We start from the raw sequence: 72089 nt of genomic DNA, 5'->3' as shown, positions 1-72089 counted from the left end.
ACAGAGGACCCCGGGCATCGGAGACAGCAGGTGGGACCCGGTTGCAGGGTAGACACCCCGAGACCCAGGGAGAGCGGGCCCGGGCAGTTGGGGCATCCATCACACTGAGGAAATTTAAACTTAAATCCCTGTAAATATTCATTTTTAGGAGGGGGTTCACAAGATTTCACAATTTAGTGAAAGGGGTTCGCGGGCGGTTAAAGTTTGGGAACCACTGTTCTAGAGAAACAGTCACGGTTGCAACCAGCCACTCAACACCGTTAAAAAAACTACTTACATTGACTGATTGGACCAAATTGTCACACAGAGGTGCCTAAACAACATCTGAAACATTTGCACGCACCATTGCACAACCCCTTAGTTGCACGCATGAACAGGCCAGTATCCATTTGTACATGTGTAATCTTGGGCACCACTGGTGTGGGGCACACTCAGCTGAAAGAGTTTAGAACATGTGGCTCACCCTTTGCTCTCACCATAGCTTTATTCATGCTCTTCCTTATGCCTAGAATATCCTGCTATCCCCTTTTGCAACCTCGCTCTCCTCCATCACACCTCTCACATCTTCCAGATGGCCTCCAGGCCCTGACCCCCACCTCCCTCTCTCACACACACACACACAGACACACACACTTCCCTTGTCCACACAATGGCGTCTTGTTCCCCAGGCTTATACCACAGGCCACAGTTTTGGCAATGAGCTCTTTATGGGCAGGCCTGGGAGCCAAGCAAATCCACCACGGACTTGCCATTGGCACGCAACAGGAGATAAAATAGGTGGAAATGCTAACAAAAAACCTGGACCCTCAACAAGGCAGCTGACATGTCTGTAAACAGAGCAGCTTGAAAAGGTTTCAAAAGGGAAAAATAGTTTTTAGAAGGAAACAAATATTTCACAATAATTTCAACAAATGGAAACTCAGGCCAGGTCTACACTAGAAACTTTTCCTACTATAACCATGTTGGTTAGAGCAGTGATTTTATGACACTTTTATACCGGTGAAAGCCCTACTGTCGGTACAGATATACTAATGTAAAAGAGTTTTTGTCAGCATAGCTTATTTCACTTGGGGAACCCATATAAGCTATGCCAGCCAAAGCATTCTTTTCCAGTATCAGCGGCATCTACACTAGGAAGGTTTGCCAATAGAGCTAGCTTTTGTAGTGCAGACTAGGCCGAACCTTTTCATTTCACTTCAAATAAAAAAAGTTCTGTTCATTTCGAGTCATCTCGGCAAAATATTGAGCGAAAGATTTCCAACAAAAGAAAAAGTTTTCATTTGAAGATTTCCACAGAAAACACACACCATTTTTCAACCAATCTTCACTGTGAACAAGAAGAGCATCTTATTTAAAGCCCCGCCCTTTCCAGAACATTCCTCCATGCACAATGCTTGCCACCCTGCCGGATCAGGCTATCAGAGCGTAATCACCTCCGGCAGAGACCTCTGCTTTACAGATTCAGAGTTTAAAACCAGAAGGTACCTCATGATCATCTAATCTGGCATCCTCCACCACACAGGCCAGAGAACCTCACCCAGTGATCCCCGAATATTATGTGACTCTGTAAACCACCATATCACACCCTCCATGGCAATGTATAAATAGTAACAATTATTAAACAATATATTACTCATAAACTAGGGAAATGCAGTCTAGATGTGGGTACACAACTGGTTGAAAGACCGTACTCAATGAGTAGTTATCAACAGTTCACCGTCAAACTGAGGGAACATATCTAGTGGGGTCCTGCAGGGGTCTGGTACTAGTCAATATTTTCATTAACTATTAGGATAATGCCGTGGAGAGCATGCTTATAAAATTTGCAGATGACAGCAAGCTGGGGGGAGTTACAAGCACTCTGGAGGACAGGATTAGTATTTAAAATGTCCTTGACAAACTGGAAAATTGGTCTGAATTCAACAAGATGAAATTCCATAAAGACGAGTGCAGAGTACTTCACTTAGGAAGGAAAACTCAACTGCACAACTACAAAATGGGTAATAATTGGCTAGGTTGTAGTACTGCAGAAAAGGATCAGGGGGTTATAGGGGATGACAAATTGAATATGAGCCAACAATGTCATGCAGTTCCAGAAAAAGCTAATATCATTCTGAGGTGCATTAACAGGAGTGTTGTATGGAAGACACGAGAAGTAATTATCCCACTTTGCTTGGCACTGGTGAGGCCTCTGCTGGAGTATTGTGTCCAGTTCTGGGAGTCACGCTTTAATAAAGATGTGGATAAATTGGAGAGAGTCCAGAGAAGAGCAACAAAAAAAGATATAAGGTTTAGGAAACTTGACCAATGAGGAAAGGTTCAAAGGATCTGGGCATTTTTTGTCTTGAGAAAAGAAGACTGACAGGGAATGTGAGAAAAGTCTTCTAATATGTCAAGAACTGTTATAAACAGGACTGTGATCAGTTGTTCTCCATGTCCACCGAAGGTAGGACAAGTAGTAATGGGCTTAATCTGCAGCAAGGGATATTTAGGTTACATATTAGGAAAAAATTTCTAACTAAGGGTAGTTAAGCTTTGGAACAGGCTTTCAAGGGAAGTTGTGGAATCCCCATCAGTGGAGGTTTCTTAAGAACAGGTTGGACAAACACCTGACAAGAATGGTCTAGATCTACCTAGTCCTGCCTCTGCATAGGGGTCTGGACTAGATGGCTTCTCGGGGTCCCTTCCAGCCCTCCATCTCTATGATATTACCTTATTTGACTATTACTATGAGAGAACTATTCCCTATATATTGGAAAGTGAAAACCGCAGAGCAATCCACCATGAGGAATAATTCCTATCGTTGCAGCCTTAGTCTCACCCCAAGGGACAGTTACTTTTTGTAATTAGCCACAGAACCAAGCCAGACAAGTTTTATCCAGTCAGTTTAAATGAAATTCTTTGGAATGTGGCAGGGTTCCTGTGCTGTACTCCAGTTTGTAATAAAACCACCCATCTGATATGTAAATTGTGATACATAATATTGCACATAGAGTATGTACAAACACACACACACACACACACACACACACACACACACTCCTTCCCCCACTCAACTTTCAGTGGTCTCTCACCCTGGTAGCCTAATCTCCCTCGCCTCTCACTCATCAGGCTCCCTGGGTCTCACTTCATTCTCACAGGGGGTCATTCATTGGGGACACTAACACCTGTACTAAGTTCTTACCTTACTGGGCTCAGGTCACACAGTCGCACTTCAGTTTCCCTCCCTCCCTCCCGCCCACCCCTCCCCCCCGCCACCGGCTGGCTGGGGGCTTTGGAGGATTGGCCCTTCCAGCCAGATCGAGGGTCCTCCCCTTCTGAGGTAACAGAGTCCAAATGAAGCCAGGCACAGTCCACTCACATCCCCAGAGCTCTCCCCAGGATCAGTGCAGTCTTCGCCATGTACGCAGGGCTTCTGCCCACCCTCTCCAGAAACCCCAGGGAAGCTCAGCACACACACGAAGATTGACCCCCCCCCAACTTCCTTTTATCCAGCCTTTCTCCTTCCCAGCAAGCCTTGCTCCCAGTCTCATGCCCCCTCTGGGGACGATACCCGCCACAATCCCTGGCCTTAAAGTGGCAGAGGAGTGCTGGTTGTGCCTGTCCTGAAAGGGCCAAGCACAACCTGCTGCAATTTCCTTACCTCAACTGCTAGTTTAAAAACTCCGTGAAGGTCTGCTGCCCTATCTTAACATTACAGACCCTTTGTAAGAGCAGAGGCGTTCCCCTTGGGTCTTTGCCCATAAGTCCTCCCCTCCCCCTGCTGCAGGGCCGGTCACCGCTCTCAGCACTGTTCTCTTTAACCGCTCATATTTCTTTATTCTCCCCAGACCCTTTTTCTAAGCTCTAGGCACCTCATACTGATTTTCAAAAGAAATCACCCAAAGCAAAGCCGCCCCTGAAAGGATCTTTGTGTGAAATTCTGCCCTGACTGGAGGACCAGCCTGAGGCCTCTGCACCAAAGTTGCATTTCACCTGTAGAGAATAATCATCAACCTGACCCATGACGACTGTTAACCCAGGAGGGGGCTCCGGGCCTGAAGGCAATGGGAGGCCAGGGCACTCAGCCTCCCTTGGAAACACTCAGTGCCTTCAACAACCGGGTCCTTAGTCTCCACGGACAGGCTGAAAGCAACGGCTAAGGTTCAGCTGTTCTATTCTCTATCAGTTCTACCACGCTCATCACCATCCCCTCTGAGCACCTTCCAGTTGTGCATAAATCAGTGTGACTACCTGGTCCGTTCGCAGCCCACACGCAGAGACGTTATACACTATAAACAACACAGGGGTCTGGATTTTAAGAAGTAAAGTCGCGCTCCGGTGCAAAAAACAGTAACAAAGGAGGCTGCTGCGGCAGAGAGGCACAGCTCAACTCAGCTGGTTCTAGGCCGGCTCTTTGCAGACTGACTCAAATCGCACGCTTCCCTCCAGAGCCACCAAGCTAGACCAGGAAACCCTGCCTTTCCAGTGACAGCTTGTAACGGTAACACATGCTTTTCAATGCACCACACTAACATCAGTGAACATTTCGCTGAACTGTAATATTTTAAGGATGTTGTTAGCATCTTCTTGGTGGGCCTGCTATTATCCCACTACTGGGACCTGCGTAAATCATAGATGGATGTGTGGTAGGACCCTCAAGAAGTCCTCTAGTCCACCCCCCCACTGCGCTGAGGCGGGACTAAGCATACCTCAGCTACCCCTGACAGAGAGAGCCATCATTATCCCCATTTTACTGGTGGGAAAACTGAGGCACAGAGCAGGGATGTGACTTGCCCAAAGTGACCCAGGAGGCCAGTGGCAGAGCTAGGACTAGAACCCAGGTCTCCTCAATGCCAGTCCAGTGTGCTAGCCACTAGGCAACACTGCCTCCCATGTTGAGGAGCTGAGGGTGAAAACACAAAGGAGATTAAAAAAACTCTTTTCTTTTAAGTAATAGGGAAAAAATTTATCCCTCCAGGCCTAGCAGTTCCTCCTCTGCTTCCAGTTTGGTCTGTTGTCTGAGTTTCTAAACAAACAGAGGAGAAAAACTCCTATTATAAATGTAATGCATTTAAACTTCACAGCCATATTACAACCCCACCAAAACACTCCAGGGTGCGTTTCATTCCATCATTTATTCAAGGTTTATAGAGCTGAAAGCACAAGACCACAGGGCTGACGCCGCGCACCAGCTACATATTATGGACCAGCAAATCACATTCCCTGTTGTGAATTAATGAGGACAGTATCTGCTATGATGCTGCCACATGCAGGGCAAATTCTGCTCACCTTGGGGGGGGAGTCACCCCTGTGCAGAGGGCGACCAGAGCAGCTGCAGTCCCAGGGGCGGCCCCGGAGCAGCAGTCTTTGAGCAGCAGCAGTCCCAGGGGCTGCCCCAGACCAGCGGTCCCAGGGGCTGCCTCGGAGGCTGTTGAAACAGTGGTCCCCGTGGGCCTTGGAGCAGCAGGCGACCGTCAGCCCCTGGGACCTCCCAGGAGCAGCTGCGCCCCAGGGCTCCCCAGAGCAACTAAGATTTAGTCAGGGGTATTTATAGTAAAAGTCATGGACAGGTCATGGGCCATGAATTTTTGTTTATTGACCGTGAGCTGTCCCTGACTTTTACTAAAAGTCCCATGACTAAATCTTAGCCTTAGTCATGTTCACAGCACACACACACACACACACACACACACACACACAGAGAGAGTTAGATAAAAACAAATACTCTTGCCGGAAGATTGCAATGGACCGGTCATCATCTCAGGGTAACTGCCCCTGTATCCCCCTCTCTGTATTCCCTCCTGGAGCACCCCCTCAGGTCTCACGTCTCCAGCTGTCACCTTGTCTCTGCACAGCTCCCTGCTTTATACTGGGATATCCCCAGCGTGCCACGCTGCCTACCAACCACCACCTGTGCTTTGCTTTCTCCTTGGGCTATGACCAGCGCGTTGCCAGCAGTGACATGTTACCACAAAGCTCTTCTTAAGCAAGCATAATTATTTGTAAGGCAAAAGCATTGCAGAGCAAACATTTACAAAAAGGTCCTTGGCCACGCTTCCCAGAGGTCACCCACCAGTCTTATGGGACCCTAGCCTTTACAACCCTTCCCCAAGGGTTGGGGCCCCCCTTGGACAGAAGGCCCTGTCCGTTTGCTGGATCACAAAGGAGGCCCAGAGTCAGTCTAAATCCAGCTTTTTTATATCAAAAGCCCTTTGTTGTCTGTTGGTCTCTGGAAAACTCAGTTGGAGCCAGTATATGCAAATCTCCCCAGAGGCAGTACCTTTCTGGAGGTGTTTACAACCTAAGGCCTGGTCTACACTAAAAAGTTAGGTTGACCCAGCTACATTGCTCAGGGGTATGAAAATCCACTCCACTGAGCAATGTAGTTAAGACAACCTAACCCCCAGTGTTGGCAGCACTAGCTGACAGAAGAATCCTCCTGTCGACCTAGCTGCCACCCCTCCGGGAGATGAGTTACCTGAGCAGAGGGGAGAACCCCACCCGTTGGCGAAGGTAGCGTCTACACTGAAGCAGTACAATGGCACAGCTGCAGCACTGTAGCATTCCAAGTGTAGACAAGCCTTAAGTGATTCACCTTAATCACCCCTGTCATAAATATAAAGGGAAGGGTAACAACCTTTATGTATGCAGTAACATCAAATCCCTCCAGGCCAGAGGTACAGAATCACTTACCTGTAAGGGGTTAATCAGTTCAATTAACCTAGTTGGCACCTGACCAGAAGGACCAATGGGAAAAGAAGATACTTTCAAATCTGGGGGAGGAGAGGAGGTTTTATTTGTGCTCTCTTTGTTTGGTTCCCTTTCAGGACAAAGAGAGAGACCAAGCAGGTAACCCAGCTCCTAAAAAGATCCTGAACTGACACATCTAAAAATTACAGAAATTGTAAGTAATAGCAAGGAAATGTGTTAGGTTATCTTTTGTTTTAGCTTGTGAATTTTCCCTATGATAAGAGGGAGGTTTATTCCTGTTTTTGTAACTTTGAAGTTGAGCCTAGAGGGGAATCCTCTGTGTTTTAAATCTTTTTATTTACCCTGTAAAGTTATCTTCCATCCTGATTCTGCAGGTGTGATTCTTTTACTTTTTTTTTTTTTTTTTAATAAAATCCTTTTTTTAAGAACCTGATTGATTTTCAGCGTCCTAAAAACCAGGGATTTGGTCTGTGCTCACTTTGTTAACTTATTGGTTGATATATTATTCTCAACCCCTCCCCCCTCCCCCAGGAAAGGGGGTGAAGGGGCTTGGGGGGATATTTTGGGGGAGATGGGGCTCCAAGTGGCCCCTCCCTGAACGTTTGCTTAAATCACTTGGTGGTGGCAGGACAAGGACAAGGAAAGGAATTTGTGCCTTGGGGAAGTTTTTAACTTAAGTTGGTGGAATATAAGCGTAGGGGGTCTTTCATGTGGGTCCCCACATCTGTACCCCAGAGTTCAGAGTGGGGAGGGAACCCTGACACCCCCCACAGTTTTTGGTTCCTGGGGGGGCTGGGATACCCCTCCACCCTGGAGTTGCACACAATCCCTGGCCCACAGTGACACAAACCATTCAAGCAATGAATACAATATAGTCCTCAACAATCCCACAGCCGCTTGCAGTATCTGTCTTAGTAATGCAACTTCATTCCTTAGAATTCAGAATGATAACACACGAGAACCCCCAAAGAGACCGAGAGAAAGCGGTCTGCTCCCTAAAACAGACAGGCACAGCTCACCGCATTTTACTCTAGGCTGACTGGCTGCAGACTGACTGCTGTTAAACTCGGATCACGCCCAGCAAACGGGCGCAGGAAAACCACTGAGCGTTTAAAGTGATAGCTTACAATTTTAACACTGTTTGCAATACACCACAGCATTCTTCACATGGGTCTGGGCCTGAAGAACAAGAATGTCAGTTATGCAACTACATGGGTACTTACAGAGTTTATAGGTATTAGAACAGAACCAAAAACACGTTAGATTTAAGTGATGGTGCCTGATTCTCATAGGACTTACATCCATTTATGCATTTGCAGCTCCATTGACTTAAATGGAGTCTCTGCAAGTTATACCAATGTAAGCAGCACTGCCAGCCCCAAACACTCAGAAATCAGCAGTCAGGCCCCAAAAGATCATGAATTTAAAAAATAATAAAATTGAGGTTCTTTTTCTTTGCCTTCTGAGCCTTTGGGATGCACTCAGGACTCATTTTCAGGCTTTTCCTTGCAACCATAAGGTCTAGAAGCGCCCATTTTTGAAATTAAGCTGAAATTCTAACATAATCACATGAGTCCAGTAGCTGGAGCTTTACATAAAGCATCAAAGATCACAAGTTGTGATAAGCATCACAAGGGATGGCAACTCTTTGCAAGCAGAACTTGGTGTGGATTTACTTTCTTCAGCTTCGAGACGTGGGTGTTTGTGGAAACTATGCCTCTGACTAGTGTACTGAACAAGAACTCAATTTATGTTGTAAGGAAGACAGTATTCTAGGCTGCATGAGCCCTTGACTTGGCAAGTTTTCCTCTCGGCCTGCTGAACACCTGCCAGGTTAAAAAAAAAAATCTACTGTTTTACTGTAGTTCTGATTTTTAAATAGATCCATTAAAAATGCAATACTCTGACTCACTACATCAGTGCAGCCAATAAAACTAGGACTCCTCATTAATGGGTTTTTTTTTCACCACCATCCTAGAAAGTTTGGCAGCGAGTTTAGTCATTGTAGTCATCACAGAAACAATCTCTATATAGTGCCTTCAAATTGCTTCTCCTCGATAAACTATGAACCAATAAAGTGGCAACATTTGGCCAAGGTTACATTTCAAATGCTTCCACTTGGCAGGCACCCAGTACAAACCAGATGGATAAATACTGGTACAGGATGCTTAACACAGACTTTGTATAAGTAGCTATACTTTGCATGCTGATGATATTTAAATTGGATTACTGTACACGTCCTTTAATATTTGATAGGGAGACTAGAAGGAAAGTGATCGCTGTGGGCTTTCTCAAGCCCAGGTTAGAATGCAAATTACCCCTGAGCCACCAGTGCCTTAAACTTCACTGAACATTCTAGTAAAGCAGATTAAAATATATTAAATCTGTAAATGGCTCATCCTAATTCTGCTTTGTAAGTTCTTATAAGGTGAATTTAGCCACTCCCATCCCCCTCTGCACAAAGTCTTAGTAAATCACAGGTGAATTAATGGGAAGGTTCAACTTCCGCATGTCATGTAGGTTGGACAACTCTACAACCACTGCTAAGACAATACTCCTAACTAGAGCTGCACAGAAAACAATTTTACTTCTCCTGAAAAACATTTTGAGATTTCAAAAAATTTTCCCATTCCCAATGAGGACACACACCAAAAAAAACAACCACCAAAATTTCAAAAATGTTCAGAAACCAAAAAAGACAAAAAAAGAAAATCAGTTCAGGTTAATCAAAACACATTGTTTAGATAATTTCATAACTTTTCATGTTGATTTCAACCTTTTTCAAGTAGACTTCCATTTCTAAACAAAGAGTCATTTCTAGCCAAAAAAGTCCTTGACAGCTTGATAATTTTGAAGCACTTTTTCAATTTTTTTCCAAACAAGAAATTGGTCAAAACTGACCCTTTCCTGTGAAAAATTTCCATTTTGACAAATCATGATTTTTCTAGAGAAAAATGTTTTGTTAAAAATTCCTGACCAGCGCTACCTCTGTCCCGAAACTGCAATATGGACCATTACCCTTGGGCACTCACCAATACTAGGCCTTCTGGCAACGGGATCCACATGAACATGAACTTTTCCCCCACAAACTTTCCAGTGTACGGGCTTACGGCGAGCCCATCTGCACTGAGCCCACCGAATGCAGAACTCCCCTGGCCATAGCCAGCTACCCCACCTGCAGAGCCAAGGTGGTTCTCCAGTGCTGGGAAGCAGGAGACTCTTCCATGCTTGCTATGCTTCTAGGTTTACATGTTAAGGCACTGGGCTGGGACCCAGGAGATTTGGATTCAGTCGTCAGCTCTGTCAGAATGCACGTGTGATTTTGGAGAAAGTCATGTAATCTGTGACTCGATTTCTCATCTGTAAAACAGAGGTAGTTCTTCCTGTGTCTGTCTTTTGTATTTAAACTGTAAACTCTTTCAGATAGGGACTGTCTCTTACTATATGTTTGATATGTTTATACCACACCTAACACAATGGGGTTCTAGGAACTACCAGTCAGTGTGAGATAACTCAGCCTGTACCAGTGGCCATCTTGAACTAACTCACGGGTAGTGCCCCTGCCAAGACTAGAGGATCCACCTTTCCTCTTAAAGACACACTGCACAGAAAAACTAATAGTTGCACATTGTAGACACGTACATTACAGCCATGTCACCTGTATGTTAGCCACCACTGCTTTGGGATGGACACTATAAATTTAACACAGAATATCCACTGAGATGAACCAGTTGCTCAGGAACAGGAAAAACAACATCAGCCTCTGTAGGAAAGGTCCTGCTCCACTATATACTCTGCAGTTTTGCTCACAGGAAATGCAACCTCTAGGGTCAGCTCCATGCCCCTCTCCAGCATGCGCTTGGTTACCTGTAAAATCTTACCTGTTTCATTAGCTGTGAAGAACAAACTGAGTGCACCACTTCCATAATAATACAAAAATTGAATTCTAAGATAAAAGGCAGATGTGCACCCTGGGACAACTACAATAGGGATACAGGAAAAAATATCCCACACTTCATAATGACTTCCCTCTCCCATTGGCTCCTGTAGTGGAAACTTGCAACAATGGAAGGAGAAATTCACTTAGTCCCAACGAGGCAGCCAACTTTGTACCTGTGTTCCATCTTGGGAACGGTTTTGAATCTCTCTCACCCTGCCAGCTATGCATTACATCTACATCTATACGGACTCAGCTGGTTAGCCTGGCTGATCTCCGGAGCTAAGCAGCGTGGAGCTGCACCACCGCTGGGATGGGGGACGTCTGGTGACCACCTCGCTGATGCAAGAGGTGGTGATGATGATTCAGTAGAAGTGGTACTCTCTTCTGAATCGGCTCTACTCCAGGTCTCCAGCATTGGCACTGTGAGAACAAGTACCTTAGATATGGCTATGCTGTTGTAGATCATCATAGGGTCAGCACCTTCCATGCACCCCTTCATATCCTCTGTGTGGTCTTATAAAGGGCCCTCTGCATCAGTTTCCCCTTTAAGAGACTTCTTCAGGAAATTACAAACCCTTTTATCCAGGCTCGGCCCTTCTCGGGTTCCAGTTGATTAAATTAACAAGCATTCAAAGTCAAGTTCTCAAGTCCACCCATTTACCTCTACCAGGTCACTCCCAGGCCTTTCCTGCCTGCCATCCCACTCCCCAGGGCCCAGGGTTCTCTGCTGGAACCCGCTCACTCCCAGCAGCCTCTGTACTCCGCTCTGGTCTCCCCGAGAACACTCTCTGCAGCTCCATGCTGCTCTTTGGAGACCCCTGCTCAGGTGTCATCTACTTAGTAACTAAGGTTGGCTGGCCCCAGGCCTCTAGCCCTTAAGGAACAGGCCACCCTGTTACATGCACCCTTGCTGTATTCTAGTAAATGTTTGCTGCCTTTCACCCCAGAGGGGGTTAATCCTACATCCAGTACATAGGTACCAACCATGATGTTCTTACTCTGTCCGTACTTAGGAAAAAGGGTCAATGGGAGTTGGGCCTAACTCAGGATTTAGAATAGTATGTACAGCCACCTGGCAATGTTTGATGACTACTTTGAGATGCATCATGCCAAGGGCTATATAGAACTATATCCTCATCATAAAGGCAACCTACAAAACAATCAAGAGCACTTGTTCCATGGCCTCCAAAGCGCTTTTAAGCTGGCTCACCCAAAAACATGCAGGCACCTTGGCGAAATCGTATTACAAGGAGTACAGTGAGTGGCTTCCATGGAAAAAGAAAAATATCTGTTAGCAACATAAAAGAGAAGAAAAGAAGAGACATATAGGAGACAGGGCTCTCTGCAAGCAAACTGTAAACAAAACTAAATCAGATCTAAGGGATATTATTATTATTATTAGCGTTCAAGCCCAAAACATGAAACTGCATAATTGTCTGCACTGTATTGCCTTTGATAACAGTTCCCCTGTAATGTAGTTGTATTGTGCCAGCAACAGAGCGCCAAATGAGGCTTTCCAGATTATCTGATCATTTGGTAATCTGTGTGGAAGCATAATATCAAAATATGAAAATGAAAGATTTTTTTCTTCCCTTGTTCTCATCCCAAGTCTGAAACCAACAGTTTGGATGTGCGATGCTAAAATAAATCTAAGAGACACACCCACGTCCCAGCACATCTTCGCTCAGAAATGCAATCTTACATCAGGGCTGTGGAGTTCTGCACTGTGAAGAGAATCCATTGTTTCCCTTCATTACCACATCATCACCTTAGTAATAGCTGAACTGTTCTGCAGGGGGCCTTGACAGATTCCTCTTTGTCAGAGATTTAAATACAGCTTCCTCACACACACGTACAGTCGGAAGTAAATTAGAGCGATGAAGCTGTGGGAAAGGAGAAGGACCAGTGCAAATCAAGCAGCTTTCTCTTGCAGCATTTTGGCTATTCCATGGTTATAGGTGTGTGCGTCACGAGGGCCTGATCCAAAACCCACTGAAGTCAATGGGAGCCTTTCCACAGACGTCAAAGGAGCATTAAATGCCTTAACATCTTTGTGTCCCTTCTAAAGCAAGCCTCAATGGAAGCAGCAGCCATATAATCTGTGGTGCGTCCCTGTTGTGAAATGCACCAGGCCATTTAGTTTAATAAATGATGCAATTATAATTATACATATTAAACATGACTGCCTGGTGTACAGCAAACTCCAAAACACCATGTTTCGGAAAAGCTGTTCTGTCAGCTTAGGCTGATCCTGACGAATTAACTAGACACGCTGATTATTTCTAACGAGAACCACAGCTTTGCCACGTCCAAATGTCCATCTCTGTTAATTCAGTCCATTTGCTGAATGTGTGCTTGGATTTTTGGGCAGCCTTAATGCTGGAAAAGAAATGGGGATTCTCTAAAGGGAAGTCACAGAGCAAAGTACACAGATGCTCACCGAAGCGAACATACGCTCACCGAAGCGAACATATGCTCGTAAACTATATTACTAATGATGAGTACTGGGAAGTCTCCTAGTCGAGTTCAACTATCACTTCACTTGATTTTCATTAGCTTACTAACCAGTGAGGGATACAAATCCTTACCCTTGCTGGTTATACTTTGGGCTCTGTAAATGAAAAATACATTAGAGGGGCTACGTCTCCCATTCATAACCCAATCACCGCATGCACGGTAACTTTTTTGTTTTGGTGAATTATATGGGATTTTCTTTTTTAAACAGCGAAATCCCCAAATGCAAATGGACCGATTTTCTCCAATAAAAGGTGAGGAAAAAAGCATTTGCAACATCCACTTTGCGATTTCTTCACTTTGTTCAGTGCAGAAACCTTGTTCTAACAAATCAGAAGAGTCTGCCTAGCTAACGAACTCACATATTTCAGGAGACTCTCTTGTGGTCTTGGAGAGCTCCTCCCTTAAGTCCATGAACGGTATGTGTCTATAAAAATATGCCCCATGGCTACAGTTCATGCACATATTTCTGTAGCAAGCTTTTCTCCACAAATTAATTATGGAGGTAAGCGGCGCTGAAAGCATGTCTATTTCTGCTTGGGAGAACATCAGTGTTTGTGCGGGAGAGAGAGAAAGCAAGACCATTTTAAATTTGTTTTTACTACTGTTGTCAGGTTTCATAATTTTGTTAAAATAACCATTATCTGATTTTAGCAGATTAACAGTTAGAGATAGTCAAATTATCCATTAGGAGTAAATTACCTGACTAATTCAGATTTTTTTCTCATCACAAATCCTTCATAAGCAGATTGTCTCTTTATAATTGTTCAGTTTATGGGCCTCATCGAAAGCCCATTGAAGGTCTCGGTCCTCATCTCCAAAGCCCTGAATGGCATGGGCCCAGGGTATCTAAAAATCCCCAAGCTCCAGGATGAAGACCGATCGATAACTCACTCTTCAGCCCAATGGGACTTTCTAAGCTCGTCTTTGCCGAGACAGAACTTTCTCGGGGGCTGGTTCTCAACCATGGAAAGAATTCCCCTAGGACTTAAGGACCATCACATGCCTCACACTTCATATGCCTGGCGCACGTCTTCCGCTGGCCTTGTGTAATACCAGGAGAGAAAAGCCCATGCTGGCGCAGGGGTGTAATTTGTCAAGTCATTTGTGTCAAAAAGCCGAAAACAGGGGCTTTGCCCATGCGCTGTGTTACAGTGTTGTTGGTACGTGCCCCTGGCCCAATCACCTCTTCGATACCCACGGAGCTGTTCCTCCCACCTTCTCTGATCAGCTGGCACATTCCAACTGCCCAAAGCCTCTGGACTCCAACCTTCCATCTGGTTCTGCCCAGGCCCAGTGATGGCTGAACCTGGTGATCTTCTGAACACAAAGAGCCCTCAGCCATGCTCGGAGCTGTTTCCATAACTTCAAACTGACTCGACAGATGTTCTAGGCTGTAGAGTGACAGTCCTGGAATCTTATTAGATAGTCAATACAGAGCAGCGCAGATATGTAAAAATAACGCCCGAACAAAACCAAACCCTACCCTGCAAGCATAGTTCAGCCACCAGGGAGAGGACAAGAAAATAACCCACAGGTGACATGTTAGTCATGTCTCAATGTACTACTGAAAAGTGCTCAGATGCTGTAGTAAACAAGGGCAGTATGCGCACTAGTTTAGAATAGAAGCCTTTCAACAGAGTTCAGTGGTCTTTGGATCAGGCTCTTGGACCAATTTCAGCCTGTGGGTTCCTAGAAAATATTTCTGACTTTGATTTTTGTTATCCAGGCTCCGGACTGGTCCCCTAATTCACACAGCGTTGTTTCCGTTGCCTGGTTCAATGACTTAACCATTTCTGAAACAGACAGCAAACAAACAATGTATACTCTTGTTCATGTGCGAACACGCTTGTTTGCACAGGAACATGGATTTTCCTGTGAACAACTATTCTCCAAACACGCAAGCAAACAAAAATTCTTGGTTTTGCGAGAATGTTTGTGAATAGCAAATTAAAAGGGACATGAACACAGATGATCCCAACAGCTGCTTCAAATTCAAACAATTGCAAACAGTGGGCTAGAATCAGTGGTAAGTGCTGGCTGCTTATTGCCACTTCTTCAATGTAAACAATCAGTAAACTGGATTTGACCAGCCAGTTCAACTGGGTTCACAGTTGCTTTTGCACCACCAGAGCAGCATAAAACAGCCGAGAAGTCCTAGTGAATCAATCCCACTTTTTTTGCAGTAACCAGCCATGCAGATGCAGAAATATATCTTGTCCCAAATCCTTCCTCGGAAATGATTCCATGAATTATGTACTGCTTACACTCACACTCACACACACGAAGTATAATGCAACAAATGACTTTGCTATTGTATGATTCTAAATGCTAATAACATCAATGGCACATTTACTGTTCCCTAATAATAATAATAATAATAATAATAATAATAATTAATAAAATGTTGACAGCTTTTGTTGTTCCATTTGTTTGGCATTTGGTTTTGCTTTGCATCCATCTGTGTCCCTTTCATATCTTGCTGCTCCCAGGTGGCAGGATGTCAGCATGTTATATTTAGAAAAAAGCGAGCAGTCTCTCTGGAATTCTCTTTCATCTGCCATATTATTATTATTATTGGGACCACCTACTTCCAGATGGAAATGCAGGCTGGCACGCACTGTCAGTCTGCTCCGTTACCTTCTGTTCACCACTGCTTTGCCAGTAAAGATTATGTCCATGGACAAACTGCAACTTCACACCAATGGCAGGTAGTCTAATTGAATTAGTGCTTTCCAGGTTCATTTTATGAATTTGTATTACATTTTGCCGTTTGTTTACCATGACTCACGGTCTTGCGGCTTTTCAGATAACACATTGTACCATCTTGCACTAATATGTTCTAGAAATAAAGTTTAAAAAAAGAGAAATAAGCTAATGTGGAGATGAATTTTTAAACAACAGCCTTGACAAAAAGGGTCCAATGAGTCTTTCCTGCCAGGAACTTTTAGCGTGTCATCTTTTCTTAAAGACCTGGAACAAGTGAACACTTTAAAAAAGGGCTGTGAACTTTTACTCTCAACCATACCCTTCAAGATTTCAGTGCAGCATTATCTCCCCATTTTTCTCGGTCCTCTGATGTGTCACACAAGTTGAAAAACGTATTTTCAAGTTCCAGCACGGCAGAATTTGTGCTAATAGCCAATTGTGGGGAAACGTTACAATGTAGGGATATTAAAGAAGTACTAACAGTGATTCCCCCAAGTGACATAATTTGTCCCCCACACTTTAAAATCCAACAGTTTCACCGAGTACAAAAATCTCTTGGGTCTTCTGTTAAAACTTGTAAGCTACTGTCTTTAGAAACCATTGATTGTATCTATCCTGTGAAAGATACTTTATTACTATGTAAAACTTACAAACAAGTTAATTGACTTTGTTCTTGAAGTAATTGATACAATGTAAACAAACACTATAAGTCGTTAAGTGACTTTCACTTCATTGTAATAGCAACGGCTCCTAGGACAGACTCCCACCCTCTGTGATTAAAGAGCCGGGAGTCTCAAATGAATTAGCGCACACCCCGAAAGTGGTGGAGACAGTAAATTAAAATATGGTTAAGATATGAAATGTATGCTGATGAATGCTTGATATACATGGATGGTTAGGGAGGTGCCAGCCTAGAAAGGGAGTATCCATCGGCCGAAGAATGTATCAAGTGGATGACCAGACAACCCCTGGAGGGTAAACTGGGATCCACCCCATCACCTGGAAGGATGAAAAACACAAACTTTGGACAGTTTGGAGCCCCCAGGAATGTGCCCAGGAATGTGTCCAGGAATGTGCCATCTGCTGATTGAGTCAGCAACAGCAGAATGAAACAGCTCCCATAGACTAACATAGAAATGAATTCCTATAAGAATGGACTCTCAAAACTGATGACTTTGAGTCTCTGGTTCTGCTGCCAACCTCCAGGAGCATCAGGTGCATCTGACACGGACTCGGCTCCATCCTCATGACCAAGATACCTGGCCAGTAACTTGGCATGAGCAACTTCTAGGCTGGTAACTATAACACCTATACAGAACTTGAATGAATGATTGTGTGAATGAAGATATGTGTGTGTGTGTGTGTGTGTGTGTATAAGGAATAAGTAATGATAGGCATAAGTAGTCAAACAACATTGTTTACTTTTATCTTTTGCTTTACCATTATATTTACAATAAATGTGGCATCTTTGCCTTATCCCTCTTAATAAGATCCTGCTGGTTTTTATTCTATTGAGATAACAACACAGCCGCCGATCTGAATGTGTATGTGACTCTGTGACATTGTGTGCAAAAGTGAAGACTCGACCTCCATTTTAAAGGGACTCGACTGAAAAAACTCACATCTAAAAAAAAGGGAAAACAGACAGAAAAGTATATCCAGTTGCCATGGCTACCGCGGGATAGGAAAGGAAGAGCTGATGGAACCTTTACACTTATTTAAATGCTTATTATAGCATTATGCAAAACAGGGGAATAAAAGAAGCAAAGAGGTTAACGTTCTTATAAGAAAAACAGTCATTCCAGGATGAGCAAGGTAACAATTAAGAAGACAAAAACTAAGGCCTTGTTTAAAGTGCATCATTTGAAATAATGATATAAATTAATTATGCCCTCTTAAATTAATGAGTAACTGAAAAAACACAAAGAGAAAAGGAGAGACTTCTAGCTGGGCTACAGCACTGAGCTGGAAATCACATTCTAACCTGACAGCTGCCCTGGTTTAGCTAGTCCCGTAGCAAACCGCCTCCGTTAGCATCTCTTCCCTGGGCGGGCTCTGCTAGCGTTTGCTGGGCCTGACAAAGTCTTTCTGGCTGTTTTCAGGGCCAGATCTTGCTCACCGACCTCAGTGGGGGGCGTTCACCTTGCCAACCTCAGGTGACTGCTCGTGTCTGCCTGGGGAGCTGAATTTGGCTCCCCCCAGAATGTCTTTCGACAGCCCCTGCCACAAGCACAGCGTGTTAGTGCTTTGCCAGTGTTTTTGTTTGGTCCTTCATTTTTCATTTCCAATTATCCTTAAAACAGACTCGTGGAACGGGAGGGGGACAAACAGGAGTGGATGTGAGAGTGGGGGAAATGAGATCGATGTGCAAAGAAGGGGGCCCACAAGCAAAGCACAGACAGCTCCTGTTATCTCAACATACCCAGTTCAGTTCTGGGTTACCATGGTGTGCCGGGTGCATACATAGCCAATGTCGCTCCCTGGTTAAGACTCCTCTAACATATCGCCACCCACTCTGTAATAGCCTGGGGGACGACACAGCTAAACCTAGACTGCATGGCCGGCCCTGACAGACACAGCACCTGTGGGTGAGAGGAAAGGAGCAAAAGGGAGGGATCCCCCAGTCTACGCAGTGGTGATGGGGATGGTAGAACGTGCCAAGGATGTGTCTGTCTGACGCCTCTCCCATTCCTTGCTTCCCACTATCCTTCCTTGTGTCTTGGCCTCTCCTCTTGACTTTCCACCATAGTTCCCTGACTTCTCCTCTGCTGGACAGAGGCGAATTAAGACTAAGCGGGACCTGAATCTGCCAAAAGTTTTGCCTCCCTCAAAAAAATTTAGCCCTCCAACCCCCATGATAACCCTTCCTCCCTGGTCAAACTCCCCTCCTCCAGGATCGACTTCCCCACCCGGTCCCCAAAGGACTCATTTGCCTCCTACATGAGGCTGCTCACCCAGCAGCGATCAGCCAGGCCATGGCCCATTGCCTGCTAATGCTGTCCCAGGCTCGCTGCTCCAACTGGGCCACTCTATGTGGCCACCAAAGGAGAGCGCTGCCTTACTCCATCCCTGCAGGATGAGAAGGAAGGGAATTAGCAGTTCTCTCATATCCTTGGGAAGGAAGGGAAAGATTTTAAGAGATGCCCCCTGCCCTTCCTTGTAATTGAAGCAGGTGCCTGAAGCAAGACTGCCCCAGCACCTATTTTTCTCATGAGAGGTTGATCAGAGTGGAGTAGAGCAAATTCCATTACATTCTCATTCAGGCCTTTGTGCTCGGCGGTTTCCTGTAGCCATGTGTCAAGTGCTTTTCATCTGAAACATGATTCTTGGATTCAATTACTTTATAAAGTCAATATTTTAGGTCACAGCTTATGCATCAACAAAGGCATCTCCGGGGAATTGAGTTTAGCACGGCGGAGCTTTAAGTAATGTTCCCTGCACCGCTCTAGCTAAAAAGTCAATAAGGTATGCATGTTTCCCCTCACATTTCATCCTCGGAGGCTGCAAAATTATTGTTCGCTTTTGTACATTTAAACCATTGAGAAGAGGTGAACGTTCCTGACTGTATTATTTCCAAGGAGCTCAAACGGGTTCACTCGGCATTTTTCCCCACACACGCTTCCTGCTGAAGTTATAAACATTCAGGGGTCAGGCAGTTCACTCCAGCCGAAATTGGTCTCTGTGCAGAGGGCCGGCACAAAGCCTTGCACACCACTTAACCCTTTGGGTTGATGCCCTACACAGAGATTAATTTCACCAGCAGAGACTTGTTTGCCCTTTCTCTGCTTTTTTTTTTTTTTTTTTTTTTTTTTAAACTTACAGACTAGGCAGTGATCCCACTGCATAGATAATATTTGAGGTATGTAGGTCCACAGACCCAGTGACAGGACATAAGCTTCCACCCACTTGAGCGTGGGCCAATGCATTTTTTTTATAGATTTCCTAATTAGCTACTATCACCCATGGGGTATATGAAAGGTGTCACAGGCACATAGCAATCAGAAGATCTAGTTGCAAATTGCATGCTTGGAACCAATAACCTGCAATACAGGGACAGTCCAAGTAAGAGTGAAAGAATCTCCCTCTGTGGGACTTGAACTGGGGACAAAGCTCTGAGTCTATTTGCTGTTCTTGTTTTTCTGCCTTACTCGTTTCTGATCTGTGCTGATGTTCTCCCTGCGTGCAGTATGAAGACAAGAATTAGGACAGGAGGTGGGAAATATAAAACAAGTTAAAAGCTTTGTCCATGGACAAAAAAAGGAGGGAGGAGGGGAGAAAGTTAAGAACATTTTGCCCCACATAATTTAAAATGTTTTCTTCGAAAATTTGAAATTTTGCCAAATATTTTCATCAAAAAATCTAACTTCTGACCATTTCAGTCAACTCTAATCACGGAAGTAGGACAGTAATTGTAAAATTAGCAAACCAATAATTTTTAAGTACAGTTCTAGTAATCAGCTGATGGAACATACCTTGGGAAATCCACAAGGAATAGGAAATAGAAACCATTCTTCCATCTGTAGTTCTGACTTGTTTGCCATTCATATGTCTTAGAGACCACATATCATTCAGTGCGCTGTTTCCCTGTTCCCATGTATACCACAAAACCCAATTCATCAAAAAAATAAAGATTAATAAAAGACCCCAAAGAGACTGTATTTTGTACACAGAAAAGGAAGAAAGCTTGATATTTCAAACTGAGTTGTCATAAGGCTTTTCATCTTAGTAGTTATTTGGAGAGAATTCAAAGGTCCAGAATGAAATGTGGTTATTATTTAGCACTTTTTAATTGAACCACCTTCAGAGTAACCAAGGTAACTCAACCAGCTGTTGACAAATATTACTTTGCTAGAGTAAATTTACAGGTGCCACTGTTTGCGCAGTTGGTCGCTGCACACCTACACAGTTTGTAAATGCATGGGGGGGGGGTTGTCTTTGATGGATCCCAGAGGTATAATGCGAAGAAAATACAGGGGTAAGCAAAAAACCACTTCTTGTCCTGGGTCTTGTCTCCTCTTTCCAGATCCTTGACCTTGTAGAGGCTCAAGAATCCCTGGCAAACTAATGGGTTTTCTTGTAGCTAGTGATCTGCCCAGGGGAGAACTATACTATATTGCTTGTGCTTCAGAGCAAATTTGATGAGCTCCATCCCTCATGTTCCCAGAGTTTAACATGACAGAGCCACTTCCCTAACTACACTGGTCATTATTAGAAGTGTAGGTCATGCCTGATTGGTGTCGTACTTTGTCCCCCTCTAGTGGTGGCTAGTCCAACTAGCGATTGATGAGCCAGCTACAGCCACAGATAAGAAAGGAAGGTCTTTGAGTGGAGGCAGTAGAGGCTCATGTATTAAAAATCCAGAGCTCCTGGGTTGAATCCCCGATGCTGACAATCCACCAGGTGTGTCAGTGTTACAGAAGTAAACATTTACTATCAAATGCCTCAGAGGGACATTTTCTCTCCTAAATGTAGGGAGAAACTGTGGTTTCTCAGACACCATGAATTAATACAGGTGTCTTATGGTGATTTTTAATGCTCATTAAAAATCATAAACATAGCCTCTGTGGCTAGCAATGAGATTGTTTCCTTTCTTTTAGTGATCAGCTTCCAGGAAGAGACAGCAGGGTCTGGGACATTGGCTGAGGAATTCGGAGGGTTCTGTTTCTGGCTCTGGCACTGACCTGATGTGTGGCCTTGGGCACCTCACCGCCTCTGTTTCTCTTCCCTTCATCTATTTAGACTGTAATCTTCCTGGCGCAGGGGCTGTTCTTTGCTGTTTGTACAGCACCTAGCACAATAGGGCCTTTAGGCCCCCTAAGCACTACAGCAATATAAAGTATAACAACACCCTAGATGGAATCTAATTTTGAGAAGCAAACTGTAATTACATACACAGGGTCTAGCACCCCTTTTTCGCCCAGGTCCCATGTCATGGTCCATTCTATAAGAGGTGCCTACAAATTCCCGCACAGGCAGTAGGAGGTTTCTATGTACCGTCTTTATTTGCCCCAAACCCATCTCAGGTTTAATCTTGTAGACTGGCAGATATCCCAGCTTTTCCACCACCAGGTAAGGTATTGCCTTCCATCTGTCAGCAATCTTGTGTTTGCCAGCAACACCCACATTTCGCAGCAGAACTCTGTCCCCTGGCTGGAGCTCCTGCGAACGCACTCTTGCATCATACCAGTGCTTGTTACTATCTGTGTTCTTCTGGACAGCAGCTGTAGCCAAGCGATAGGCATCCAGCAGGTTTTCTCTTAGTCAGGAAACATACTGCAGATGTGTCTCATAGCTTTCTCCATCCTCTGATACCCCAAAGCACAGGTCTATGGGTAATCTTGGCTCTCGTCCAAACATCAAGAGATACGGGGTGACTCCTGTAGCATCGTTCGTCATGGCATTGTAGGCATGCACCAAAAATGCAACATCCTGGCTCCAAGTTGCTTTCTGCTCTGGATGTAAAGTCCCCAGCATATCCAACAGAGTCCAATTAAATCACTTTGGCTGAGGGTCACCTTGTGGGTGGTAAGGTGTTGTTCTGGACTTCTTTATTCCTGCCATCCTTAGCACCTCCTTCAGGAGGTGACTCTCCAAGTCCCATCCCTGGTTAGAGTGTATTCAAGCCAGGAATCCATACACTGAAAAATATTTCTCCCACAACAGTCAAGCAATGGTGGTGGCCCTCTGGTCATGTGTGGGATATGCCTGCGTATACCGTGTGAAATGGTCAGTCACTACTAACTTTCCTCCTGTCCACTTCTAAAGACAAGAAACCAATGCATACCAACTCCAGTTAGATTTGCTGCTGGTGACAGTTCAGATATGCTGCTCTAGCGGGCAGAGTTTTCCTTTGAACACACCAGCACACATCTCGCATTTCTTGCATACATCCTTGGCCATCCGGGGCCAGTCGAACCTAGTACAAATAAGTTCCAGGGTTCTCGCCATTCCCAAATGTCCAAAGTCATCATGCAGGGCCCTCATGGCCAGGGCTCTGTACTCTTTTGGTAGCACTAGTTTTGTTCGTTGATTCTGCAAATGATCTATTGTGATGTGGTGCAGCGCTCCCTGTATCAATTTTAGTTTGCTCCATTCCCTCAATAGTAGTCTACCTTCGGGGGTAAATGGAACAATTGCAACAGGGTTTTGCCTCTCTCTTTTTGCAAGTTGTGTGTCACGAATGTCAGTATCTTGCAGTTGGGCTTTTTGCCAATAAGCAGCATTGAGCATGGGCAATGGAGATAGGTCCAGCACAATATAATTCTCTGAGGCAGACAGCACACTCTCAGAGAGCAGGCCCAGAGTTTCTGCAACACAACCATGAAGACTGTCACGGGCCTCTGACTCTTGATAACTTCCATTGCAAATAGCTCTCACTCCATCCATAGCAATTTCCGATGGCTGCGGACACCGTGACAGCACATCTGCATCTACATTGCTTCTCCCTGATTGGTACTGAATGCTGAACTTGTAGCTAGCCAGGGCGGCCACCCACCTCTGCCCCATAGCATCCAGCTTAGCACTTGTCAACACGTATGTCAGCCGCCATTTATGCTACATACAGATGCCCGTTTGGAGGGTTTAGGAGCAGTCCTATACCAGGAAGTTGAAGGCAAATGTAAACCTGTGGCCTTTGCCAGCCGAGGGCTGTCTGATAGTGAAACTTGCTATCACCCACAAGCTGGAGTTCTTGGCCTTGAAACAGGCCATCTCTGAGAAGTTTTGTGACTACTTGTATGGTGCTAGGTTTCAAGTGTGGACAGTCACAAAACTTCTCAGAGATGGCCTGTTTCAAGGCCAAAAACTCCAGCTTGTAGGTGATAGCAAGTTTCACTATCAGACAGCCCTCGGCTGGCAAAGGCCACAAGTTTACGTTTGCCTTCAACTTCCTGGTATAGGACTGCTCCTAAACCCTCCAAACGGGCATCTGTATGTAGCATAAATGGCTTGCATGGGTCAGCAAAGACTGAGACTGGAGAATGAGTTAGGCAATTAATGATTTCTCGAAAAGCCCTTCATGGTCCAAAGGGCTCTAAGGGGCCATAGTGCCGCTGCTCAGGAGGCCTTGGGGACCTCCCTTTACTCTTGGTCTTAGATTTGTTCTTGCTGGATGGGTATCCCCTGGTAAGCTCATTCAGAGGCTTTACGATGGTAGCATAGTTCTTCACAAACCTGCGATAGACACCACTAAATCCAAGAAAGGTCTTAAGCTCTCTGTAATTACTTGGGCATGGCCATGTAGTGAGTGCTTCTATTTTATCCGTATCAGTACTCATACCTTCTTGGGACACGATGTGACCCACGTACTTCACTGATGTTCTGCAGAACTGGCACTTATCAATGGAAAGCTTCAGTCCATAGGCCTCCAACCTTTCAAGCACTTTAAGAAGTCTTTCTTCATGCTCCTCTAAGGTTCTACCAAATACAATCAGGTCATCCAAATGAACCAAGACTTTCAGTAAGTTCGTGTCTCCAACAACTTTCTCCGTAAGATGTTGAAATGTGGCAGGTGGTCCAGAAATCCCTCGAGGCATGTGTTCAAACTGATAAAACCTTAATGGGCAGATGAAGGCTGTCTTCTCCTTGTCTTCTGCTCCCAGAGGGATCAGGTAGTATCTACTTTGAAGATCCAATACTGAGAACCACTGGCTTCCCAGCAAATAGTCTAAGGTATCTTGTACTCAAGGCATGGTCTACTGGTCAACCACAGTACGGCTGTTTAGGGTGCGGTAGTCGATACACATCCGGATTTTCCCATTCTTTTTATGGACCATCACAAGGGGTGAGGCGTATGGGCTGCGGGACTCAGTAATGATGCCATTTGCAATCATCTCCTGAAGATGATGTCACACATCTTCCCATGTCTGAAAGAGCAATCTTCCTAGCTCTCCCCCTGAAGGGTCGAGAGTCGTGTAGTCTGATGTTGTGCTCTACCCCTTTTGCACATCCCACTCATGCAGTGAGAATACCCTGGATCTTTCCTCGGGTGATCCTTTCACTCCTCAGACAATGGCAAATCTCCGAAGTCAAACTTTGCAGCATCTATTGCTGGAATTTGAGTTTCACACCGGGGTCTTATGTGACTGAGTAAATCCATGCAGAGTCACCGAAGTTCTCAAGTACAACTTACCAAAGGAGATGAGAGAGCCCGGAGCAATTAGATTGTCTTGTTACTGCATCTGCTGGGATCAATGGTTATCTGTAGCTGGATCTCGACTAACATCAATAGTCTCATGCCGCGCTGCTGGAGCTGTCTCACCATCTATAATCCTTTGACCACAATGTACAGCTCCAAATGTGCTGAGCAGCTCTGCAGAAGGACTTCCGAAAAACTCAGGGACCACTTACTGCACCTCACATGCTCCAGAAGGAACCACCTCAGACAAGAAATCACCCCATGCGCCCACAAACTGGAAGAAAAAAATAATCAGGAAACTGACCTGGAAATCATGCAAAAAAACAAAAACAACTGTAAGCAGGGTCTGAACGAACGCTTCCCTGATAGCTAGCTAGGATGGGAAGGGACTAGGGGTGTGCTTACGTAAATACAGTTTGTGCCTGCTCTGTTTACATATTCATCAGATACAGCTGTGTCAAAGGATCAACTTTGGCTGGTGTTGGGTACAAATGACCTTAGCGCTCAATGCAGGAGTAGTGAAATGCTGTTATCAATGTTGTGATTATTGTGGGAAGGCAGGGAAGCAGGACTGTGCTTAACCTGTTCCAAATGAGGGGGGTCACTCTCAGTTGAAAGAACCTCATTAAGCAGGGGCTTGAATGTCAGAGCTCTGTGAAAGTAAGAGGGGGAATACTCTCAAGGGTCCTCCATAGGCTGCTTTAACCTGTTCTCTTCCCCCCCCCCTTCCTCCTCCTCCTCCCCGCCCCCTCCCTTTTCAATGAATAGAGCTAAATAGGCTTCATTAGGAGCCTCTTTTGTTATTTTAATTGCTCAATCAGAGCTGAAATCACTTGTGGTGGGTCTATTTCTGTCCAGAGCTGACAATCACTGAGAGTTGAAATCACTTGAGAGGGGGCAGTGTTTCTGCCCAGCCTGCAAAGAGCTGAAAATTACTAAGAGACTGATGGACGGAGATCACAGCAGAAGGTGGCAGCTGAAGGTGACAGACAGTCAGCTGGTGAACAAGTGGCTGATGCTGTGGAGAGGCGCTGGGGTGAGCATGTGCTGGCGGAGAGGGGCAGCAAGCGAACGCACGAGCAGCGGAGCGAGTAAGGTGCCTCTTTACCCCACCCAGGGGGGAGGTGAACTCTGCAGATGCCCCTCTGAACTCTGGGTCTGCACTGACCCAGGACAGCACTTGTGAGCGGGGTGCAGAGAAGGGACGGGCATGTGAAAGGGACTTTTGGGTTGCTGGACTTAAGAACCTGAGGGGAAAAGGACACTGTCCAACCTACTTGGGGGTGGGTCTTTTACTCATGGTTTATGTTTAATCCTGCTTGCGGTGTTTTCCCAAATTAACACCCAGTTACTTCCCTCTTTTTATTAAAAGTTTCTTTTCTACACTCGGACTATGTGCTTGCGAGGGGGAAGTACTGCCGCTCAGAGGCACCCAGGGCGGTGTGTAAATTTCCCAGGGTACTGGGTGGGGGCTCAAGTCGGTTCTGTGTTGTATCAGTGGAAAGGAACCCCTAGATAGTGAACCGGGCCCTGGTTGCTGCTGGCTCCACCTGGCAGAAGGGTTACATAACTACCAAAATAATGTCAGCCATCCAACACAAAAACAAACAGTGGAACCGGGAGTAACGGAAGCTTCCTAAAAGTGTGGGGTGACCAGTGCCCAAACCGTGGCCCCGCCCCCAGTGCCGCCCCTTCCCCTGAGGCCCCGCCCCTTCCCCGAGGTCCTGCCCCTGCACCACCCTCACACTGCCCTTTCCCACAAGATCCTGCTTCCTCAACACCTCTTCCCCCTAAGGCTCTGATCCCCACTCACTCCTCGCTCGCCCTTACGGCCGGTAAAAGGTGATAGAGTCATGGCTCCGTGGCCTCCCCATTCCAGAGCCCCGGAGTGGAACGGACTACAGCACCACCCCCAGGATCTGCAGCCGTGCAAGCTCAAAAGCTTGTCTCTCTCACCAACAGCAATTGGTCCAATAAAAGATGTGACCTCACCCACCTTGTCTCATGAATAGCCTCAGGATTTTAAACACTGCAGAAATGCTCCAGTCTCCTGACTAGCATATCCCCAGTACAGTGACTAGGAGGGGTGAAATTGTGACTGTACCTTCTGCTGTTTCAGAGCAACACTGTCCCATGAGACATCATCAGGTACATTTAATCGAGTCTCATTATCAAGGGAAGAAGAGTCCTGTCACTTAGCTCAGCAGCTAATCAGGATAATGTATTGTGGTCTGCAGGTATCTTAATAGGATTGCTTAAACTGTGGTTAGCTTTAAATCAGCTCCTCAAAGAATCTGATTACTGCAGACCTCTGTGGGTTTGACAGAGGGGAGAAAGCCAGTTTGGGCCCCCATTACCATTCCAGAAGTGCTGCCACACGAGACGACCTTGTTAAAATTTGATGGCTTTTGAACGCATGCAGGATGTGAGTCGGTATAATACCATCCACACTCTCAATTATACCTGTGCCAGGTCAGCACATGGGGTGGGGAGGGGGAAAGCGAGCTGGAGAGTGACAACCGTGCGGTGCAATGTCTCGGTGCTCCCTTTCCTCCTTAGAACTGTGTCAGCACCATAATAAAGGGTAAGACGACGCAGGACTGCTGGAGAGAGACGCATCATTAGCTCCTGTCATAGGTCAGAGTTACTAAAGGTTTCCTGCCTTCGGCCATGGCAGTGTCTCCAATCAGAAGCAGGACCTAGTAGAGCCCTACAATTTACCCATGTTTCACACTGCCTGATGATTTCACTGATGTGTCCAAGGTCCCTTTTCATTCATGCCAGCTGGGGCTACCCAGGGCGGTTAGAGTGCTCCACCAATACTGCTTCAATAGTAATCTCTGACTCCAAATATTGTTCTGAGAGTGGTTCAGAGGAGGATGAAATTAAATTAAAACCTGCAAAGTTGAGCAAGAAAGTAGGGTGGCGCTACCTGCTGAACTAACTGACATTAAGTTTACTTGCTAGAATCCTTTCTGTTCCTAATATATAGGAAATATGGGCCTGATTCTCCATTGCTTGGTACCTTATGGCATCCGCACAAAGTGGGCATAAAATGCTCCCCCAAATGACACTGGTGGTATTTTGCACCCATTGTCCCTGAGGGTACACAGGGCTGGAGTCTCCTCTGCCTTGCACCTTATCTATCATAAGTATTTTGATGGTATTAGGACAGAGTGGATTCTGTCAGCACAGAGCAACTCCTCATGCAGCAGGATGCAATTCACAGTACCAAATTCACAAGCATGTGGCCAGACTCACACACTGTCCATCTCTAATCCACACAGCTCAACGAGGCACTGCTACAAACCAGTCACCTGAATGTCCACTCTAGGGACGTGTTGGAATTGGCCTAGGGAAAAGACTGCCAGCTCCAGAGCAAAATTTAAAAGAACTCTAGTGACCAAGCCAACAGCCAAGGGGTAACGTAAGGACCCGCAGTTGAACAACTGCATCCATCGAGTCTCTCTGCAGTTGCTTGTCGCTCTCCAGAGTCTGGATGACTTGCTGGGAGTTGGACAGCTGATTGCCAGCATTGTTCATGCATCCATCCACGCCGAGTCTAGCAAACTAAGCTAGTCACTTTGCTTCCCGCTGAGGCCCCTTCACAGCCGCAATTACGCTGAAACATTCCCCTGTGCCCTGAACACGGGGCTGACATCCACTGACACCTCCAATTGTCAGATGTCATTTTTAAAACACGGCCCATTAACGAACATGCCCAACAGCAGAATTCTGTAGTCCTAAAACTCACATTGTAACAAACTGCAATATTGTGCCCTCTCAGCGCGCGCTCATCAGATCTGCACAAAACAAACGAGGGTGAGAATCAAAGAAAAAACCAAGAGGCTGAAAACTGTGATTTCTCATCCCATGTTTTTCAGTTCCTTTGTCTTTCCCCTGCTGTCTTTCCTTCCCTGTCCCCACTTCTCTTCACCTTCTTCAGTGTCTTTTCTTCCCCCTTTTATTGGTTCTCTCCATGCCCTCTGCCTCTCAAAGCGGCATTCCCCTTTCTTTGCACAGCCTTGTCCATACTTGTCTCTGTCCCCACCCGTTATTTCTCTGTCTCTTTGGAAGACCTGGTCTAGACTTAAGTTAGGATGACATGGGTGTGGAAAATCCCCTCTCCCAAGCACCATAGCTATGCTAGCCTAACCCCCGGTGTAGACACAGCTAGGTCGATGGAAAAATTCTTCCATGGACCAACAGGTGAAACATCTTCTCTGGGGAGCATTGATTAAGCGAAAGCTAAAACACACAAGCCCCAGGAAAGAAAAGCTTTGATACTTGATAAGGGATTTTCCTACTATTCTTAGTTTCTCAAACTGAAGACTGCTATTTACTTAGGGATGAGACTTCCATCTCTGGGGCTCTAGCCAAAGGTAACCTCTGCCAGCTGACAGACAAGAGTAACTGTCCTGTGCAGCGTGCCCTATTATCTCGTATGTTAAGAACCAGGGGAGAGGAAAACTAAAATGTAGGTTTAGGAACAGCTTGTTGGTGACCCAAAAACCAGAAAGTTCCACTGGTCAAACTTCTCAATACCTCAAGAAGCTTATATACATCTGAGTCATATGCCATAAGTTTCTTGAGGTATATATTATATATTCACCCCAGCTTAGAAACTGTACATTTGTTTGCCGTATGTCTCAGATATCTCTCTCTATATGTGAATAATCATTCTCATTCCAATGTAATGCCTCATGTCCTATAATGAACCTTGAAAGAATATTAGGCATAATCAAAGAACGTATGAATTGGGACCACTGGATTTAAAAGTCTTTAAGGGATTACTGTTTGTTTTGTAAAATGAGTGTTGCACTCCAGAAGCAAGAGGCATTACATGGTACAAAAAGGAATGCTGCAAGCTATAAGTACCTCGTCAGTGTAAAACTTTAGAATACGAAGAGGAATTGCTGAAAAAGAGGGAACCCAATTGATAGGGGGAACCCGATTGACGCCATCTATTGGATATCAACAGAAGCAGCAGAGAAGCTGAGAAAGCTGAAAGCTAAGAGCCAGTTGGCAACTAACCAATAGAAATCAGGTGGTGGCCCTCTCCAAGGAGCCCCGAAATCAGGGTATATAAAACAGATCATTGTGTGGGACCCCAGAGCTTTTCCAGAAGCTTGCTGCACCCGGGAGATCAGGAGTGGGATCCCTTGCCCAGGATCACAGGACCAAGCATTGACTGAACCCACAAAGATGATGTAGAATCAATCCCCCACATGACCAATGCCCAGACCAGCCGCGTGGAAAGGGCTCTCCCTTATTCCAGGACGAACAGAATAAGCAGCATCTGAGAGATTTCGTTTCAGAGATTGTGCTTCCCCTCCTGTTCTTTAACATAAACAACTGACGGTGATCTTGTTGAGTCTACTGTCCCTAGTGAGACACATTTTAGATTTTAACTGATGCTATCTGCATGCCCTCCTTCCTTTCTAGTCCAAGCAAATTGGCCTACAAGATTTAAAACATTAACTTTAAGCACTTGCTTTTGATATTCTAAACTTGTCCCTTTTTGGATCAATCCATTCTTATAGCAGAGACCACGCTCTTAAAAGTGCCTTAAAGACAAGTGTGTCATCCTCCTTGGAGAAATACTAGAAGGGTGATACATGGGCTCGGTACTAAAGAACTAACAATTGAGAATCATAAGTAAATGTAATAAGAAATCTTGGTGATTTGCATTGTTCCTTGGGTAACTCCTGAGCCTCAACCCGTAGCCAGTGGCATTTGCTTGTAAGACTTTTATTCGTGTTCAGTACTGTACATGCCTTGAACTTCAGTTCTGTCTACACTTGATCAGTGAATGGTTGATTGTCCACTGATGTGATTCTGGGTGAATTAATAGAGTGTTGATTGGTTAGGAGTAACCAAGGCTCCGGAGCTCAGCAGGACTGTTCAAGGTAACAGCTGACCTGGAGAGAACGTAGTGTTAAATCAGTAAGCTAACGCTCCCTGGACTCAACAGAAAGGGTAAATTCCATTCTCACACTGGCTGCAACACTTAACCAGTTGGCAAATCTAGTTGGTTACATTTCACATTTTTTTTAATTCTACCTGGCACATTAGCAACTTCATAAAACCGACCCCCTTTCACGCTTACGTCTGTCTGTCGGCCTTGCCCTGCTCCTCCAGTCGGGATTTTCTTCTCTCCCGAATGTTCTCCCATCCTTGTGTCCCTAGGCTCCTCTCCTCTGTCGCTCCTTGCCCAAGTGAGCGTTTCCCACCAGAGCTGCATCCTTTCAGTAGCAGCCCCGAGCGGCTCTGCTGCTCACTCCAGCCCCTGGGTCTGATCCTGCAAGCGCCTTAATGTGTACTTAGCTTTATGTGCATGAGTGCTCCCGTTGGCTTCACCAGAGTCCTCAGGTCGGAAGTTAATCAGGGCCAGATTCAGGTCCCTTGGCACACCCCACCTGGGGGTCCCATTGGCCCCACCCCCTGTGCCATGGTCACGGCCCTGTTCTATCTGCCAGGTTGGTGGGTGGCTTGCCCAGACCTCCATTCCAGTATCAGACAGGTGGGGATCTGACCTGTAGATGGAAGCCCCAGCCCTTACTTACCTCTCTGTGTGGCGTTGCCCTTTTTGACACCACTGCAGCAGATGGCAGTCGGGAGGGCCCACACCCAAAGTCCCCTATGGAGGTGGTGTTGGTAGGGCCCCCAGTGCGGCAGCTGTCTAGGTTAACAACTCATTAGAACACATGGGGCAGTTTGCCCTTCTTGTTCAGGCTGTCTGCAGACTCAGGAAGATGTCGCTGCATCACTTACGCTCGCATCAAATTCTCGAGGTTTCCTTTGCAGATTCGGAAGTCATCGTGCGACTCCAGGAGCTGGGGCCGTCAACATTGGCCTGTAGTGCCTGTACCTTAATGCAGCCCCACCGTGCATAAGCGTTCGCAGGATCCAGGCCTTCGTGAGAATTATATGACCCACAAAAGCTGTGGAAAAGGGAAATTGAGAAAAGATGCTGGTGAAAAGAAGAAAAGGCATTTTAATTTTCACGATTACAGAATCTGCATGTCGTAAACACTCCGTAAAATCATCTCCTTATAACTGACACTGGTACTGGCATCATTGCTTCGTAGTTCACAGCATGACATGCCTAAGTAATAAAGATCCAAGTCTTCCCTTCACTTCCATCGGGGTAAAACAGGAGCAACTCACATGAGTTGCACCAGAGGAAAATTGGTGTAAATAAAAGACAACTGAACTGCTTGATTCCTACTGCAGCTGTTTGCTGTTTTCAGGAGTAACTTTAGCTAGTTATCATCACGCACATAATGAAGAACTTTCAATTAATAGAAGATAATAAAATTATAAGATTCAGCAACAGCAGCAGGAATATTTGACACCAAATAAAAAAATTCCTCTCTTGACACTCTTACACATTGATAACATTTGATAAAGTCATTAGCTTTACAGGCATACTCTGGCAAATGAGCCGTATAATAGCATAGTTTAAGTGTTATCCTTAAGTGGTAAACCTTCCAATTACGCTTGAAGAGAAATTACTATATGCTGCTGATTATAGAATCCACAGTTTGGATTTGTTTGAAGTGAGAATGCTCGTTTCACTTGAAATAAAAACCCAACATTGAAGCCAGGTTGGGAGGAAAAAAACCAAGTAAAGAAACAACATAGTATGAGACCCAACATTTTTATATTAAAGACTATATCTGTCTGCGTATGTAACAAATATCCCATGGCTGTGTATGTATTATATACACATCTCATAAATACACATCCAGAGAAAGAGAGAAAAAATACAAGATAGAGTGGTATAAAAAAAGTAGCCCTCACCCTACTTCTCACCCCAACCCTCCCACTAAACAGGAAGATCAGGGAGTAATTGCAACAGGTTCCCAGAAGAGGAAGTAATGTCTTGTGGTTAAGGCACTAGAATAGGACTCAGAAGATCTGAGTTTAAATTGCCAGCTCTACCACTAATTTCCTGTATGAGCTGCAGCAAGCCAATTTCCCTGCGCCTCAGTCCCGTGTCTAAAATGTGGGTAATACGACTCCTGTTTCTCCCCTCCTGTGTCTGTTTAGGCCCTGATCCTGGGAAGGTTTATGCACATGTTTGACTGTAAGCACATGAGGTAGTCCCAGTGACATCAGCGGAAATACTCAGACATTTAAAGTTGAGCATTTGAGTCTTTGCAATATCCCAACCTTGGCCGTAAGCTCTTTGGGGCCGGGATTGTCTCTCGCTATGTCTATCCCTAGTGCCTAACAGAATGGGGACCTGGGCTCATCTGGCGACAATCGACCCTTGTACAGTACAAATGATAAACATTCCCAAGTTGGAGTTCTATGAACAATTCCGAGACACAGACCTTTACACGGACAATTTCTCGGTGATCAACAGCCAGATAATGGGAACGCTCAGATAACCACGCAATCTCTTGGAACCTAGCCATCACATAGCTGTCACTCACAACTCTACTTTTAACAGTCATTTCCTCCCCAAGGGACCATCAAGAGGCTGGGGAAGAAACAGGAGATCTTCATACCCAACAAGGTTGGAAGTACCTGTTGCCACCTTTATTCCTCCTTTATCCTCCTGCAACACAAGGTACCATAGCGCCTTCAGCTAAAAAGCTACCTCAAAGCAAGCCTTTTAATGGAATGTTGGTTGCAGTATGGAGTAAAGCTATCACTTCCATCATATACACACGTGCACATGCATACACGAATATGTATACACACCTGAACACACAAACCTTGGTGTTATGAAATCAGAGTGAAATACATTCGCCTGCTCCTTAGACTGGGGGTGGGGAAACACCAGGCATTTTGGATTTGGAGTTCTGTACCTTCGGGGTTTACCTACAAGACCCCCTGTTTTGCTCTTTGTCACATGCAAACATTTCTGCGCCATGACTCATTGCATTTTCCAGCAGGGGTTTGGTCTCCATTAGGAATAGCAATGGAAAGGAAAAGAGACGTAGCCAGAGAGGGGAGACCAGTAAACAGATGCCCCAACACCACCCCCCAGCAATAAGCTGATTGCTCGGTGACAGCACAGGGAGAAAAGAGAGCAGAGGAGTATAATGGCACTGGGCAGCGCCATCTCAGGACAAGGTTCAAGAGCATCAGCTGCAGCTGTCTATGCTTCACGTGGAAAACAAATCCTAATTGTGGCATCAGAACAGGACCCCATGGAAAGAGCTGAGTCGCAAGCAGAAAGGAATATGAAGTAAGAACAGATGAACTCCTAAGAAACAAAACTTGATTTATTGCACCTGTCCTCTGTTCTTTATTAATAACCCATGAAAGAACAGAATTAAAGATATATTTTATGGAAGCAGAATGCCTTTCAAAGAAAGGGTTTTATATAGCTAGACCCTGCAAATCGCTGATACTCCCATAACTGATGCAACAACGGTGCTACGGGAACCCACTGGGAGCGATAATCTCTTCTTCCCTGTATTTATTAAATATGCCTTCACCAATTTCCTCTGAATCTACTCTTAATAATTCAACATCTCTCTCTATTTTGGGGAACTGTTTCCCAATATACTAACGAGTCCAGCCTCCGATACAGAAACACTCCTGGAAAGGAACCACACGTATCACTATCTAGCCTTCCATATGGTATGCCAGAAACTTCAGAGAGATTGTTCTCTGCAACACTTGTGCCATGTGGATTATTCAGTTTAGTGTTGCACAACAAGTGATCTTCCTCAATGTTTGTCCCTCTATCTAGAGCGCAGGAAAATTTGCTTCTCTTTTAATGACCAAGCCAGGACTGGAAAGCAAACACGGACCTGGTGAGTTTTTGACAGGTTAATCTGTGCTGCCTTTCAGGCACACGGAGCAGCAGATTCGCCTGGTTTGTGCACAGTGTACAGTCGCAGCCCTGGCAGGCTAGTTTTTACCATCGGAGACGCAGGGCATCCCCATGGCTAACACATATAAGAGGGCACCACAGCAGACAATAGACATTTGATGGCTGGAGGATGGACCAGACCTCGGCCTCTTGTTCTCTATATTCACTGGTGGAGAAAACACCTGTAATGTGATTCATCTCTGTCCCGGATGGTAAGCCTGCTCTCCTCTCTTTAATATCCTTCAGCCTGGGGACCCAGCCTGCAAATTCTTCCATGCTGGTTATGGGGAGGAATGGCACTTTTTTGTGTGGTCTATGCCACCAATGCACAACCATCCCAGGTATGACAGTCTCCATAGCCCCTGCTTCCTTCATGCTTGTGCTCCCTGAGAAGGGAAATCGGCAAAGTAGCCCAGATGTCTCCCAGTAGGAGAAGAGACCCCTTGGTCCGAAAGAAAAGCTGCACCCTCAGGAAGAGGATGCTGACGACCACATTGTTCCTTTCAGACTGCCAGGGGCAAGCAAGGCGCAAGGGGAAGGAGCAGGACTCTGGCACTATCAGGCCTGACGTTTCCAGCCTGCTTTTCTGAATACAGAGGATGGCCTTGCGCGTTGAGAGTGCTCTGTAGCTGTAGATATATGTAAATGGTTAAGAGATAAGGTGCCAGTAGATGGTTCTCAAGAACACACTGCATGGTTCTCTCGCTTTGTAGGACCCTAGAAAAATTGTTTTTCTTGCGTGCTACAAATAGCTTCTTGGGTGCAGCTCTTTACATGGAGCCGTTACCACTGGAAGAGAGACTCGCGTGGAAGAGGCGTTGTGGGGCCAGACTTGGATGTGGTCGAGACTAGCAATGCTCTTCAGATCAGAGGGAGGAAGAGCAAAGGCGGAGTCTTAGGGCAGTGAAGGGATCACATGTTGGCCACATGTACGCGCACCAGGCCTCTCTCAGGCTTCTTGCAGTTTATCCATGAAGATATACAGCATCGTTTTGCAGCCTCTCTGAGACCTCAGATTTGCAGAGTATGAGAGCTTCATTACAAGAGAGGATCTGTAATGCATACTGCATGCTGTGGGAGTCAGAATACAGATCGCCTGAGTGCAGGCTCCAGACTAGCCTTGTAATACACAGTTTTGCATTAAGGGTGTATTCAATTTTTAATCCTCACATTTCCTGTTCCCCTTCCAATAGATTTATGTAGTATAAGTTATAGCATCTCATTAGCGACAAGGTGGGTAAGGTAATATCTCTTACTGAACCAACTTCTGTTGGTGACAGAGATGCTTTTAAGCTGACACAGAGCTCTTCTTTAGGACTGTGTAAGCTCAAAAGCTGGTCTCTCTCATCAACAGAAGTTGGTCCAATAAAAGATCACCTCTCCCTCCTTGTCTCTCTAATATCCTGGGACCAAAATGGTTAAAACAACACTGCGTATAACATCTCATTGTCCAACCTATTGGAGATAGACAGGTGAGGCCTCCATTTTCAAAAGTGACTGGTAATTCAGGGCACATGCTCTGCACTTTCTGAAAATCGGGACCCTTTAAGATGTCTCAGGTTAAGCACCTGAAAATTGATGCACAGAAAAATCACTACTCACTTTTAAAAACTTTGGCTCAGAAAGTCTAACCTTGCTTATGAGTAGAGCAGGGCAGAAAGTTTTTTATGTAAAAAGTCAATAATTTCAAAATAAATTCAATACCACAGGTTTGTGAGTATTTTTTAATTCAAAGTTCTCAGTTTCAAAAATTTTCAGTTTTTCAATTTGGAGCAGTGTTGGTTTTTAAGTTTTTTTTCTTCACTCCTTTTCCCCCCTCTTTGTCACTGAAAAAGGAGGAGAGGACATGGAGGGAGGGGAAGATCAGTAAACTGAATAAACAAAAACCAAAACACATGAAATAAAAAATCTCCCACGATTTTCCATTTTCAGCTCTTATTTTAAAAAAATCACACACATTTCTGTTTGCAAGAAGTGGCTGTTTTGTTAATAAAAAATAGCTAAAAAAAATTGACCATCTCTATTGATGAGTGTTAATACTGGCATCTTTACAAAAAAGTCAAAAATAATGGAGCAATCTAATTAACTGACACAGATTCATCTCACGCTGATATGGGACAATACTTCTATGGGTTGTAGCTTATTAGGCTGCTGCCTCACCTGAGGGATAGCAGGGGTCCCTGGCAGTGCACTAAACGGCTAGTGATAAACTGCAACTCCACCGCTGAATCCCTCACTTATGGAATCTCACAAGGCTCAATTCACTCTCTGGTCCTCTTCAACATCTACCTGCAATGATGAGGTGAACTGGTCAGGCAACATGGACTCAAGAGCCAGCAATATGCAGATCACGCACAGCTCTACCTATCCTGTATCACATATGAGAACACCACTACCGCCAAGATGGCCCAGGGGCCTGGATGAGATTAGCTCATGGATGTAGAAGAGGGAGCTGAACCCAAGCAAGGCAGAGATGAGGCTGGTGGGTGGAATGAACTCGACTGGGAACTAGGAACCATCACAAACCTCACCGCTTTCCAGTCTAACTCCAAGGTGTCGTTCTTTGACGACGCCTTTTCTATCACAAACACAGAGCAATGGGTGTATTTTTGAAATAAGTAAATAAACCCTACCAAAACAAGACACTCCACTGTTCACAAGGCTGAGAGAACAAACAATACATGACAGAAGTTAGTCACAATGTTTAATGCACTTCTGAATGGCACTCAGATACTATGGTGATATGCACAGGGTAAGCACCTATACAGAACATAATCAAATAAAATAGAATAGCCTCTTAAGATCAATAAGTTGGAGGCCTTGGGAATTTCTGTGATACTTGAGTGAAGGAATGAATATATATTAAAAGACTCCTGTTGCCCTGAAGAGAGGACACAAGCATTTTTCTGTGTTGATAATTTAGACTCCGTTTAATCAGAGACCCAGCTGATCCCAATGATAGTGAATAGACTGTTGGTTAAATGGGACTGTTTTTATATAAATCTCACTAAAAGGTCAGGGATTGCCTTTGGGTGGTACCAAGTGGCGAAAGATTGTTCTTCTGAGTTTAGAAAGGTGTAAACCTGAACGCTCAACCTTTCACTCAGAAATTGCCCCATAAAAAGTTTAAAACAGGAAGAAACAAAGAGCAAATAAGGAGGAAATGGAATGAGGATCATTTTACTTAGTATCACTGTACTGTGGTAGCACCTGGAATCCAAATCAGAGATCGGGGCCCCATTGTGCTAGCTGTTGTACAAACATAACAAAGATGACTCCGGCCCTGAAGTGCCTACAAGTACGTATGAGACAACAGATGGATACAACAAGTAGACACAGGGAACGCAAGGAAACAATGAGAGATTATGCTCTCTGGAGGATGAATGGCAGTCACAGCACATCAGCTGCCTAACAATATAGTATTTTATTTCAAGCCTTTCTAGACTGTAGCTTTTGTTTTTGTCTTACAATTAGGATACTCTTTTATTCAGTAGCAGCAGTGGTATTTACTAGAGCTGTCAAGCGATTAAAAAAAATTAATCGCGATTAGTCGTGCAATTAAAAAAATGAATTTAGATTAATCGCTCGATTAATTGCACTGTTAAACAATAATAGAATACCATTTATTTAAATATTTTTGGATGTTTTCTACATTTTCAAATATATTGATTTCAATTACAACACAGAATACAAAGTGTACAGTGCTCACTTTATTTTTATTTTTGATTACAAGTATTTGCACTGTAAGAAAACAGAAGAAATACTATTTTTCAAGTCACCTAATACAAGTACTGTAGTGCAATCTCTATCATGAAAGGGATCGGTTCTGGGTCCGGTTCTGTTCAATATCTTCATCAGTGATTTAGATAATGGCATAGAGAGTACACTTATAAAGTTTGCGGACGATACCAAGCTGGGAAGGGTTGCAAGAGCTTTGGAGGATAGGATTAAAATTCAAAATGATCTGGACAAACTGAAGAAATGCTCTGAAGTAAATAGGATGAAATTCAATAAGAACAAATGCAAAGTACTCCACTGAGGACAGAACAATCAGTTGCACACAAACAAAATGGGAAATGACTGCCTAGGAAGGAGTACTGCGGAAAGGGATCTGGGGGTCATAGTGGATCACAAGCTAAATATGAGTCAACAGTGTAACACTGTTGCAAAAAAGGCAAGCATCATTCTGGGGTGTATTAACAGGAGTGTTGTAAGCAAGACATGAGAAGTCATTCTTCTGCTCTACTCGGCACTGATTAGGCCTCAACTGGAGTATTGTGTCCAGTTCTGGGCGCCACATTTCAGGAAAGATGTGGACAAAATGGAGAAAGTTCAGAGAAGAGCAACAAAAATGATTAAAGGTCTAGAAACCGTGACCTATGAGGGAAGATTAAAAAAATTTAGTCTGGAGAAGAGAAGACTGAGAGGGGACATAACAGTTTTCAAGTACATAAAAAGTTGTTACAAGGAAGAGGGAGAAAAATTGTTCTTCTTAACCTCTGAAGATAGGACCAGAAGCAATGGGTTTAAATTGAAGCAAGGGCGGTTTAGATTGGACATTAGGAAAAACTTCCTAACTGTCAGAGTGGTTAAGCACTGGAATAAATTGCCCAGGGAGGTTGTGGAATCTCCATCATTGGGGATTTTTAAGAGCAGGTTGGACAAACACCTGTCAGGGGTGGTCTAGATAATTCTTAGTCCTGCCTTGAGAGCAGGGGGCTGGACTAGATGACCTCTCGAGGTCCCTTCCAGTTCTATGATTCTATGAAAGTTGAATTTACAAATGTAGAATTATGTACAAAAAAAACTCTGCATTCAAAAATAAAAGAATGTAAAATTTTAGAGCCTGCAAGTCCACTCAGTCCTACTTCTTGTTCAACCAATCACTCAGACAAACAAGTTTGTTTACATTTGCAGGAGATAATGCTGCCCATGTCTTGTTTACAATGTCACCTGAAAGTGAGAACATATGGATGTTTAGCATATCTGGCATGTAAATACCTTGCAATGCCGACTACAAAAGTGCCATGCGAATGTTGTTCTCACTTTCAGGTGACATTGTAAATAAGAAGTGGGCAGCGTTATCTCCTGTAAATGTAAGCAAACTTGTTTGTCTTCGCGATTGGCTGAACAAGGAGTAGGACTGAGTGGACTTGTAGGCTATAAAGTTTTACATTGTTTTGTTTTTGAGTGCAGTTATACAACAAAAACAATCTAAATTTGTAAGTTGCACTTTCAGGATAAAGAGATTGCACTACAGTACTTGTATGAGGTGAATTGAAAAATACTATTATTTTGTTTATTATTTTTACAGTGCAAATTTTTGTAATCAAAAATAATATACACTTTGTATTCCGCGTTGTAACTGAAATCAATATATATGAAAATGTAGAAAAACATCCAAAATATTAAATAAATTTCAGTTGGTATTCTATTGTTTAACAGTGCAATTAAAACTGTGATTAATCACGATTAATTTTTTTAATTGTGATTAATTTTTTTTAGTTAACTGCAATTGATCGACAACCCTAGTATTTACTAAGCAGATTCTACCACAAAGCTGTTCAGTTGTAAGTGTTTGCAGGATTGGCACCTCAGCAGTAAGGAGCACTAATGCAATCCACATCCTCTTCCAGTGACAGGTCTTAGGGCCAGCTCTTTTTTCTTTCTTTCTTTTTTCCTTTATGCCACATTTCCTGGTGAAGGTCGCAGCAGCAGCATGGAGAGTACGGAGGACCAGACCTCTTTGTCCTCCGCAACAGGTTCCAACAACTCCTGGGGGATTCCCCAGCATTCCCAAGCTGGCCAGAAGATATAATCTCTCCAGTGTGTCTTGGGTCAGCCTCAGGGCCTCCGCCCAGTGGGATGTGCCTGGTAGAGTTTCAAAGGAAGCTCTGCAGGGGGCATCTTTATCAGGTGCCCGAACCACCTCAACTGGCTCCTCTCAATCCGGAGGAGTAGTGGCTCTACTCCGAGGCCCTCCCGAAGACCCGAGCCCCTCACCCTATCTTGAAGAGTAAACCCAGTCATCCTGCAGCGAAACCTCATTTCCGCCACTTGTACCCGCGATCACGTCCTTTCGGTCATTACCCAAAGTTCATGGCCATAGGTGAGGATGGGGATGTACAGCAACCTGTAAACGAAGAGCTTTGTCCGAGAACTCAGCTCCTGCTTCATCACCATGGATTGGTATAGTGCCCGCATCACTGCCGCCCCCATTCCAAACTGCTGGTCAATCTCATGCTCCCGCTTGCCATCATTCGTGAACAAGACCCTTAGATAGTTGAACTCTTCCACTAAGGGCAGCTGCTCTTCCCTCACCTGGAGAGAACAGTCCCTTCCTTCTGGGAGAGGACCATGACCCCCAATTTGGAGGTGCTGATTCTCATCCCAGCCGTTTCACACTCAGCAGCAAAACATGTGAGTGAGCGTCAGAGATCGCAGTCTGAAGAAGCAAGAAGGATAATGTCATCTGCAAACAGCAGAAATGCCACCTCTGAGTCCCTGTACCAGATGCACTCCACAGCTTGGCCATGGCTTGATATCCTGTCCACAGAAATCACGAACAGGAGTGGGGACAAGACACACCCTTGGCAGAGGGCAATACCCAGCTTGAACAAACTCGACTTAATGCCAAGAGTACAAACACAACTCTCACTCACAACTCTCAGCTTAGGCAAGCTATGGGACGTAAATAGACTTGACTGTGAACATAAAATTTGCTTTCTGCAAACATTCTAAGATATTTGCTCAAAATACTCTGTTTCAGCAAACAATCCTGCCCACCAACTCATTTGCTCATATTCACCAGAAATAAACACAAAAGGTGCATGAATGCAGCCAATGTGAAATCATTTCAAACCTGCAATGGCTACCCAGAGAACCTTTTCACTAGCATTTCATCTATCTTTATAAACACCTTTCTAGCATGCCAAGTCTGTAGCTCAAAAAAGCAATGACAAAAAAGGAGAAATGTAATCAGTATAAAGGATAGCAATTAAGTATGTAAATATAGTATACGCTGTTCGGTAATTTCATAAGAAAGAGGGGAGAACTCAGAGTCAACGCACTGATTAAACAATTGCTTCCTGACTAGTTTGAAAAGACTGCCTGAGAGTTACGAATCTGGCAGCTTCTGCTGGTCAGCCTACAAGCTCTGTATTAGTGCCTCCCAGCTGGCCTATGGGGAAAAGGCCACTGCATACTATCAGCGTCATTGCAGCATGTTAGCAGGCATGAGGAAACTCAAATAGAAAAAAGGAGAGCAACAATTTCTTTAGTCACGTAACAAAAACTGCCTCCCGCTAAGGAAGAAAGAAACAACAATGAAACAAAGATACATATTTCCTTATGGCACAGGAATGTGTAAGGATTTCCCAGCCATGATGTAAAAGTCATCGAAATCTTGGCTATGCTATCAAAGAACGACTGTATTTCTCCACATTTTCTCAGGTCAAACTCTGATAATGTGGGTTGTGAGTTTTTTCTTTTTACCATTCTCTACAGGACAGTAATGGGGGAAGGTAGTGGGCAAAGAGATGAGTTTTGTATCTCACTGTGAAGGTGGCGAGAACTGTGGTGAGTCTGGTAGAGGGGAACTGTACAACCATGGGCCCCCTGCCATAGCAACCCAGTGCCTTGCACTTGCAAGTGTCTCTCTCTAGGCCCAGTCAGCTCCCGTGTCTCTGATGAAGGAACTGGTGTGGTAGATCATGGTCACTCACAGATGAGAAATGGTTTGGGGCCAGTCCACTGAGGGACTTGAAGATCAGGTTTCAGACTTTAAACTGAACCAAGTATTTGACAGGGAGCTTGGGCCATGGATAGAGTGCCTGGTTAATGCATTTTCATCACCCATATTGCTCATAAGATGACCATCTGAGGTCTGTACCATCCGGAGCTTCTTCATGTTATTCATGTACATCCCCAAGTACTAACACATTGGGGCAGTCAAGCCTGGAGGTGACAAACACAAGCTGTACCATGGTCTGGATGGAGAGTCTGCATCCAACAGCATGGATGCAACCTCCTCACCAGCCAAAGATGGTAAAAGATATTTCTGGCTCTTGCTACATTTTGAGTGCCCAGAGTCTTGGATGTATCTGAGCCCCTGCACCACCTTAACAACTGCGGACAGATGCAATGAGATCATATGATCATTCTGGACAATTCGCCAAGACAATTTCTTCCCACCACAATCGCCTCGGTCTTGCCCGGGTTTAGTTTAAGCCAGCTACTCTCCATCCAGGTGCCTCTCTCACTTAGGCATGCAGAAAGCAGGTTTCTGGGGTGTCTTTGTTTGATGGGCAGGAGGTACAAGGCCGATGCCATCTCCATACCGATTGCACTGTGTAAAGGGGTGGTCACACGCTCCTGCCCTGAGGGGCTTAGAACAGCCCAACAGAGGGCTGTGGCTGGGGCAAGCAGCTCCCAGGCTGATTGGGGAAGTAGGCACAGCTGGGAGCCATGCCCCAAACAGACCACAGCCGGCCCCTATAAAAAGGCTTTGAGCCAGGAGCACAGACTCTCTCTAGCTTTGAGAGGGAGGGACCTGGCTGCAGGGAGCTGAGAGAAGGTACCTGGAGTGGAGCAGGGCGGGGGAAGGCCAAGGGACTAGGGAGCTCTGGCCTGGAAACCCCCCCAGGCTGTGGCCTAGTGGAAAACCAATTAGGTACTGGGGTTCAGGGGGCAGCCCTCAGGTAGGCGGAGACAGCAAGTCCAAACCCCCCTTGCCTATGACGAGTGGCTTTTGCACTGCAGTCTGCCCCAGTGAGCGGGGGCTATATGGTGACTAGCAGTAGCCCATGACTGAGGCAAGGTGGGGATAGAGGGTTGGGGAGACCTCCCTGGGTGGGGAGACCGACAGAAACTGCAGGGGTACTGCCTGGGGTTAGCACCCAGAGAAAGGGTCATCCAGGGTCTGGGAGGGACATGGGGGCCAAGCGACAGTGGGACACCGGCTTGCAGAGGGCGCTTCGGAGGCTGGAGAGCTAATTCCCATGACGACCAGCAGGAGGCGCCGCAGGGGTGAGTCCCGCCCCATTACACACTGAAATTCCTGGAGTATCGTTAACACCCCTCTGACTTGAATACTTCTGGGGAGTAAGAGAGGAGACATGACTGTGCCTTGTTATGGAGGGAGATTTTTTTTAAATTGGATTGTTAATCTGTATGAGCAGGCTTCTTTTTCACATCACAATGGGTTTTAGAGGGTTTGTTTTGTTTTTCGCTCATGTTCCAAGTTCCACAGTTTCTACCAACAATACCACGGTACCACAGACATGTTGCATGAAAAGCCAAGAGTCCCCAGGCTGACCGCTACTAGTGTAACGTGTAAAATAGACAAACATTCAACCATTTGATGGCTACGTCTTCAACTGACCACCTCCACCTGATACATTTAGAATCATGGAGTCGTTAGTAATTATTCTGCTCTGATTGTGTAGAAAAGGCCCAAAAAAAGCCCCCTAAAGCTATTGCATCTGCTTTGTCTCTTGCAATCTGGTGTGATTAGCAGTCTCTCCTCAATGGAGATGTAGCACTGGCATGTTGCAAGTTCCACAAATATGCTCCACTTCTGCCTATTTTGATCTTGAATTACCATAACACCAAGAAGCCCTAATCTTTGACCAGGACCTCACTGTGCTCTCACTAACTAAACGACAAACCAAATTTGGCGCTAGGCACTTTGAGAACACTCTGGAGATGCTAAAGAAACAGGACTTGCCTGTTGCAGGTATGTTTTTCAATTGCTACTGCTTCATCAAGAACCCAGCCCTGCCGTGGAACAAGTTAGAAATAGCAATTGTGTAAAACCTCTGGCTCTGGGATGTCATTTCAGAAGTGCCAGGAAACACAAAAGGTATGCACTGTTTTCAGAAGGAATCCTGTGTCATACTGTATTATCCCGGTGTTAGAGAAACCAGTGGACAGTTTCCGACTTTGGCCTCTTCATCCTCGGGCTCTGGTTCTGAGAGAAGCAACGTGTGTATGCTACTCTCTTGAGGCGTTAAGGCAGATCACACCACTTCACCATATTATTCTGACAGCTCAACCACAGCATCTTCAGAGACGGAACCTCGGCTGCCTTTTTCAACGGCAAATGATATGCTCATATGGAGACATCTGGACCAACACTAAAGGGCTTTAGTGTGAAAAGTCTCAGCTGTTACTGCTAGACAATTTCCTGAGAATTGCTGCCAACATTCTCTGGGTCAGAGGTGAGGGAGAGCTGGTTGATTCTCAGTTTAAAAAGAGTTTCTGAATTCACACATAGAAACAAAAGAGGCAAATAGGAGAGCAGAGGAAATACGGAGAGCCTGCCTTTGCCAAAGGTTTCTGCTTCTGGTTGGAGCACTAACTACATTGCTGGGCAAATCCCAAATTCAACCTTAGAGACACACGGTGGGTGAGGTAATATCTTCTACTGGCCCAACTTCTGTTGGCGAGAGAGACCAGCTTTCAAGCTTACCCAGAGCTCTTCTTCAGGTCTGGGAAACTTAGGCCTGGTCTACACTACAGATTTAAATTGATTTAAGGCAGCTTACATCAACCTAACTCTGTCAGCATCTACACTAAAGGCTTGTCTTCACTACGGGGGAAAAGTCGACCTAAGTTACGTTACTCCAGCTATGTGAATAACATAGGTGGAGTCAATATAGCTGAGGTTGATTTACCCTGGTGTCTTCACTGCGCTGCGGCAATAGGAGACCCTCTCTGGTCGACTTCCTTCACTCTTCTCAGAGAGCTGGAGTACCGGGGTTGACCGGAGAGCGCTCTGCCATTGATTTAGCGGGTATTGATCTCCCCATAGTGAAAACCAGCCCTAAAATGCAACTCCCACTGAAGTAACTCACCCACTACACCGACTTAACTCCACCTCCGCGAGAGGCACAGCACTTAGGTAGATGTAGTTAGGTCCATGTGGTATCAGTGTAGACAATGCATTCCTTACATCAACGGTTGCTGTCTTTCAGAAGCCATCCCACAATCCCCCACACTGACTGTTAAATCGGTGCAAGCGCTCCTGGTGAAAACGAGCACCGCCAACACAAGGAACGTAGTGTGGACATGCAAAAGCTGTTTAATAACTGGTGTATGTCAACGCAATTTAGGTCAAATTGGTTTTGTAGTGTAGCCTTGTCCTCGGAGTGTAACAGCTAAATACAAGGTGGAACAGATTGTTCAGCATAAATAGTTAACACACATTCCAAGGGACCATTCAAGGTGAAGCGGCCCATTAACACCACTCCGGTCATAGGGAGGAAAGGAAGTGGGGGCGAAGCAGAGAACAGGGGATTGTTAGTGGATTATAGATTGTTGTACTAAGCCATAAATCCAGTGTCACTATTCAGTCCATGATTTTTAGTATCTAGCAAAGTTATGTTTTTTTCTTCTGATTGTCAGTGGGAACGTGGTAATTGAGTGACGTCGTCATTGTTGTGAAAGAATTCTTTGAGGTGGAGTCGCTGGAAGAAGAATTCAACAACACTAAATTCAACCCTGTGAGATACGCTTCCTCACATTGCCCTTGCAACTCCAGGCTAGTAGAAGCTGAAGGGTAGCGGGCAAGATCCATGGGCAGGAGCCTGTCTGCACTGTGAAGTGCTAAGCACACCTATTGCACTGTATAACAAGCAAAGAATTGCAAATAAAACTCTGCCCTGGGCTTGCGAGTGCAGAGTAGAGATGGCTGTGGAGAAATAGCTGGATTTCTCTTGCATGTTCAGCAGTGCGGGGCTTTTTCTGGCCAGCCACATTCTAGAGCAAGACTTTCTTGGGGTGACATCACAACATTCAGTTCCACCATGCTCAACCCCACAGTAACCTGTTCGATGAACCTGAGTGGATCTCATTCACGTGGGTTTACAGGTTTATCCTTTATCTCCCGCTCCCCTGATAATGCACCTCAGGGAAAAGCAATGTGCATCCTGAGCTGACTCACCAGGATGTTTAGTTTAATACAACTCATACGGGTAAATCACTAAGAGCAGCAGCTGGCTCAGGCAACCGGTAATAAAGTTCTTCAAAGTAAACCTCTTCCCTCTTGGGATGGTGATTGTGAGCATCACTCTTCTTTCCCATCTTGAAAACTACTTTTTCCTCTTCTTCAGTGTTCTGAGACTGCCCCGGTTGTCCATGATTTGTCATTCTTAAATTCTCCCTGGCACCGGGAGCTTGTAAACTAGCTCCCTGAATAACCCAGCATATGTGGAATGTGAACCCGCTTTATTTCTATGCAGGTTCCACGTTTCCCTTGTCTGCACTTTAATAATTTCTGACTCATTCACTTCTTCGTGCCTCATGAGCCAGTTTTATATGTCTAGTCCCTTCACCTAGATGTTTTCCATTATTTTTGTTGTCACCAGCTACAAATGAAGCGGCAGCAGGTTGCGCTGTGTGATCAAACCAGCAAAACCCCCCGTGGTCGGAAAAGCGAAGGAACGCTCTTTATACTTTCAAGGCTGAAGGCTCTATCCCAAACTTTTAGTAGTGGTGACTCTCCTTTCACACAGCAAGCCTCCAAGTGCAACCCCCCTTATAATTAACAAGGGGGGGAGGGGTAATTTAATTTAACAGGGGCTCAGGTTGTCAGCCCTGCCAAGCATGGAACTGACAGCTCGCACCCATCAGGTAATAACTTCATGACCCTCTCAGGAGGTCACAACCCCCAGTTTGAGAACCCCTGCTTCTATAGCTATTTTTGATAAAGGCCTACTAGATAGTGTGGTACCTTCACCCTCCCACCCAGCTCTCCTCCTTCCCAACACTTCAGCTACAAAGAGCACTTCACTCTATTTGTACAAATGAAAACGCTGTCCAGCAGACATACTGTGCTGATAGATTTCATCACTCAAAGAGGGAAACAGAATTCCATGTCACTGAGACACATCAACATGTTTCCCCTAGAATTCTTGTTGTCCAGGAGATGACAGTGATGGCTGAGTACTCCATTGGAGAGCAGCTAAAATACAGCCCACTTACAGTCACATGCTCCTCTATTTCATCTTTCCTACACATGCAGAGTGTGGCGGATGCACGGCTGAAGCCAAATGCAATGTACGTAATTATAGATGGATGTCCTAATTTTTACATGGATACAATTTGGGGAGGAGGCGGGGAAGGGGACAATTTATTACTGAAAGCCAGAATTTCCTGTGTAGTCATCAGAAACCACCATGGCATCTAACACAGAAAGTCTAATCCCCTACAGTAATTTTCAAATGTGATTAGCTAAACAGCATGTGTAAATCCCTCATTTGGATGCTTAATTAGCTGTTGGGCACTTAAATGCCAGTTTTATGTGCCTGCCTGGTGACTGGAGCATACAAATGTGGGATTTGGATGGCCTATTAAGGAAGGCAGGTTCAAAAACTGGGCTCATTAAGTCAAAGAATTAATGGGGAATAAACAACTCACAAACAGAAGCTATATTATTAACTTTGCTTTTAAGGCCAAATTCTGGGCCTATTGATGTCTATGACAAAACTGCCTTTGACTTCACAGGCCTCAGGGTTTGGTCCTGAGTTCCCAGAAAGAGATCGTTATTAACCTGTGTTGAAACAGGTTCCAGTCACAACACACAATGTATTAAGATACGCCAGCTCTTCTATTTGTATCTGCCAGTCTCCCTAAAACTCAGTGTGTTGACACTTCCACAGCAACCCATCTCGGTTTAACACCTTTTGTAAATACTTACTTCAGCAGAATTTTGGTATACAGTTTGTCAATACATCCCTATTTGAGTTATTTATCAGCAAAGATCCCTTGTGCTGTAGTGGTTTTCAGCAGCTTTTAGCACTCATCAACGCAAAAAAATCAGAACCATCTTAGCACGCAGTTGTGCAGCTAAATACATTTGGTAATGGGGTTTTTATTGACTCTGCCAATACACAGCAAAATATGACAGAGGATGCAGCCATTGGAGGCCCTCACATGCACAGATTTCTTCAGCTGCTGAAGAGCATAGCTTCAGGAGATTCCCTCTATACTTCAGAGTAAACACTAAGGGCACATCTACACTGGTGCCTGTTCACATGTCCATGAATAGGTTTGTGTTATAAACCACCAGTTGTTCACACCTAAAACCCCAGAAGCACATGGGTAAGGATGAATAAGCTAGCATGCCAGAGGGAGGCGGATAAGTACTTGCCTTAGGCTGTACCTGTGGGGGTTTGCAGTGTGGACAGAATAAGGGGTGTGCACCCCCATTCCCACAATTCACCGTACCCTTACCTGACCTATAAAGGTCTCTGTCCCCCCATTTGTGACAGACCAATACAGACGATGACAGATCTTGCTCCGAGAGCAGCCCCCGGGCCGCTGACCACCTGTGAGTGCTGATTCATGTGTGGTTGGAGTACACCAGTTTCCACGGCTTCTCCCAGACAGCAGGACCATCCACCTGTACCAGGACATTTCAGCAGACTCCAGCCCAGTGCCAGGAAAGCATCGAGCACACGAGACTCCAGTACCGGAGGGCAAAAGACTTGAGCCGTCCTAGAGCCACTGTTCGTCGTTCTGGCCCCTTTGACGAGGAGTTTGGCTGGGTGATGTCAAAGGCTCCCATTACACAGCGTGACGTGGCTCACACTCTCCTCCTCAGCCCTACCAATCTCATTGTCCGACAGGACGCTGAGGAGGGCCGTGGCGAGGGGTACGCCCAAGAAGACCAGGAGCGTGAGACTGTTTCAGTGCTTCTTCCACCTCCATGTTCTTACCTTCCCCTAACAAAATGGGAGCTGCCTGGAAAGGGACATGGGAGGGTGGGGGGGGTGTTCCCACTTGCATTCCCTTATTTTTCTTAAGATGTGGTTGACCTCTCTTTTTAAAAATATTTCAATTACATGTTCCAGCTAGGACTTTTAGTCAATATTATCATTTCCTTGACACACACATAGACCCTCCTTCCCAAGTCTGATGAACTGAAGAAGGTTTCAGTTTCAGGGCTGGGCCCCATGATTCACAGCACATGCAATTGAATGGTAAGTAACTATCTGATGCCTGATCCTACAGTTTTCTATCTGTCCCACACCCACATCCTACCCTCTAACCGCCAGGTTCAGAAACATCCGAAGTCCCAGAGAAAGTGCAGTTTGTGTTACATGCTTACAGAAAATACTACTAGTTTTCAACACTGCAGAAATCGAAAACACATATGGTAGATGAACATCTTGATGACTTAGGCCAGGTCTACACTACAGACTTATATCGGTATAACCAAATCACTCGGAGGTGTGAAAAATCCACCCGTCTGAGCGACGTAGTTACACCTACATAACTCCCGGTATAGACAGTGTGTGTCAATGGGAGAGATCCTTCTGTTGACAAAGCTACCACCTCTCGCAGAGGTGGGTAGGAGCATCTTTGCTCAAGTGTGACAGCGGCACAGCTGCACCAGTGTGGTGTTTTGCCCCTGAGGGAACGTTGGGACATTCCAGCCGCTGTGTGCGACAGTGTCCCCTGGCACAGACAGATGTCATCCTCTGCCTCCCTAAGTTCACATGGCAGCCCTGATTTCCCTTGCCCACTGGGAACCAGGACCAGTGTGTATATGGGTGGGATCCAGCTGCCTTTACAAAGTTTGTAAACCAGACCTGTCCTGAACCCACTTGGGACAGGAGCACTTCCCTTTACTCTCACAAACATTATGGGGTGTGCAGCAGGTGATTATAGTAATGGTGTTTGCCACATTGGCATCCAGGCGGGTGCATAGGTAGCACCAAGAAGATTTGAGTCTACCAAACATGCACTCCATGACTATTCTGCAGCTCTGGAGGTTACAATTACATTCCCTTTTTCCGGGGTCACTGATGTCAGGGTACAGTTTCATGAGCCCCATTAGGAGCAGGTATGTGGCGTCCCCTAAAATAACAGCTGGCACAAACACCACAGAGAACCATGTTATTTATGGGGAATAAAGCCCCTTCTTCCCCTTTCAAGTACAATCCCCCTTGCCTCAGCATTGTGAGCCTTTGCAGTGTTTGCCGCATGGGTTTACATGAATCTGCCTCTACGATCCACTAAGCCTTGCACCAGGAGGAACAGTAACCTCTTTGGTTCATGTACTCGCTTGCCCCTTGTGGCGAGCAAAGTATTGAGATGTGGGCACCATTGGGGGGCCTGCTCAGTTCGGAAACCACATCCTCTGAAATCCAGCTATTATTTCTGGAACTTTTCCTGTGTCAGCCACCCGAGGGTAAATTGACTCACCAGCCTGCACAACTGCGATGCTGACAACGGACATTCCAACCCCAACATGGTTTGCAATAGAGCTGGTGGGGCCAGCTTCCACAGGGAAATAGCTACTCTCTTTTGAGCTAGTATGGCTTCCCTGAATCAAGTGTTCTGGTGCTAGAGGTTTGGGGCAAGTTCTTCATCCAGCTCCATGAAGGGCTGGTTCCTTCTTCGGAAGCCACTACTTGTCATCCCAGGTTTGCAAAACAATATGATTCCACTGGTTCTCCTGTACCAGAAGCGACGGTACATCCATGGGCAAACCATGGCAATACCGGTATTCACCATCTCCGTACCACACAAGCCAAATGGATTGTCATGGACTCTGAAGGTCAGCTGTCTTCGACGCGTCAGAAAATTCTGCCAAATTCCATCTTGCATCTCACTGATTGCCTACTCCACTGTATCACCGTTCGTCCTGCAAGGCAGCGCAGGAGCAAAACCAGGTCACCGTCCCATTGCTCCATGTCTTCCACCCAGCTTGGCAGGAAATAACAATGTGGGGCGAGGTGATCAGGGACTGCCATTGGCAAACATGTGAAGGGAGGGGACAGTACCAACACCACACAGCCAAATAGTTCCTAGAGTGTTTCCCTGTCCTCACAGAACCGTGGGATACTGCCCCAAACGGTAGTGTTTGCGTTGCATAACAGCAGCAGTGTGGTCATGAGTACGTGTGTGTACACGACGTTATACCCGTGTCCAGTCCAGCATACTGTGGACACTTGGCGTGGGGGTGGGGAACACGTGAGCATGTATGTGACCCAGTACTCGAGTATGCTTGCCAGTGTAGACACAGCCTAAAAAGCACCTTTAAAGGCAGCTAAATGCCAAGTGTTTCCAGTTTATTCCCAAGCATTTACAGAGAGCTCCGCATGGGAGTTGACTCAAAAAAAGGGAAAGCCAACAATGCTTCTTCCCATCATAGTTAAAAAGGGCTCCACATATTTTCATATCTATCCTACCCCGACCCATCGGGAATCAGGGCCTGCAGCTGTACCTGGGACCAACTAGTTGACCTACAGCTGAACACCCTGACTGACCAGACCCCCGACAGGCCAAGAGGCATCACTAGGCCTGCTCTTATGCCCGCAGCTGCGATCGCTCTTGTGCCAGCCCTGTTCCTGCCCTGCCCAAGTCTGCTTCAGCCCTCCTCCCGTTTGGTTCCTGACTCCAGTTCTGACCCTTGGCAGTGTCCCTAGCCTTTTCCTCCAGCTCCGTCTGCTAGGCCTGCCCATCCACACCCTCATCTGTGACAACCCAGGAGTGAGAGACCTTCTGCATATCGCTATCGCACCTCAGGCAGAGATCTCACTTATTTTTTTCTAATGTCTTTCTAAGACTCTTTGCACCAAAAATGTGACAAGTAGTCCAGCTATTTGTCAACCCACTGAAACTGTGAACAGCTGCATAAAATATTACAAGACACGTTGTATTTTTTGGCTCACCTATCAGGATACTTATCGGTATCGATGATTTCAATGGAATTGTAAGTAACAGCATCATTAATTCTCACAAGTTCATACTATCTCATAATACGGGGTTAGCTGAATTCTGCCTTGGAATGTCATCAAAAAAGTAAACACCACCACGAACAGCAGAAATACAAAGTTTGGAGAATATTTGCAATAGTCTGCTATTAAGGTTAGGTACCAACGATTCAATGAAATGTCGACAGAAGATGGAAGTTGGTCTTATATGCTTCAATATCACCACTGCCAGGAAAGAAAGCTCCATAAAATACATTGAGGGCCTAATGATATAGTCTAAAGGCATGTCTACAGGGAAAGAGAGAGTAACTGTGCACCCAACCAGGGTAGGAATCTACAGCGTATTAGTTTTCAACGCACTAACTGGCCACATGAACCCTGGTACTACACATTAGAAGTTCTGTAGCGCAGTGGCTCTCAACCTTTCCAGACTACTGTACTCCTTTCAGGAGTCTGATTTGTCTGGTGCACCCCCCCCCCCAAGTTTCACCTCACTTAAAAACTACTTGCTTACAAAAATCAGACATAAAAATACAAAAGCTCACGGCACCCTATTACTGAAAAATGGCTGACTTTCTCATTTTCACCATATAATTATAAAATAAATAGATTGGAATATAAATATTGTACTTACATTTCAGTGTATAGCACATAGAGCAATATAAACAAGTCAGTGTCTGTATGAAATTTTAGTTTGTCCTAACTTCGCTACTGCTTTTTATGTAGCCTGTTGTAAAACTAGGCAAATATCTAGATGAGTTGATGTACCCCTTGGAAGACCTCTGCGTACCCCCTGGTTGAGAATTACTGCTGTAGCGTGCTTTGACGTCAAAGTGCACCGTTGAAATTTGAGTGGACGGTAGCAGAGTGCACACAACTTACTGCACACTAGATTCACACCCTGGCTTGCCATGCACTAAGTTCCTGTGTAGACAAGCCTTAACTAACGTGCGGGAATAGAGTAAATTGTGCTGTTTAGTACATCCTGAGCTCACTCCACTGAACCTCTGTAGTGCAGGTACCTCAAAGAGTGTGTAGTTTGTTTCCACTACATCTGTTCAACCTAAGCACAACTGCTGGAGAAGACTTTGAAAGACAAGGGATCGGATCCTCAGCAGATGTAAATCGGCACAGCTCCATGTGTCTGCCTGATTGAAAAAGGTTGTTTCCATAAACTGTCAGACCCTTATGCTTTTCCTCCTCCTATCAGTGCTTGTACCTGTACCTTACATGGCATGGGGTCATCTCACACCTGTATTCCAAGACATGCTAGTTCCCAGAAAAAGGACTTTATACCGGAAATATTCCAGTTCCAAGCACCAAGGAGTTAATTTGTTGCCTGTTTATGCAGCTCTGTGGAGTTTAATTCCGAAGATAGGTTTCTCATTTCCAGCAAAGTAAGATAAGGATCTTCCTTGCCGTCCCCAGTCAGCGTTAGGATGGTCAGCAAAGGAATGATTTGATCTTGAGCTTGCTTTTGATGAAAGGACGGAATCCTTAATGGATCAGTAGTGAGACAGGATTGTAAGCAACGGAAATTTGAAATATTCAATGTGCTGTGATGGTGAGCTTTTTCGTCCGCTTAGTCACTTTCATACTGGGGCGGATGCATTAAATCTTTCTTCAAATGTTGAATTTATAGGAGTTTTTTCCTTTATGGAGACCCTCACAACCTGTTGACTAAGTAAATCACTAGAGATTGTCATTTGAACTGATAATGCTTTGAACACAGAAGTCAGTTTCTACATCAGAACACTATTTCCCTTTGCTTGCACATCCCAAAAGGACAAAAACAAAGAGTTCCCAACAGCTTTTGCACAATTCAATTAATTCTGATAAACAGCCGTCAACCCTATTAGAATCACATTCGTTATGCAACATTATTCAGCTAGGCGCTGCAAAACCCTCACAATTTTCATTATTTCTTTATTGAGCATCACAGCCACTAACAGTGAAGCATTCAGGAGGAATCAAACAAAGGAGACAATGAACATGGAATTGAAAACCTTGTTTAGGAGATGGGGTGAAAGATGATTTCCAGCATCCAAAGATCAGCAGTTCAAATCCTGATTGGCAGTGATCAGCCATTACTAAGAGAGCTGGTTGAAAAATTCATTTCTTGAACATTTTTGAAGTTGTTTTCATTTTTAAAGGTTCAAAAAAGAACCCACCTTTGGGGGAGGAGGGATAATTTTGAAGATTTTTTCCCCTAAAATATTTCCAACAACCACTGAAAATGTTATAAAAATGTTTTTTCAAAAGCAGGGATGGTGTCCCTAGCCTCTGTTTGCCAGAAGCTGGGAATGGGTGACAGGGGATGGATCACTTGATGGTTACCTGTCCTGTTCATTCCCTCTGGGGCACCTGGCATTGGCCCCTGTCGGAAGACAGGATACTGGGAAAAACTCCTTTCCAGAAGCTAAGACTTAACAAAACAAGCTACAGCTTTTCTTCACAGTAGTTTCCTTACCGTCTACCTTCCAGCAAGATGGCTGACCACCACTCTGGTCAAGATCTCCCACAAAGTCTAAAGTGCTCAGTTCCTTGGTCTTCTTAGGTGAAAGATAACATGGAGTTCTTTGCCCCTCTCCTTTATAGTCCAGTGAAATGGATTTTTCTGAAGGCTCCCCCCAAAATAAAGTTCATTCAGTCTATGAGGAAAGTGACATGGAATTTCCTAAGTTCCATGCTGGTTTCGTCCCCCACTGGTGTTTGCTAAAAGGCAAAATGGATCTGTTTCCTGCAATCTCCTCCCCCGGCCGTGATGCTGAGTGGTTATCTCCTCCCCTTGTTGGCTTAATAGTTCTGTTTACCTTCGCTGTAAATTGCATTCCCATTGTCTCTCAGTGTACTTTGGAAATCACGTTCCTTTGTGTAGGGCGGGGTGACCTCAGCCCTGCCTGGCAGGCACACTTTAAGAACATAATTCCCAGCTTGTTTGTAGTTTTGAATTTGTCCTCCAGACATACACCGCACAACGATATTAGCGATCAGTATGTTATTAGCTGCCCCTTTGGTATCTTTCATAACCTGTATCTGAAAGGTGTCAGGTCATTACTGAGTTGGGGTGCACTGAATTGGGCAGGCCAGCTGAAACTCACTACCACATACCCGTGAGCCCCCTGCCCTCTTGCATTGGGATGCTGTTCAGGTTACAACCTCTTACTACTCTGAGTGAACCCCCAAAGTATCACAACCCCCCATCCCAGTAACTTAAGCAGTAGTCCACCTAACTCCCTTCCCACCTGCCAGTGTGAGTGTCCCAAAGGGAATAGTCCCTTGACCACACTATCTCAGCCATCTATCAAACCCCATTCTCGGTTTGGATCAGTGAGTAACAGGAGTCCAAGTGTCTCTCCTGTCCCAAGGGAGCTGCTTGGCTGACCCTGCCAGGAGACACAATCACCTAACCCAGATAGTGATCGGTTATTATTATGGCATGGGGTAGGCAGGACCTCACTGAGTCCACTCTGTTGTTGTCCTCTGTCAGGCCACCCTGAGGACTTTACTGCAAGAGACCGTCTGCATCACCTCTCGCTGGAAAGTTGCCACAGGAAGGGAGCCAAGAACACTTAGGACACTTGAGCAGAGTCCTGGCTGCTTGGAAACAAACTGTTTACCATAAAGTAAGAACTTTCCCCTCTTTGATCCTCTCCAATACCCTCCAAAATCCAAGTTCATGTATAATGACTCCCCAAGTGTTACTAGAGGAACTGTGGGTAGACAATCTATGTAAATGAGGCTCTCTGTGGAGACACTCTTCCCTTTTCACCAAGGGAGGGGACAGAGTTCTTTCCCCTCTGGGGCTTCTGGCCATAGGACTTACAACTGTAACACAATCCAAGTGATTTTGATGGAGGTTATATTAGCACAGAGGTCAAGGGTTGAATTGTCTTGGCCCTACAGATCAGGGCAGAGGCACACAATTAGGGTAGAGGGAGGATGCATTTCCTTCTTGACAGCTAAACAGAACTTCATTCTCCAAGGTTGTCTGTCATCCAAGTAACTTCCAACATCAATAAATTCACTAGAGGGAACACAGCACACCTATATAACAACCACCATGATGGGTCACCAGGACCTTCAGCACTAAAAATGAACCACTACAACTTGAGCTAAAGAAGCAACTTGTTCCAGCTGGTAGCAGTAGTAGACTCATTCTCTGTAGACCAGCCCCTAGAAGGGAATACTTAACACACACTGAACAATGAGTTACACCTGCACATCAGGAGTAAGTGGGTATTAGCGTGACAAGCTAGTCATCTTCCTACACTACTCTCCAAGCACCTTGTCTGAAGTCAATTCTTGTTTAGAGGGTGTAAATCAGAGATTTTCGTTAGTTGAAAATTACAAGTCATTTGGTAAATCTGGTTTGGGAAAGTGTGTGTTGTGGCTATCAATGAAAGTCAGCCATCAAGTTTTAACAACAATGTTAATTGTAAAAAGTAAATATGTTTTTAAAGGACTTTGAGAAACATCAACGAGTTGGGTTTAAATCTAGTCTCCCTGGGATTACTGCAGTGTAAAGCTCATGTGAGAAAGAGCAGAATCAGGCCCTCTAATCTTACCACAGGGTTAGGCCCAGTAACAGCTGAGCATTGCTGGTGAAAGTTAACTCTGCGTATCACAAAGGACTCTAGTACTACTTCTCCACTTTTCTAGGGCGAGATCCCCACTCTGGCTCCTATATGCCATAGGAAGGGGCTGGAACCACACAAAGGGGCTGTAAAAGTCCTGGTTCTGGCCCGCCTCACAAACCCAGGCATAGGGGTGGGGCGAGTCAGAGGCGGTTCCGCAGCACACACCGGTGCAGAGATTCTGAGCAGCACTGCCACTGAGAGGGCAACCTGCAGAGTCAACCTTAAGTCCTCTGGGATGTCTAACTAATGCTAGGGGGTGAGGCCTCACCACTTCTCAGGGCAGCCCAGGATTGGGGGGGGCACAAACAGTTAAATCCACGTTAGCCATCCACCCCCTGTGCAGTGAGCGCTCAGAGTTTGAGCACAGAATCTCACCGTCTAATCATTTCTGGATATAAAGATATTTTCCCTCTGCATGACTGTGTTTTATTTCTCTCTGCTCGTGCCTCAGATGTTATTCTGCTTGTCTTCCAGAGAGCAGGTTACTGTTCTACCCTCCTGGAAGCTGGAGAATGCCGCTGTGCTCAGGGATTTGGGGGAGTGAAGCACAATTGTTCCCATTGGCTTTATTTATCTTCTGTACAAGTCTACAAGCTGTCCGCAGAAGTGCCAAACTCCTGATAAACAGGATTTGTATGTGTCACATTTTTCTCCTCTAAATGCAGAGTAAACTACATTGCCACTCTCTGGTGCACTGAAAAATGAAACCATAACTAGCTAGCCCTTGAAGGATTTCTTTCCCAGCAGAGTCCAGAGGGGGTTCTGTAATGGCTAAACAAGTCCTCAAAAAAAAAAAAAAAGTACGGAGCATTCCATTTGATCTCCCAGAAGATTACTTCGTTGCCACAACAACCTAATACATTACCCTTTACTTGCAGCTGTGCCACTCCTGCCGCTGGAATCCCACTCTTCAGTAAACTAGGCAGACACAGGAAAAGCACCTTTCTACAGCGGCTAGACCCTTTGTTTGCCATTAGCAATACCAGGACAACGAAAGGGGATTAGGTGCAAGGGGACGGAGCGCTACGCTGTGATTGGAACACACAATTAGGGCAAAATCCTGTTCATTTGATTCATACAAATTGTCTTAATTGGGAGCAGGATTCGGCCTCTGAAGGATTTTCTCCCTCTCTATCAGTGGTGTTCCCATTGAAGCACAGTGACCTGTTTAGAACAATTAGCTCAAAAGAAACGTATATTTACTTGTCGTTATAAAAGATCTGACTATGAGCTGCTATACAACCCCCTCTCCCTGCCACACACGCACACCCGTTGAGCTAGTTTATATTTCTGTGATAAGGACAAACAACTTTCAGCCCCAAAAAAGGAGAGATTGGGCCTGATTTGCAGGGACTCTCGGGGGCCCTGTACAGTGGTCAAACACTGCTGTGGCAACATCAAGGGGCCTTAAGCTGGGTAAAATATAAGTGGGTACATCTACACTACAGCACTACATTGGCGCAACCACAGGCACTGACCTTTGGTTTTGCCGGGGGGAGGCTCTGCCCCGAGGCCCCGCCCCAAGGCTCTGCCCCGAGGCCCCGCCCCCACTCGGCCTCTTCCCACCTCTACACTGGCCCCTCCCCCGAGACCCCCCGCCTGCCTGCCACTCACTCCTCTCTGCCCCTCCCCCAGTACCTCCTACCTGCTCCTCTCTGCCCCCGCCCCAAAGGCCCCCCCCACCCATCACTTGATCCTCTCTGCCCCCTCCCCTCCTGCCTCCTGCTCGCTCCTCTCTGCCCCCTCCCCCGAGGCCCCCCGCCTGCCGCTCGCTCCTTTCTGCCCCCTCCTGCCTTAAGGGTGAGTGATGGGGGAGGGGCTGGAGAGAAGCAAGCGGCTGGCGGGGACCTTGGGGAGTGGGAGCGGGAAGAGGCGCAGCACGGGCGGGACTATGGCGGAAGAGGCCCAGCGAGGGCAGGGTTTCAGGGCAGAGCCTTGACAGGGCCATGGTCCAGGGGTGATGAGCACCCCCTATTTTTTTCCCCACGGGCGCATGAGCCCCGGAGCACCCACGGAGACTGTGCATGGGGTCACAGCTGCACACTATGCTGACGGTAAAGCGCTCTCCCATCGGCATAATTACTCCACCTGGGTGAGAAGCGGAAGCCATGTCGGCGGAGAACATCTCCCACCAACACAGCACCAGTGTGGACAGCGTGAAACTTGCATCACTCGACGGGGGGGAGTTCACACCCCTGTGCAGCTTTACATTGATTTAAGCAGTAGTGTAGACCTGCCCAGTGTCATTCACACCCAACATTAAGGCCCTTTTATGCTGCCAAGTGGTGTAAAAGAGCCAAAGAAAACTGAGAATCAGGCCCATTAACGGATGGCCTGTGCGGGGCCTCCTTGAGCGGGACATGTTTGGTTAAGGAGAAGGCTTAGTCAAACAGGATACCTGGTAAAACCTTTTCTGCCTCCAGCCAGACATAGCCTGTAGTAGTGACTTTTGGGAGGGTGGCAGGTTTGATTGGTGCCCCTCTGAAAGGCATTTAAAGTCCCAGTACAGGACTACAGCAGAAGGCCTGAAAGACTAGGACACCGTAACACACGGGATGGCTAGAGAATTCAAAGATGACATCGAAGACTCACTCGACTGGGTTTTGGCCCAGACTGCAATACCAGGTCATAGCAAACTGGCTCTGTTCCGGCTGCCAAGCAACCGACTGTGAGGGAGGACTGGGGCTCAGCATGTTCATCGCAATGCAGCGTAAATCTCGGTTGTACAAACAGCCCTATAGAGGGTGTGATGGGTTGTTCCCCCTTCCGGGGGTACCACTGAGCCCACTTGTTCCACCAGCCTGGGCTCCCTCACGCTGTCCTGCAGAGCCAGGCCCTCAAGCCTCCTCTAGTACATACACAGGTAGGGACCCTCCCAGCTGCAGAAAGACACAGACACTGAAATCAGCTCTGCAAGGGAAGGCTTTCAGCTAAGGACTTGCCCAGCACTCAAGTGCACACCCCCTCTGGGGTTCAAACCCAAAATTATATTGTCTTGCGTTGCACAGAGAACTGTACAGCGTGAGCTCATTGAAATTTGCCTCCTCCCTCAATTGGAGGAAGATATGCACAGCTTTTTGCCCCCAGTTATGAATTCCACAAACTGGGTTTAGAGAAAACAAAACAAGTTCATTAACTACAAAAGATAGATTTTAAGTGATTATAAGGGATAGCAAACAGATCAAAGTAGCTTACTGAGCAAATAAAACAAACACGCAAACTAAGATTAATACACTAAAGAAACTGGCTACAAGTGGTAATTTCTCACTCTAAATGTTGTTTTAAGCAGGTTGCAGAGTTTCTTGAAAACAAACTGCTCTTGCTTGCAGCTTAAAACTCCAGGTATTCCTTTCACAGGCCAGACACCATTTCCAGCCTGGACTCAGTTCTTCTTCCCCACCCCTCATCTCTGTTTCTTAGATATGTCCAGCAGTCATCCTGGGCAGGGATTCAGTGAAGACTGAACCAAGATTAACTCATTTCCATGCCTTAAATAGTATTTACAGATGGTGGGAATCCTTTGTTTTCCAGCTTGATCCCCACTAGGGTGACCAGATGTCCTGATTTTATAGGGACAGTCCCGATATTTGGGGCTTTTTCTTACATAGACTCCTATTACCCCCCACCCCCATCCCGATTTTTCACACTTGCTGTCTAGTCACCCTAATCCCCACCCCCTAATTAGTGGAAAAATACTAGTAGTCCAAGATGGAACCCAGGACCAGGTGACATGATCACATGACCCTGCAGTGTCAAAGCAGCCATGAGTCAAGTTTGTTTGAAGCAGGAAGCTTCTCAGGAAGGTGGGAGATTAGCATCTTCAAATTCCTATTGTTCTCCCTAATGGCCCATCCAGGCTGATTGCATTCTGTCCTGTGGGCATTCCCCAGCTGTAAACCCACTCATAATTTCAGGTTTGAGAGTAGCAGCCGTGTTAGTCTGTATCTGCAAAAAGAACAGGAGTACTTGTGGCACCATAGAGACTAACACATTTATTAGAGCATAAGCTTTCGTGGGCTACAGCCCACTTCTTCGGATGCATATAGAATGGAACATATATTGAGGAGATATATATACACACATACAGAGAGCATGAACAGGTGGGAGTTGTCTTACCAACTCTGAGAGGCCAATTAAGTAAGAGGAAAAAAAAACTTTTGAAGTGATAATCAAGATAGCCCAGTACAGACAGTTTGATAAGAAGTGTGAGAATACTTACAAGGGGAGATAGATTCAATGTTTGTAATGGCTCAGCCATTCCCAGTCCTTATTCAATCCTAAGTTGATTGTATCTAGTTTGCATATCAATTCCAGCTCAGCAGTCTCTCGTTGGAGTCTGTTTTTGAAGTTTTTCTGTTGTAAAATTGCCACCCTCAGGTCTGTCATTGAAAGACCAGACAGGTTAAAGTGTTCTCCCACTGGTTTTTGAGTATTATGATTCCTGATGTCAGATTTGTGTCCATTAATTCTTTTGCATAGAGACTGTCCGGTTTGGCCAATGTACATGGCAGAGGGGCATTGCTGGCACATGATGGCATATATCACATTGGTAGATGTGCAGGTGAACGAGCCCCTGATGGTATGGCTGATGTGATTAGGTCCTATGATGATGGCACTTGAATAGATATGTGGACAGAGTTGGCATCGGGCTTTGTTACAGGATAGGTTCCTGGGTCGATGTTTTTGTTCAGTGATGTGTGGTTGCTGGTGAGTATTTGCTTTAGGTTGGGGGGTTCTGTAAGCAAGGACAGGTCTGTCTCCCAAGATCTCTGAGAGTGAGGGATCATCTTTCAGGATAGGTTGTAGATCTTTGATGATGCGCTGGAGAGGTTTTAGTTGGAGGCTGAAGCTGACAGCTAGTGGTGTTCTGTTATTTTCTTTGTTGGGCCTGTCTTGTAGGAGGTGACTTCTGGGTACTCGTCTGGCTCTGTCAATCTGTTTTTTCACTTCAGCAGGTGGGTATTGTAGTTTTAAGAATGCTTGATAGAGATCTTGTAGGTGCTTGTCTCTGTCTGAGGGATTGGAGCAAATGCGGTTATATCTTAGAGCTTGGCTGTAGACAATGGATCGTGTGGTGTGTCCTGGATGGAAGCTGGAGGCATGTAGGTAAGTGTAGCAGTCAGTAGGTTTCCGGTATAGGGTGGTATTTATGTGACTATCGCTTATTAGCACAGTAGTGTCCAGGAAATGGACCGCTTGTGTGGATTGATCTAGGCTGAGGTTGATGGTGGGATGGAAATTATTTAAATCATGGTGGAATTCCTCAAGGGCTTCTTTTCCATGGGTCCAGATGATGAAGATGTCATCAATGTAGTGCAAGTAGAGTAGGGGCGTTAGGGGACAAGAGCTAAGGAAGCGTTGTTCTAAGTCAGCCATAAAAATGTTGGCATACTGTGGGGCCATGCGGGTACCCATAGCAGTGTCGCTGACTTGAAGGTATATATTGTCCCCAAATGTGAAATAGTTGTGGGTGAGGACAAAGTCACAAAGTTAGGCCACCTGGTTAGCTGTGAAATTATCTGGGATACTGTTCCTGATAGCTTGTAGTCCATCTTTGTGTGGAATATTGGTGTAGAGGGCTTCTACGTCCATAGTGGCCAGGATGGTGTTTTCTGGAAGATCACCGATGGATTGTAGTTTCCTCAGGAAGTCAGTGAACACAAATCTGACATCAGGAATCATAATACTCAAAAACCAGTGGGAGAACACTTTAACCTGTCTGGTCATTCAATGACAGACCTGCAGGTGGCTATTTTACAACAGAAAAACTTCAAAAACAGACTCCAACGAGAGACTGCTGAGCTGGAATTGATATGCAAACTAGATACAATCAATTTAGGATTGAATAAGGACTGGGAATGGCTGAGCCATTACAAACATTGAATCTATCTCCCCTTGTAAGTATTCTCACACTTCTTATCAAACTGTCTGTACTGGGCTATCTTGATTATCACTTCAAAAGGTTTTTTTTTCTTACTTAATTGACCTCTCAGAGTTGGTAGGACAACTCCCACCTGTTTATGCTCTCTGTATGTGTGTATATATATCTCCTCAATATATGTTCCATTCTATATGCATCGGAAGAAGTGGGCTGTAGCCCACAAAAGCTTATGCTCTAATAAATTTGTTAGTCTCTAAGGTGCCACAAGTATTCCACTCGTAATTGTTACATAGTCAATATTCCTAACTCCAGATACAGAAATGATACATGCATACAATTGGATAATCAAATTCAGTAAATCATAACCTTTCCAATGATATCTCACAAGACCCATCTTACATAAAATACATGAATATGGCATATCTAAGATATCGTAACAATAGCTCTATGAATAATATGGGGCATAGAGGGTGCATAAAGTATACCCATTGGTGTCTGTGAGCGGCATCAGGCCCGTGTCTAGCATGTCAATGATTTTATATGAATTCTTCAATGCACAGATTATTTGATTGCTATGCATGTGCATCAAGAGCCTGATCGTTCTTTCCCTGAGATCACGGGCTAAATGCCGACTGACTTCAATGGCACAAGATCAGGTCTTAAATCCCTTATGGTCACACTTTGTCTTAAGGTTCCTTTTATAAGTCAATTACCAACCCTTTATGAATAGGCTTGGCAGAATTTGATTTTTAATAATGTCTATGGATAATATCAATGTTTAAAACTAAACTTATTTTTATCAATTTAATTTTCACATTTGTGGGAAATTATGTTGGGGGGGATCATACAATAATTATTTAATGACAGGAGACACTGAGATTCAAAAAGTTAAAGCTTTATAACCATCAAAACAGAAGTTGTCAACATCATGTCAAAGTATACAATGTAAATATCCTTAAATCAAACAAAGTTTTCAAGCAGCATTTTTCTTACCTTGCCTATCTGTAAATTTCAATTATTGATTTAAATTTTTTTTTGTCTGTGTGAAATGGACATTAACCGACATTTACTAATGACAATCTAATCCTTCCAAACCTATTTATAACTATTAGTAGGCATTTTAAGAGATGACTAATCAATTGTTAAAGTGCAACAGGTTGCTCACGACCATAGCTTACCATCATCTATGACACAATACCTTCGACTGATTTATATATAACCAGCTATGCAGTGAAGCTATAGCTATGTCCGTCCCAGGATATTAGAGAGCTACGGTGGGTGAGGTAATATCTTTTATTGGACCAACTTCTGTCCAAGCTTTTGAGCCACACAGAGCTCTTCTCCAGGTCTGGGAAAGGTACTCCCAGAGTCGCAGAAAAATGCAAGTTGGAACAGATTGTTTAGCGTAAGTAGTTAGCACATATTTTAAGGGATCATTCAAGTAGAGTAGCCCATTAACACCTCTGCAGTCATAGGACAAATTACAGATTACAGGTTACAGATTGTTCATGTCTTTGGAAGGAATGTGAGTGTTCTTGTGCAGTGAAAGCATAGCCTAAATCTTCAAAAGTATCCAAGAACCACAACTTAGAGCTTGTCTTCATTACGGGGGTAAATCAATCTAAGTTACGCTACTCCAGCTACGTGAATAATGTTGCTGGAGTCAACATAGCTTAGGTCGATTTACCCCAGTGTCTTAACTGCGCTGCTTCGATGGGAGACGCTCTCCGGTTGACTTCCCTTACTCTTCTCGGAAAGCTGGAGTACCGGGGTTGACCGGAGAGCGCTCTGCCATCAATTTAGCAGGCCTTCACTAGACCCACTAAATCGATCTCTGCTGCATCGATTGCAGCAGCGTGGATCTCCCCATAGTGAAGACAAGCCCTAACTTGGGCACAGAGTTGGGAGGAAACTGACTCCTCTCCAAGGTGAATCTTCTGGATGTCGCAAACTGAATTCATGCAGCTGGCTCCAAAAACAATTCTGCTTCTCTATAGCACACAGCGCAGAACAACTCCAGAAAGGCTCCTCATCCGCTCTTTTAGTCCCTGTCAACGGGTTTTTGTTCATGGACTGTGTGCTTGGTAATAATATGAGAGGACTCTTTCTAAAATTAAACTGACGCTTTGTTAAAAGAACTATTTACAGAGGCACTGCAACCACAGCTCGCACACCGATAGATTTCCTAGAACCTGCTCCGAACTCTTCTCCTGCAGCCTGTCCCATGCAAGTTGCTACCGGTGTTACTGTAGTAGCGGGCAACCCAGGGTAACCAACAATGCACTTACACACCCTCCCCTTCCATTCACAAAGAATACAAGTCTGTTAACAGCCATCAACCTGAAGAGCCTGGCTCTTTAGTTCAAGCATAGAAACTGGAAGTGCCTGGTTTAATCCCTCATGGTGGCTGAAATGGTGGCTGTGGTACCATTTCTGAGTAAAGATGGAGTTTTACCATCGACTTCAGTAGGCCAGGATTTCATCCTTAGAGTCTAAGTAGTGCATAAGGGTGAAGGACTACCTGCTACCAATCTAGTTCATGACAAACATGATTTCATAGAACCATAGTGTTAGAAGGCACCGCAAGAATCATCTCGTCTAACTGCTGCCAAGATGAAGGATTTGTTTTGTCTAAACCATCCAAGACAGATGGCTATCCAGCCTCTCTTTGGAAACCTCCAGTGAAGGAGATTCCATGACTTCCCTAGGCAGGTTATTCCATTTAAGTGAGATTGTTCATGTGCTTAAGTGTTTTCCTTGATCTGGGCCTATGTTCATATATACTACGATAGAACTGCTCATATGCTTGAAATTAAAGATGTGCTTAAGTCCTTTGCTGGGGACTGGGGCCTAAAGAAACAATTTATACGATCATACTAGAAATAAGGGGCCTATTTCATGTTATTTTACTGCTTGTTCTTCCCCTCCCCCAACACACACAGTTTTCTATCATTATTTTTAAAGGAAAAAATGCATTATCTTAGTGAGCCCTCAATTGCATGTTAGAAGGGGAGAGGGAAATGTATCCTCTCAGTAGTACAGGAATTTTATTGATAGCTCCAAACATAGGAAACTTTCTCGGTCATATCTTAACATATCTCCTACGTATATATATATGACTAACAAGGGAATTTTCAAACAGCTTGGAAACCAAAGATAAAATTAATGTATTGGCAGATAACACCTGGGAGGCTGCTGTGGGTATCACTGAAAATAATAATTTTCAACAGTTCATGGCTCATTTCTTTAAAATAAAAATTAGTGTTGTGGCAGCTGGGGTAATTTCCCAGCTGTCTCTATGGAGAAGAATTGTAGATTTGGAGAATGTAATGAATGAGACTTTCCTGCCATTCAGAGTACAAAGTCCATGGGTTTGAATGGAGAACTGCTCCAGATGTTGTATCTCACCACTAGGTCTTTCTTAACCTGGCCATTGAGAGTGGCTCCCTGAATACACATGAGGATTGAAGCAGTCTACCTACAATCTGGGGGCAGAAGCCTGACCCCTACTGCTCAGATGTCCTTATGAAAAATAATGGTAAATGTCTGGCTGCGCAGATGGTGTCACCAGGAGGGGTTTCGTTTCCTTGACGATGGGATCTAGTTCCAAACAGGAGGATTGCGGAGGAGGGATTGGGTCCACCTATCAAGGAAGGGGAAGAGTATCTTTGGATTCAGATTGGCTAACCTAGTGAAGCGGGCTTTCAACTAGGTTCGATGGGGACAGGAGACAAAACCTCATAGGTAAGTCCAAAACAGAGACCTGAGTAAAGGGTCGGAATCTGGGGGGGAACATGGGCAATCACAGCAGGGATAAAGGAGACATAAGAGGGAATATAGAGGGGAAATCAAACAAAATACAAACATCTTAGACATCTGTATACTGATACAAGAAATATGGGGAATAAACAGGAAGAACAAGAAATACTAGTGAATAATCACAATTACGACATAACTGGCATCACAGAAACTTGGTGGGATAGTTCATGTGACTGAAATATTGGTACAGAAGGGTACAGCTTGTTCAGGAAGGACAGATGGGGGCTGGGAGGGAGGCGGTATTGCCTTATATAACTTGCACTGAGGTTGAATTAGAAGTGGGAGGCAGACTTGTTGAAAGTCTCCCGGTAAGCATGAAAGAAGTAAAACACAAGGGTGATATGGTAGGCATCTACTATAGACCACCTAACCAGGAAGAAGATGTGGACGAGGCTTTTTTTTCCTTAAACAATGAACAAAATCATCCAAAATATATGACTTGGTAGTGATGGGGGACTACAAGTGCTCAGACACCTGCTGGGAAAACAACACAGCAGGACACAGATTATCCAGCAAGTTACTGAAATGCATTGGAGACAACTTTTATTACAGAAGGTGGAGAAAGCAAATAGGGTACATAAGAACATAAGAATGGCCATACTGGGTCAGACCAAAGGTCCATCCCCAGCCCAGTATCCTGTCTGCCGACAGTGGCCAATGCCAGGTGCCCCAGAGGGAGTGAACCTAACAGGTAATGATCAAGTGATCTCGCTCCTGCATCCATCTCCACCCTCTGACAGACAGAGGCTAGGTTCACCATTCCTTACCCATCCTGGCTAATAGCCATTAATGGACTTAACCTCCATGAATTTATCCAGTTCTCTTTTAAACCCTGTTATAGTCCTAGCCTTCACAACCTCCACAGGCAAGGAGTTCCACAGGTTGACTGTGCGCTGTGTGAAGAACTTCCTTTTATTTGTTTTAAACCTGCTGCCTATTAATTTCATTTGGTGGCCCCTAGTTCTTGTATTATGGGAATAAGTAAATAACTTTTCCTTATCCACTTTCTCCACACCACTCATGATTTTATATACCTCTATCATATCCCCCCCAGTCTCCTCTTTTCCAAGCTGAAAAGTCCTAGCTTCTTTAGTCTCTCCTCATATGAGACCTGTTCCAAACCTCTAATCATTTTAGTTGCCCTTCTCTGAACCTTTTCTAGTGCCAGTATATCTTTTTTGAGATGAGGAGACCACATTGCCATATTCAAGATGTGGGCGTACCATGGATTTATATAAGGGTAATAAGAGATTCTCCGTCTTATTCTCTATCCCTTTTTGAATGATTTCTAACATCCTGTTTGCTTTTTTGACTGCCACTGCACACTGCGTAGGCGTCTTCAGAAAACTATCCACAATGACTCCAAGATCTCTTTCCTGATTAGTTGTAGCTAAATTAGCCCCCATCATATTGTATGTATAGTTGGGTTATTTTTTCCAGTGTGAATTACTTTACATTTATCCACATTAAATTTAATTTGCCATTTTGTTGCCCAATCACTTAGTTTTGTGAGATCTTTTTGAAGTTCTTCACAGTCTGCTTTGGTCTTAACTATCTTGAGCAGTTTAATATCATCTGCAAACTTTGCCACCTCACTGTTTACCCCTTTCTCCAGATCATTTATGAATAAGTTGAATAGGATTGGTCCTAGGACTGACCCTTAGGGAACACCACTAGTTACCCCTCTCCAGTCTGAAAATTTACCATTTATTCCTACCCTTTGTTCCCTGTCTTTTAACCAGTTTTCAATCCATGAAAAGATTTTCCCTCTTATCCCATGACAACTTAATTTACATAAGAGCCTTTGGTGAGGGACCTTGTCAAAGGCTTTCTGGAAATCTAAGTACATTATGTCCACTGGATCCCCCTTGTCCACATGTTTGTTGACCCATCAAAGAACTCTAATAGATTAGTAAGACATGATTTTCCTTTACAGAAACCATGTTGACCTTTGCCCAACAATTGATGTTCTTCTATGTGTCTGACAATTTTATTCTTTACTATTGTTTCAACTAATTTGCCCGGTACCAACGTTAGACTTATGGTCTGTAATTGTCGGTATCACCTCTAGAGCCCTTTTTAAATATTGGCGTTACATTATCTATCTTCCAGTCATTGGGTACAGAAGCTGATTTAAAGGACAGGTTACAAACCATAGTTAATAGTGCCGCAATTTCACATTTCAGTTCTTTCAGAACTCTCGGGTGAATGCCATCTGGTCCTGGTGACTTGTTACTGTTAAGTTTATCAATTAATTCCAAAACCTCCTCTAATGACACGTCAATCTGTGACAATTCCTCAGATTTGTCACCTTCAAAGGACAGCTCAGGTTTGGGAATCTCCCTAACATCCTCAGCCATGAAGACTGAAGCAAAGAATTCATTTAGTTTCTCTGCAATGACTTTATCATCTTTATGTGCTCCTTTTGTATCCAGGGGCCCCACTGGTTGTTTAGCAGGCTTCCTGCTTCTTATGTACTTAAAAAACATTTTGTTATTACCTTTTGAGTTTTTGGCTAGCTGTTCTTCAAACTCCTTTTTGGCTTTTCTTATTACATTTTTACACTTAATTTGGCAGTGTTGATGCTCCTTTCTATTTACCTCACTAGGATTTGACTTCCACTTTTTAAAAGATGCCTTTTTATCTCTCTTTGCTTCTTTTACATGGTGGGTAAGCCACGGTGGCTCTTTTTTAGTTCTTTTACTGTGTTTTTGAAATTGGGGTATACATTTAAGTTGGGCCTCTATTGTGGCATCTCTGAAAAATGCCCATGCAACTTGCAGGGATTTCACTCTAATCACTGTACCTTTTAATTTCTGTTTAACTAACCTCCTCATTTTTGCATAGTTCCCCTTTCTGAAATTAAATGCCACAATATTGGGCTGTTGAGGTGTTCTTCCCACCACAGGAATGTTAAATGTTATTATATTATGGTCACTATTTCCAAGAGGTCCTGTTATAGTTACCTCTTGGACCAGATCCTGTGCTCCACTCAGGAGTAAATCAAGAATTGCCTCTCCCCTTGTGGGTTCCTGTACCAGCTGCTCCAAGAAGCAGTCATGTAAAGTATCGAGAAATTTTGTCTCTGCATTTTGTCCCGAGCTGACATGTACCCAGTCAACATGGGGATAATTGAAATCCCCCACTATTATTGAGTTCTTTATTTTGATAGCCTCTCTAATCTCCCTTAGCATTTCATCGTCACTATCACTGTCCTGGTCAGGTGGTCGATAATAGATCCCTACTGTTATATTCTTGTTAGAGCATGGAACTACTGTTCATAGAGATTCTATGGAACATGTGGATTCATTTAAGATTTTTACTTCATTTGATTCTACATTTTCTTTCACATATATTGCCATTCCCCACCCCCACCCCCACCCCCGCCCGACCTGTTCTGTCCTTCCAATATATTTTGTACCCCAGAATGATTGTGTCCCATTGATTGGCCTCACTCCACCAGGTTTCTGTGATGCCTATTATATCAATATCCTCCTTTATCACAAGGCACTCTAATTCACCCATCTTATTATTTAGACATCTAGCATTTGTGTACAAGCACTTTAAAAACTTGTCACTGTTTATTTGTCTGCCCTTTTCTGATGTATCGGATTCTTTTTTATGTGAATGTTTCTCGTCTGATCTGGCCCATACTTTATCTTCTTCCATCCTCTCCTCCTGACTAAAACCTAGAGAATCGCTATCAACAGACTCTCCTCTAAGAGAAGTCTCTGTCCGATCCACGTGCTCCTCTGCAGCAATCAGCTTTTCCCCATCTCTTAGTTTAAAAACTGCTCTGCAACCTTTTTAATGGTAAGTGCCAGCAGTCTGGATCCATTTTGGTTTAGGTGGAGACCATCCTTCCTGTATAGGCTCCCCCTATTCCAAAAGTGTCCCCAGTTCCTAATAAATCTAAACCCCTTCTCCTTACACCATCGTCTCATCCACGCATTGAGACTCTGAAGCTCTGCCTGCCTACCTGGCCCTGCCCATGGAACTGGAAGCATTTTTGAAAATGCCACTATAGAGGTCCTAGATTTCAGTAGAGTCTATTCTAGACTTGATTCTGACACGGAGGGAGGAGCTGGTTGAGAGTTGGAAGATGGAAAGTACCTTGGTGAAAGTGATCATGCATAAGGCTACAATTTTGTCACCGAGGTTGCGGAAGTCATGGAATCCGTCACTTCCAAAGACCTCCGTGACTTCAGCCAGTGGCAGCTGGAAGCTGCCTGGTATCCCCTTGCATCTGAAGAAGTGAGGTTCTTACCCACGAAAGCTTATGCTCCCAATACTTCTGTTAGTCTCAAAGGTGCCACAGGACCCTCTGTTGCTTGGTATCTCCTTGCAGCTCCATGCCAACACGGACAGCTTGGAGCCGCAGGCAGAGAGGAACCATGGAGCTCAGAGCCCCCATGGTGGTGGGGGCCCCCCAGTTGCCCAGCAGCACCCCATTTTGTCATGGATATTTTTAGTAAGAGTCAGGGACAGGTCACGGCTTCCATGAATTTTTTCTTTATTGCTCGTGACCTGTCCGTGACTTTTACTAAAAATATCCATGACAAAATCTTAGCCTTAATAATGCAATGATGAGTGCATGATTCTAAGGAATGGTAGAAGGGAAAACAGCAGAATAAAGACAATGGACTTCAAGAAGACAGGCTTTCGCAAACTCAGAGAAGTGGTAGGTAAGATCCCGTGGGAAGCAAGTCTAAGGGGAAAAACAGAGTTCAGGAGAGCTGGCAGTTTTTTAAAGAAACATTATTAAGGGCACAAGAGTAAACTATCCCAATGCATAGGAAAGATAGGAAGTACGGTAAGAGGCCACTCTGACTTAACCAAGAGATCTTCAATAACTGACACTCAAAAAAAGGAGTCGTATAAAAGTGGAAATTAGGACAAGTCATGAAGGATGAATATAAAAAAACAACAAGTATGTAGGAACAAAATTAGAAAGGCTAAGGCAAAAAATGAAATTAAACTAGCTAGGGACATAGAGGGTAACAAGAAAACATTTTACAAATACATGGGAAGCAAGAGGAAGACCAAAGATGGGTAGGCCCAGAAGAGACACGTGGGGTGATGTTTGCAGATGACACCAAGCTAGGAGGGTTTGCAAGCGCTTCAGAGGACAGGATTAGAATTTAAAATGATCTTGAGAAACTGGAGAAATGGTCTGAAATAAATGGGATGAAA

This window comes from Malaclemys terrapin, chromosome 4, assembly GCF_027887155.1.
Source record: "Malaclemys terrapin pileata isolate rMalTer1 chromosome 4, rMalTer1.hap1, whole genome shotgun sequence".
In the NCBI taxonomy this organism is placed as follows: domain Eukaryota; kingdom Metazoa; phylum Chordata; order Testudines; family Emydidae; genus Malaclemys; species Malaclemys terrapin.
This window is presented reverse-complemented; position numbering follows the sequence as displayed.